The sequence below is a fragment of the Atractosteus spatula genome, chromosome 14 (genome assembly GCF_055471065.1).
Source record: "Atractosteus spatula isolate fAtrSpa1 chromosome 14, fAtrSpa1.hap1, whole genome shotgun sequence".
Lineage (NCBI taxonomy): Eukaryota > Metazoa > Chordata > Actinopteri > Semionotiformes > Lepisosteidae > Atractosteus > Atractosteus spatula.
In genome coordinates, this window is record NC_142719.1 from 17,482,619 (window position 1) to 17,536,681 (window position 54,063).

General features: G+C 46.7%; 4 protein-coding genes across 5 annotated transcripts; 2 read left to right on the forward strand and 2 right to left on the reverse strand.

Annotated features, from left to right (window-relative positions):
• The first annotated feature begins 8,748 nt into the window (after window positions 1-8,748).
• Window positions 8,749-18,655, forward strand: rtbdn (retbindin). The gene is made up of 6 exons (XM_088931779.1): window positions 8,749-8,912; window positions 10,547-10,724; window positions 11,383-11,482; window positions 13,426-13,554; window positions 14,572-14,680; window positions 17,168-18,655. The coding sequence occupies exons 2-6, from the start codon at window positions 10,565-10,567 to the stop codon at window positions 17,486-17,488; spliced, it is 819 nt and encodes a 272-aa protein (XP_088787905.1). The 5' UTR covers window positions 8,749-8,912; window positions 10,547-10,564; the 3' UTR covers window positions 17,489-18,655.
• On the reverse strand, window positions 18,648-28,354 carry rnaseh2a (ribonuclease H2, subunit A). The gene is made up of 9 exons (XM_088931778.1): window positions 28,291-28,354; window positions 27,413-27,607; window positions 26,471-26,542; window positions 26,261-26,387; window positions 25,761-25,848; window positions 25,456-25,593; window positions 24,736-24,823; window positions 22,843-22,966; window positions 18,648-20,563 (listed from the first exon to the last, which is right to left on the reverse strand). The coding sequence occupies exons 2-9, from the start codon at window positions 27,537-27,539 to the stop codon at window positions 20,410-20,412; spliced, it is 918 nt and encodes a 305-aa protein (XP_088787904.1). The 5' UTR covers window positions 27,540-27,607; window positions 28,291-28,354; the 3' UTR covers window positions 18,648-20,409.
• A 1,243-nt stretch (window positions 28,355-29,597) lies between these two features.
• prdx2 (peroxiredoxin 2) lies at window positions 29,598-37,801 on the forward strand. The gene is made up of 6 exons (XM_088932068.1): window positions 29,598-29,652; window positions 31,927-32,042; window positions 32,807-32,960; window positions 35,690-35,812; window positions 37,122-37,252; window positions 37,396-37,801. Exons 2-6 carry the CDS (start codon window positions 31,940-31,942, stop codon window positions 37,479-37,481), a joined length of 597 nt encoding a protein of 198 aa, XP_088788194.1. The 5' UTR covers window positions 29,598-29,652; window positions 31,927-31,939; the 3' UTR covers window positions 37,482-37,801.
• A 12,626-nt stretch (window positions 37,802-50,427) lies between these two features.
• junba (JunB proto-oncogene, AP-1 transcription factor subunit a) lies at window positions 50,428-52,623 on the reverse strand. Of its 2 annotated transcripts, none has more exons than XM_088932576.1 (2): window positions 52,089-52,623; window positions 50,428-51,958 (listed from the first exon to the last, which is right to left on the reverse strand). In XM_088932576.1, exon 2 carries the CDS (start codon window positions 51,918-51,920, stop codon window positions 51,042-51,044), a length of 879 nt encoding a protein of 292 aa, XP_088788702.1. In that variant the 5' UTR covers window positions 51,921-51,958; window positions 52,089-52,623; the 3' UTR covers window positions 50,428-51,041. The 2 variants fall into 2 exon arrangements, with proteins under 2 accessions (XP_088788702.1, XP_088788703.1); XM_088932577.1 differs by having other exon boundaries at window positions 52,464-52,614.
• Window positions 52,624-54,063: the final 1,440 nt, after the last annotated feature.

Genomic DNA, 54,063 nt, shown 5'->3' on the forward strand with positions numbered 1-54,063 from the left:
AAGCAAAGAGCTCAAGGCGAGACACACCCAGTAGGGGACGCCAATCAATCGCAGGGCAGACACACACATACTCACACCAGGGGCAATTTGCCCAGATGCTAACTAACCTACTTAACCTACTGTGGGAGGAAACCCACACAAACAAGAAACAAGCATACAAACTCCATGAAGACTACTCCCCGGCTCCGGATTTGAACCCAGGGCCGTCCTAATTCATTCAAGAAATTTGGTGCGTCTCGTTAATCTCTAACGGAGGAACGGGAAATTTAGAGGGCATCTAACCACCCACCAAAGTATTTCGGAGGCTGGAAATAACCCAAAATAAAATTCTTAATTCTTTAATGTCACACATTCACGGATGTCTTTTGACACAATGTCACCGCGAGAAAGTAAGTCCGTCAGGTAAACTAACATGAATATGTAATATTTTTGTAACAACGGCGCGTCTAGTTTCTCACTTGTCGCTTTTCATAAAGGCGCTGCCCTGACTCGCAGCCACACTGTCTCGAGGAGGGCGGGTATCCGTGAAGAGTGGTTGCTTTGGCAAAAAAAAAAAGAAAGTGGGAAAAAAGCGTCTTACAACTCATCTCAAATTATCGTCTTATACATGTAGTTTTTGACCCTGCTTTTTTTGTTCTTTTTTAGCGCAGCGCAGACTTTGTTTTTTGCCTCAGATTTTGCTGTCAGCTAGTCCAGCCCTACTTAACTCGATTTGGTGTCTTCGCTCCCTTCAACTCCACACAGACGGGGGTGGAATACAGAACTGCTGGATTCAGCGAATTTCGTTTGCAGCGGGTTAATGGACAGTTTGTGTCAAACGGAGATCACGGGGGGCGAAGTTATTAATGTTTACAACTGTCTTGTAAACAGTTGTCTGAGAAAGTAAAGGCGCTGTTGTGCCTTCTTTGTAGCTCCAGTTACATGCTGGGACCACATTAAATCATAAGCTTATTAAACTTATTAATGTTTACCATCCAAGTCGCCTGCTTAGATCACAGAATGCAGGTCTTCTTCATATTCCACGAATTCATAAAATAACAGTTGGCCATAAAGCCTACTTTACAGGGCCCCCAGCTTATGGAACAGTCTCCCACCTTATATTCGGGATGCCAAGTCAATCTCAGTATTCAAATCCAGACTGAAGACCTATTACTTCAGCCTAGCCTACTCACACCTTACATCATAGCCTGCTGCTACCAGGGCTGCTGGTGCTGCTGTACACACATTCCATTGTGTGTCTCTGTGTTGGCCCACCAGGTAGGTCCACCTCTTGGTCCACCTCCAAGAGGCCCACCTCTTGGATCCATCACTGCCATGGATCCAAGAGGGACATTGTGGATATATCTATCATTTAGGAGGAATTTACTGGTCTACAGCGATCTGCACACAGAAGACATGATGGCTGGATGGATAAATTCCCTCATCGTTTCCTTTCTTAAATTATATAATGTTAGCATGCCCAAAGGGGTTGGGCAACCAGTTAACCTTTATCCCTAGAGGTTTTTTCTCTCCTTACTAAGCAGTTTTTGGTTCCTCTCTTCCGTTGTCTTCTGGTCTTCTGTTCTGTATTGACAAAATGGGTCGTCAATTGAATTGTTAAGCGCCTTGGGACAACCTTGTTGTGAAAGGTGCTATATAAAAATAAATTGAATTGAATTTAATTGAATTGAAGTTCACCGTCGAAACGGGCTCAGGTTGTGAGCTGTACAAGGTCACGTATCCCGGTACAATTCTTAGTAGGCCTGTCTGGATTAATGCCGGAAAGCAATTAAGTGCATTCGGGCCTGTCACCAACAGCAGCAGGTTTGCCTCAATGTTACTAATGCGACCTGAGCGCTATGGCGGAGATTAGCGATTAATTTACCGGAGTCTGGATGTCTGCAGTCTGCCAATTCACGCCTCAGTGCGACTCCCACGCCTAAGACGAAAAAGAAATCACCGATATTTGTTACTGTAACTTATCTTTCCTTTTCGTATTAATTGCCAATTTACAGCTAAATTGGGTCAATTTTTCGCTGATTAATTACAAGTGTTGGATTTATGGCTCACGTGTCTATCCCGTCTGGTGTACTGGACGATAGCGGATTGTGAAACGAAACACGGACGGAAACAAGGGAGCGTTTAAACGTTTTACACCAAAATGCGTTCGTAGTTTTATTTTGGTATATGATAAGATTATATTATAATTCAGTTCTGAAACATTAAAGTGCAGGATCTTTGTACAGGCAACGTTAGAATAGATATAGCGCCACTTGGGGCTGTCTTGGCTACCAAAACGGAAAATGGCAGAGCTCTGGCAGCTACTCTAATTGAAGACGATGAGCACCTTATTTACGGTGAGCGGCGATGGCGGGAGTCGCTGTCAGGAAGCCGAGAGCGGCTTTTGTCTGTTTCTACAGAACCCACAGCAGCTTGTGACCAAAGGCGGAACGTCCTGTTCTTCGTATCTATTAATAAATGAACAGCCAGCCGTCGAGTTTGCACGACCAAGACAATTAAATTCTCCAGCCACCTGTAACAGCCCGGATGGGTGTGCGCATTAGCTCAGATCGGTAATATATATACAGTGGTGTGAAAAAGTGTTTGCCCCCTTCCTGATTTCTTATTCTTTTGCATGTTTGTCACACTGAAATGTTTCAGATCATCAAACAAATTGAAATATTAGACAAAGATAACACAAGTAAACACAAAATGCAGTTTTTAAATGAAGGTTTTTATTATTAAGGGAAAAAAAAATCCAAACCTACATGGCCCTGTCTGAAAAAGTGATTGCCCCCCCTGTTACAATATAAATCAACTGTGGTTTATCACATCTTTGGAAAGCTGAGTTCAATTTCTCTAGCCACACCCAGGCCTGATTACTGCCACACCTGTTCTCAATCAAGAAATCACTTAAATAGGACCTGCCTGACAAAGTGAAGTAGACCAAAAGATCTTCAAAAGGTAGACATCATGCTGTGATCCAAAGAAATTCAGGAACAAATGAGAAACAGTAATTGAGATTTATCAGTCTGGAAAAGGTTATAAAGCCATTTCTAAAGCTTTGGGACTCCAGCGAACCACAGTGAGAGCCATTATCCACAAATGGCGAAAACATGGAACAGTGGTGAACCTTCCCAGGAGTGGCCGGCCGACCAAAATTACCCCAAGAGCGCAGCGACGACTCATCCAAGAGGTCACAAAAAACCCCACAACAACATCCAAAGAACTGCAGGCTTCACTTGCCTCAGTTAAGGTCAGTGTTCATGACTCCACCATAAGAAAGAGACTGGGCAAAAATGGCCTGCATGGCAGAGTTCCAAGATGAAAACCACTGCTGAGCAAAAAGAACATAAAGGCTCATCTCAGTTTTGCCAGAAAACATCTTGATGATCCCCAAGACTTTTGGGAAAATACTCTGTGGACTGATGAGACAAAAGTTGAACTTTTTGGAAGGCGTGTGTCCCATTACATCTGGCGTAAAAGTAACACAGCATTTCAGAAAAGGAACATCATACCAACAGTAAAATATGGTGGTGGTAGTGTGATGGTCTGGGGCTGTTTTGCTGCTTCAGGACCTGGAAGACTTGCTGTTGTAAATGGAACCATGAATTCTGCTGTCTACCAAAAAATCCTGAAGGAGAATGTCCGGCCATCTGTACGTGACCTCAAGCTGAAGCACACTTGGGTTCTGCAGCAGGACAATGATCCAAAACACACCAGCAAGTCCACCTCTGAATGGCTTAAGAAAAACAAAATGAAGACTTTGGAGTGGCCTAGTCAAAGTCCTGACCTGAATCCGATTTGAGATGTTGTGGCATGACCTTAAAAAAACGGTTAAGGCTTGAAAACCCTCCAATGTGGCTGAATTACAACAATTCTGCAAAGATGAGTGGGCCAAAATCCCTCCACTGCGCTGTAAAAGACACATTGCCAGTTATCGCAAACGCTTGATTGCAGTTTTTGCTGCTAAGGGTGGCCCAACCAGTTATTAGGTTTAGGGGGCAATCACTTTTTCACACAGGGCCATGTAGGTTTGGATTTTTTTTTTTCCCTTACTAATAAAAACCTTCATTTAAAAACTGCATTTTGTGTTTACTTGTGTTATCTTTGTCTAATATTTCAATTTGTTTGATGATCTGAAATCAGGAAGGGGGCAAACACTTTTTCACACCACTGTATATATGGTCCGGTATCTCCGTATTCTCAGAACTTTCATTGATGTAGCACATTACTCCCATACTCGGTAAACTTTTGCACTGGCTGCAAAAGTTTATTAACTCTACATCTGGGTGTTCTCCCTCCTCCAGAAAGGAGAATGGGGAGGTTTTCTGTGGGCAGTGAGATGAGACTGTGGGTCGAGATGGACACTGGGCAGACCAAAGGGCCATGATGTGACCAGTGAGCTGTAATACATGAACTTTTTTCATACAAAAATAACACTTCAGGCCAGGATAACGTGTAGTCCTAGTCTAAGTTTTACTAATTCTGTTATTACGGTTCTTCTTGTTATTTGTTAGCCACGGCTGACAGAATCACTAACCTACCAATTAACACGCTGAAAATGTCTACGCTAAGTCTTTCGTGCTGATTGTATGGATAGCTTTTGAAAACGGGACCAAGTCTGTGTTCTTATCTAAGTTAGAGTGAAGAACTACACAGTGACATAAATCAATAAATTATATGAAGGGCAGAAGATTTCAGTCCTGTGTTTTGTTTGTCCTATAAACAGGACCTATTAAGACAAGATCACTTCATCAGCCATATATAATTTCTTGCATTAGGAATTTGTCTTTTCACATATGCCAGTTTACTCTCCATTAGAGACAGACACACACACAGGGAGAGAAGCTTGGGGTCAGAGTGCAGGGTCAGCTATTTATACAGCGCCCCTGGAGCAGCTGGGGTTAAGGGCCTTGCTCAGGAGCCTAATGGAATAGGATTCCTCTGTCGGCTGCGGGATACAAACCGGCAACCTCCCAGCCACATGTGCAGATCATTAGCCACAGAGCCACCACACTGTATGTCCTGTAAATGTTCCGGGATGGTCGTCCCTTTGTGGAAATGTCGATAATATATTTTACATCTGCAGACACCATCAATCGAGGCGCAGGTCGGCCCCTTTAAAATACAGCTGCTCGCGCAAACATCAGGTGACCTCTACAAGCGCGAGCCCTCAGGGGGGCACGCGTTTGCCCCGCGGGGCGGAAGACAAGGCCTGTATTAAACAGAATGAGATCGAGAGAGGTCGGATTACAGAAGTGACTCGCGCGAAATGTATCGCATAATGGAAAAACACAGTTATTGATCTCGTTAACAAGGAGCAGGGCCCGAAACCGGAACCTGCTCGTGACTTGCCTGCAGACTCACTGCGCGAGCTGATTTTGAAGGAGATGGGAAGGTGATGCGGCGATTTGAACATTTTAGCCACTTTCTTGATGGATAACCCGGTTGCCTTTTTTTTCCCTCGTCGAAAGAGCCACTCGGTCAAAACGCTCTGCGCTTTAAAGCTGATGAAATAGTAATTACTTAGGATAATAATAAAGAGAAACAAGGTGACCTCAATACACTAAAACAGAAGTTTAACTCTGAAAGAGCTTCACATTCCAGGTGAGACAGACGTTAGCCTTCAGACTGCTCTATAAACGGGCACTCCCGCGTTGTAAATGCAAATACATGTACATAAGACACGTCATTTTTTTTAGTTATAGTAGTTCAGGCGGGTAGCTGCGTCAGCATGCGTAGGCTGCAAAGGAACAAGTAGTCTTCCACGAAGAAGGCTCCATGGCCGAAACGTTTATTTTTTTCAGCATGGAATAAACCTATTGTATTTTTGAGTTATGACTATTTGGCTGGCCCATACGCGGGTAAATCACTCAGTACAGGCAAAACTGCATTATATAGTGAAAGTGAAGTATGGACTTCGAAATATTTATCTGAAATATGAGGTCTGGTCAAGTTCCCCTTGAACAACACCTCTGTCGAGCGCGCAGTACGGAGTCTGATGAAGTTTCTGTTGTGTGTGCCCCCTCTCTCTCTCTCTCTCCAAGCCCCTAAATCCACGCGCAGCGTAGTTTTGTTTGCCCGGATACCTCGTGCTCATGAGAAATCCCGAAATCCGAGATACTTTGTACGTTTAATTGACTTATTCCATTGTACCTTTCCTCCCTCTCACTCTAAAATAAGAAAGGAGTTCAATCCTGTGTCTGATTTTTCTACCCTGAATCTGAAATAATGGTCCGCGTACACTTCAGTGTTGTCATTGGATGGGTACTTCCGTGTCAACGAATTAACAGCAGTGCTGGAGGGGGGGGGGGGGCGCGGCGGTTCCTCGGTTTCTACCTGTGACCCCGGCCAGGGCCGTGTGCTGTACACCCCCATCTGCCACACGGAGCGCTAATACCCGCCCTGCCGGGATTAGCGCGGAGGCGGCTGGTTTGGGATTACCGTTCAACTACTTTTTAGGACCATTTCCGTGTGTGCTGATCCCGGGACTTAACTCCGTAAAGTGTTACAGCCGTGTCAGAGCAACGAGGCACACCAGGGACAGGCTGCGTCTCCAGAATTAAAATAATAAATCCCACTCTTTCCCATTTTTGTGAAAATGCAGTTCAATAGAAAGAGCAGGGAAACCAGCTTCTCGCTGTTGTATCACCCTGTCTGCAGCAGAGGTATAGTCGCGGAGGTGTTTTACAGTATCTTATAGAACACGTCTACACCCTGAGACATTCACGAAAGCTCTTCGGAGAGGGCCGGTTAGGCCTATGGGCTTGTCAATCAATGTCTGTGGGTTCAAATCGCGCTTGGGACACTGCTGTTACACTTCGCACTTCCCGGGTCGTCACTAGTTCGGTATCCCCAAAGAAATGCCCCACCTGCTCCACAAAACGTCCCACGATGCTTACTATCATACTGTGCCTTCTGCTAATTGCGATCTGGGTGAAAAGGAGCCTGTTGACTGTGTGCGTTTATATCGGTTTCATGGTGTATTTAAAGCGTTTGCTAGGGATTAGAGTAAAGTACAAAAATCCGCCAAGAAAGCTGAAAATGTATTTGTACAAGACAGGGAAGCCCGAAATAAAGCAAGCAAAGGCTCCGTGTATCCTTTGACCTTGTGCGTTACATATCAAGTGTTTTTACATGTGCAGGATGAGAAAAATCAGCCGTCTCATTTCGGGAGGGGGACAGATTTCCAGGGGATATCGTAGTGGATACGACACCGGTACATAAACAGAGCTCGGTTATGATAAAAAAAGAGGCAATTTTTGCCTTCTGTTTGCTGAAGTAAAAATAAGACGTTCTTCCAGAACTAAAAGAAACATTGAACACGCGGCAGCACGTTTGACAACACGTTCTGGGTCCAGACCGAGGGGATGGGATATTCTGTGTCTGTCCCTGTTTGTGTTCCTGAAGGGTTACACTGAATGTAACCTGAGGAGGAAGGGGCTCGGATTCAGTATTCTCAGCAAGGGCGCGGAGAGCAGCCGCAGACGGTGGCTGCTGGGATGTCATTAATACTGCCGCTCATCCCCTCGCCCTGAACCGTCCTGACCCCCCGGGTCTCAATGACGCGGGAGGCGCGAGACTGCGCCCCTGCCGGAGCGAGCCGTGACTCAGCGCCCAGACAAGCTTGTTGTTTTCCTCGGCTCGAGCGGGTAACGCCGCGGGGGCGGGGGGCGACGTCTCTGCCCTAATTTTCCATCGATTATAAAAAAAACCGCAACCAAACCGCCCCCCACAAAGTAAATTGAATGCGTAAGGTGTTTACTTGTAGTGAAAAATAGAAAACCATTGATTTATACGGAGTAGCACATAATCTTGCCTCGGTTTGCAGTGTGTAACAGAAATCTCCTCTTAGATATTATTTTCTCATCGGGCAAAGCCTGACATCCTTCAGACACGACTTAACCAGCGCAAGTGGCAGTTGTAACGCGGATATGTTCTTCTAAACAAAAGAACTGGCTTCTTCCCCTCGTCACGAACTGGTCACCACGATGGCGTCCACTACCGTTAGGAAAGCATACCGTACCTGCCTTTAACAGTGCTGTCAGACGCGTGTGTAATAATAATAATAATAATAATAATAATAATAATAATAATAATAATAATAACTTTATTTTATATAAAGCCTTTAAAGGTGGCTTCTCAAAGCGCTTTACAGAACGATAACTACATTTAAAATGCAAATGAAAATAAATACACAAAATATGCACGATGAGAATATACCATGAGAGGAGACAGTAGATGGGGGTACTGAGTGCAGTAGGAGCAGAGGGGTAAAGAACAGAACCAATTAAGTAACGGCTCGCCTTCAGTTACACGACATGTTACTCTCTAGGAGTAGTCACCGTACTGACTGGGGACTGAACGACTTTGGCGGAATAAGGTATGTTACTGTAACCCGACTGACGATTGACTCAAGTATCGAGTTGAGCCACGACAGGGAAATAACTGCGCGGTTTCAGGACGGTCTCGCTTCGAGTTCGGATGGTATTAAATGCAGGAAAACAAAGGCGGTCAGAGCCCCCAGTGCACGCTCTCTCCGGCTCTGGCCGATGTGGTTCATCATTACATGTGCGTTAGCTGCGAGCCAATCGTTTAAATGATCCATCTGGAGAAGAGAACAAACAACAGAGGAGGAGGTGAGAGTTTGTGTTGATCAGTACAGCGTGTACAGCCAATGTGTGCCGTGAGAGAGACGGAGATGGTGGTGATTGGGGGAGGTTGCTGAGGAGCGGGGGGGGAGGTCGAGACGCCCTTCCGTAAATCAGACATAAATGAACAACCCGCCTCAGGGGAGGAGAGATCATCCTGCAGAGCTGGAGCGCGGAGAAGAGCTGGAAACTCAGACAGACCCATCAGTTAGCCCTGCTCCTCGCTCACCAACGCCACAGCGCAGGAAAGGAAGCAGTTCCGCGCCTGTCTCGCACCAGGTAAGACAGAGGGGGCGGGGTAGCCCGGTTGACCTAGGACACATTCCGCCTGCGTCGCGGGGCTCTCCTTGTCAACCCTGGGCTGAGATGGCTCTTTTATTTTCGCACTGTACAGCACAGTTTGACCGCTCAGGAAACAGCTTCTGTTCTGTTCTGTTCTTGTGAAACTGCTTCTATTGTAAACACCATTCACCCTCCTCCCGGAACTGGTGGAAGTGATAGCAAAGGCGAGATAATTGCCTCTTCGCTGTGGCTTATTATGCTGGTAAACATATTGAATGAACAAAGGATGGGTATTTTATCTATTCACTTGATAAGCAGGAGCTCATTTCCTGTTTCGTGGATTTTTAAGAAACCACCGGATGGTGCGTCTTAAGCTAATCGAGTAATATTGTTGGGTACGAATGTATTTAAAATGCCAGGGCAAGAGAAACGGTGATTAACCTGCTTCTGCTGGTCTCAAGAGCAGATGAGATGATGTTTTAGAGGGAAATACGCGACGTGTATTCAACTCCTTCTTAAGGTGAGCCAGCGGTTATTTGTCGAATGGTTAGGATATCCGATCCAATATTCAAGCACTGACTGTGAATTGTAAGGACAGGAGGTCACTTAGTATTATTTTAAAGCGCCTATCGGTTGAACAGTTCACTGCATTACGAGACCATTACTTCTCCAGGAGTAAATGTAATTTCTAGGGAAGACCGGAAAAAAAGATTTTCCTGTTTGGTTTTCGAAGGACTGGAATCGTTTTTCTCTGCCCACGTCCCATACAGTGCAGTCAAGTTGATAAGTATTTTTAAGGTCGTCGCTGACCGCTTTTCTGTAATGCGCACTTACACACAATCGCTTAATCGCTGCCTGAATATTTGTAATCCCCTTTCTCAATACATCTCCATCACACGACAGTCATTATGCATTCTTATATGTTCAGCACACGGCGCATATCAAGTCCACTGAAGATTTGAGGCTCCGATACTTCACTGTAAACGCGAAACGATAATGAACCTGGGACTCGGTCTTGTACTTTCCTAGGGTAGTACAGGGTATTGCGGAGGAGAGTAGCGCTGGAGAACTCACCTGTATGTTTTACTATATGAAGCTCAGCGGCTACGAAACACGTCGAACAGAATGTCACGAAACTACACATGTGCAATTGACAACAAATAAAAAATAAATGTCGTGCGAACGCACGTGGTATGACTAAAATGTTCTCTCGACTGACCTGTCCAATCGCAAATTCATCTTTCTAGTCAGAGGGGCAGGTTTACATCAAGCTAGGGCGATCAGTTGGTTACCAAACTGGATTTTAAACAGTAAAGCAATATGTTATTTGCAAATGTACCTTCACTGCTAACTTCGTCGTTCGTCGACTGACATGTTAAACACCGAGAACAACGACAAATTCTAGATTCAGTCCTCTTCAAGAAACTGTATAGGGGGTTAGAATGTGTGCAAACTGCGAAATAAGAACTTTGAAATCAAGGGTGTGTACGAACGCAAGTTTGCGAAACCCTTTGGTAGCGTGAGACTGCGATTTGAAGCAGTAAGTAAAGGGGACGGAAGAGAGAGAGCCGGGAGTCGGTCGTTTCGAGTGTAACCCGGTCGCTGTCCAAGGTACTCTTTCTGTCTCGCAGGTTGACGCACACTGAAAGATGCGTGCCAACGCGTGGCAGCCATTGGTCGCTGCGTGGCTGTCGGCGGGGCTGATTGGCTGGGCGTGGTGCCACGACGGGGCGTGTCTCCAAGGAGGGAAACACAGAGCCGAGCCGAGCCCAGAGCCGTTTCTCCGAGAGTGCACCCTCTACTCAGACAGTGAGTTGACTACCGCTGTCCTAAAAGAGTGTCCAGCACACTGATTCACTCCAGTTAAGACCACAGTCCCCAGTGCTCTGATAATCTCACTCCCATACTGTTAAAATCCTCCAGTCTTGACATTCACAACTTAAAATACATCCTAAAGGCACTGACACTCCCTGACCACTCCAAACCCAATACTGTATCTCTCCACAGTTCCTCTCTTACACCATCTCCCTAAATCCCTATACCTCATACCCAAGCCTGTCTATAAGGGGTTCTCGCCGCTGTATCTCCTGTATCTCAAGTCCACTCCACTGCAGGGCTTTGATGCAGCCTGTTCCTTAATTGCTATATTGATCCTGCAAATTCCTGTCTGAATCATTAAAGGTTCAGTTGCAAAAGTCTGTAATGGAGCAGACCGGGAGGGCCACAGCTTGAGTAACCCTGCCCTGCAACCAGATCATCTAGCCCCTGTCCAGCGACTTTCTCCCTGCGTGCTGCATTGCTCTTCACTTTCCTCATCAGCCAGAGGAGGAGCCCTCTTGGCCTGTGGTGACACCATCCATCTCAGCAGAACGCCTGGAGAGGGCTGCATCTCGTGGCTGGAGGCCAGACTGTGCGTGTTTTCTTCACTGCTCCTGTCTCTCTCTCTCTCTCTCTGTCTTCTCGCCAGATGCCTGCTGCTTAGAGCAGGACACCCAGGAGCTGGCTGGCTCGCCCATCTCCCAGGTGGACGGCGTGTCCTGGGATAGGTGTGGAGCCCTCAGCCCCGTGTAAGCACAGCCTTCTGTCTGCAGTCCGCACAGCATGCCAGTGCCTGAGCCAGTTTCCCTTATGACACTCATCTGCGTTGACTGGCACACAGTGCACGAGAACTACTCCTAGTTAGGAGTGTGTAGGCAGCTTCTAAGATTTGTCCTTTTTTGTTTCACTCCTAGGTATAAAAAGAAGTGATGACTGAGGATTACTTATTGGATCAGGCTACTGGAATGAAAAATATTCACATTGTAGCCCAGTCATTGTGTCCCAGGGTCAAAACAGATTGTTAGGAGTACACAGACAGCATCCCTGGTCCTGGAGAGCCACAGTCCAGCACTTTATACAAGTCGCCCTAAAAAAAATCAACCTCTTAACCTTGAAACCAAATTCAGCTTCACCACCTCAGCGGGTCATGAATTAGCTTAGACTTCCAGACCACCAGGTAATGAAATGGCTTAGAGGTTGTCTGAAATGAGAGTACTAACTCCCAGTATCTGGCAAAGACCACAGCTGGCCATTTCTGATTGAATTGAACCTAGAATTTGCTACACTGATCAAAACCCATGTGCTCCAAGACTTTGCAAACTGATGACTAAAGGGCATATCAATATATATGATATGATATATAGATTGTGGCTCTAGACTGAGGACCAGGACTGCTGTATAATTCTCCACCCCCCCTCCACCCTTGCAGAGCTCTCTTCTTCTCCGTTGCATGAATTAGTTGTCTATGACTGCTGCAGGTTTCATTATTCCTGCTTCACTCAGTACCGTTCCGCTTGCCCCTTGTGAAAGAGCTTGAATATTTTGTTTCCCTTTGGCATCCCCCGGAGAGCTGGCAAACAGTCTCCGAGCAACATTCCATGATGTCCTTGATGCACGCCAGACACATCCATAATTAAGGAAGCATGCTGTTTCAACAGCCGGGCTGTTGGACACTGTGCACGCCAACATCACAACCACTGATTAACTGGTTGTGTTTCTTTTCTTAAGCTTCGCTGCAGTTAAGCAGGACTTGGAGAACAATTTGCTCTGTGTTACAAAAAAACCCACATGCACAGGGTGCATGATGGGATACAGAGGACGGCACTACATTTCCAATTTCCAATTAGTAAGAAGCATTTTGCTTCCCACTGCACAGAAATGGGAGCCAAGAGCCTTTGTTAACAGCCTTTAGATTGCCAGGATTTTACCATGACGTAAATATGCCTTACAACACTTTTTTTTCCAACCATTACAGACATCAGGCATCACAGCATGCATTTGCAAGTAGCTTCAGATTACCTACAATGCAGAAACACCACCATTTCCTGGTATTTCCACACCAGACAGATCCCAGTTCAGTTTTTGAGTCTACAGATGTTTCCACAGTATCTCTGGCTCAATGGGATGTATGTGTGGGCGCGTACCTTTTCCAGTTGTCTGATTTTCTATTCCCAGTTTTCTCATTTTTAATTCTCACTGTATTTTACATGAAAGAACGGCGCCTCTCACCTCAGACTCCGAAAAAGTCTGGTCTTATCAAGATCAATGTTTTTGGAGCCCATGATCCTTGTGGTTTTAAGAGCTCCTTTACCACTCCTGCGTTTGTCCACTATGAGTTTAATGTTCCCCATGATTCAGATTAAACAAAGTGTCGTGCACTGCTTGTCACAGCCTCTGGGAAAATCACTGTATTGTCCAAGACTCAGGTCTTCTTCCCTACACTTACTCTGTTTTTAAAGTCCAGGGATTTTATTAGGCCAGGGTAAGGCAATGCAAGCCCTTCCAATCCATATCAAAGCAGGACAGGGATCCAGCTGGGACTTCAATTGCTTAATTGATTCCTTAATTACTTAATTGACACTACTTTGGAAGATTGCATAACTTGCTGCAGACCAGTGGGAATGAAGACTTGCGATGGAAACATTTTGATGACATACCCCAGATTCAGCCTGCTGTCCCTCTCTTCCCCCAGGTGCGAGGGCTTTCTGAAGCGCCTGGCCTGTTTTTACCGCTGCTCTCCGGATGCGGCCCGCTGGGCTCACCCACACCGGCCCTCTGCGATCCAGGGGGTACCCCTGTGCCTCAGCTTCTGCCAGGACTGGTGAGGCGATGACCACCCCTGTCACCACAGTCAGTGCAGTTCTGTCATGGGTAAAGGCTGGCTGTGCAAAGCCCCTTGATTAGTAAATGCCTTTCTTGAACTAGGAGACTCAATTTCTTTTATACCACAAAACCCTTTAACTGAGATGCTCCATGCAATTGGCCACAATTTAACTTCAATGCTGGCATTGCAGGAAAATCCACCAACAATTACTAGAATGTTCAGCAGGTGTTTTTTTGGTTCTTAACTCCACAATTCACATTCTGAACCTGCCAATCCCAGTCATTAATGCCAATGTAGACGCAGCGCCAGTTTGTGGATTGATGGGTTAAGCAATTTAGTTCCATCACAACTGGCTGTTCTAAAGCCATCTGTGGAAATGTCAAGAATTTACAATGGGGGAACCTTTCCTGCTCCTGGGGTGCTGGCGTGTCTGCAGGTTTTTGAGGTGTTAATGTGAACCCATTTAAGCCCCAACAATGGGCTGAGCAGGTAGGAAAACCTGGAGACGAACCTCACCTCTTTATGACCTGGACTGGATCCCCCAGTGCTGTGAAAACTGTATGGAGATCATGCCACGTCCTAGATGATGACTGTTCTTAGAAGGGAGGGAGGGTCGGTAACATGTTTATATGTTCTCCAGAATACAGAGGGTTAAAAGACCACTGTTTAAATGACAGGGAAAAAGCTCCCGGACTGGGGACTGCTGTGAGGCCTATAGACGCTGAGCTGTCAGAACGTGTTGGATCAGTTTCTGCTGCTGTGTCCTCAGAGCTTTACTTCTGGAGCTGAAGCACTCCTAAGGCATCATGCTTAATAAAATCCATGTACTTCACTTATTATTGGCACAGAACTTAATATTAGGAAATCAAGCCTGAATGCAGTCATAGTTATGACATGTTATATAACACAAGTATACTATTTTTAAGCAGCTGCAACTTACTTTTGCCTTCCACACTATTTGCCAGGCTTCCTAGACAATTAAGTGATCAGATTGGCCTGTTTCCTCTGTGGCAGGTTTGAAGCTTGTAAAGAGGACCTGATCTGCGCGCACAACTGGGTGAGCGACTGGGAATGGGGACCCCAGGGAAACAACTGCACTAGAAACTGCATTCCCTTCCAGCAGGTAACATGCCCTCTTCTTGTCAGTACCATTCCACAGACAGTATGACAATCTGACAGCTCTTTCAATTGCGTCTTAAATTCCGTCATTGGTAAACTGTCAGCTGTGGAGGAAACACATTAGATGAGCTGGTGGTCTGTAATGGAAAATGCAGAACCAGGCCCTGCAGCACTGAAGTCCAGAGAAGGACTTCTTTAAGCAGGTTATTCTTTTGAAGTTGGGAAATGAATAGAGCAGTTGGGCTGGGCATGATCTTCCAAACCTCTGCTTTCCAAACTCCATCCCGTCAGAGGGCTGAAGAAGCAGGAGGAGGAACATACAGTATGCAGAAGGACCACAAAAGCAGTGATCAGGAAACCTGCTGGCACTGTGTTATCTGGGAGTGGTGGCACCGCCAGCAGTCAGTCAGAGGGCACAGTACAGCCGAGAGCAGCGATCACACTCAAACTCACACTCTCAGCCACTGTCGACTCACATCACTGTCCTACAGAGTGCAGGTACGTGTGTGCGGGCGGAAAGGCTCAGTCTCACACACAAACTGTTCCGCACCACTGACCAGAGAGCACAGAGAGAGGGAACCCATCCATCCGTTGTCTAATCTGCTTATCCAGAGGAGTCATGGAGGGAGCCCACGCAGGCACCAGGCGCCGTACTCCCTGGATGGTTCAGTCTATCAGAGGGCACTTATTGACACAGACACACACTCACACCAGGGCCAATTCTCCCAGAAGCCAACTAACCAATTAATCGTCCTCCTGGTCACATGTGATACATGGATTCACATATAACATATACACAAAGATCCACATTAAGATACTGGGTCACTGATATAATAGCTAGTCAACCACAAGAATAATTGTGTGCACTAATTACCCTGATACACCCAAGTGGTATGTAAGTAGAGGTACAGCAGTGTGGAGCAAATATTAGGGATAATTATCCATTGTCAGAGTCACAAGCTCAGTTCCCCAATGAGGTTGCCTCCTTGACCAAGGATCCGTCACACCAGCTGTGTTGTAGGATGGAGGTGGGGATAACCTGTTTGAACTTTGCAGAGGAAAACCAAGGGCCAAAGAGTTCCTCTGCAAAACAACAGCCTTGCGCCCCCTCTCAGAGGGGATAGACTGTCTGAGGAGCGAGTGCCTGTCAGCCGTGAAGCGCAAAGCCCTTCTCAGCTCATCAGGAGCCGGCGCTGTAATCGCACAGACACTTGCCTAGAGACTGGGCCCAGCGCCCCAGACACAGATCACTCCCCGGTCCTGCGCGTGGCCTGCCTGCCCCCGGGTTCTCCAGATCAGCGCTGCTAGAGAGGGGAGCCGCGCACACTCCGAAACACACCAACTGGCCTGACTTTGGCCGTGTATGTCTTTGTCACTGTTATATTAATGAATTCAGGCTTCATGACGGTGGAATTCGTCTGCAGCTGACGAGTCATCCTCAGCGCTGCCTCTTATACGCTCCGCCTGTCACGCCACCTGTTTGCGAGAGGCAATTATCCAGCCTCTTGCCATCGTTCTCTCGTTAAAGCAGCATGATTAAGTCGACCTTCCAGATGATTAACTCCCCTGGCTGAGTGACGGCGTCTTCCTGATTATCGCGTCAGCCAGGTGCCCCCTGTGTCTGGGCCGAGCGTCTCCGGCGACTCATCCTCTCCTCTCCTTTGAGCTCCTCTCGGGGATAAAGAGAAGATTATGGCGGAGTGGCGCAGTGCCGCTGCGCGTTAATGACTCATGATCGCTCGCAGAAAACAGCAGCTCCCAATCTGGCAGTGCCATCTGGGTTGGGCTCCCCAAGAAAGCTCCAACAAAAGAGGGGCAACGTTTTAATGTGACAAAAGGGCCCTCTTTAACTGCTGATGAGCAGGATCAATATAACCATTAAGGGCTAGCTGCAGTGCAGTAATGCAATGAAGTAGCTCTGGTATAGAAATGGGAAGCTCCCATTGACTAGAAAAGGGGCATCCACCCCTGATCCTGATATGCCAGATTCTTTTCGTTTTGGTTCCAGCTGAGCTTCGCAATTGGATCAATTAGTCGCTTCATTAGTAAAAGCGAACATGCTTACCGGACGTCTGCTTTTTGACTGAGGCTGCCTGTAAAAACTGCAGGACTACTGATAACGACTGTTGGTACATTCTTGGGCACAGAGGAATGTCCCGTTCAAACAGTTGAACGATTCAGAGACAGAGAGGTTTAGCTTTTAGCCTATGAGGGGACCTGTTCACCTGTGGCTCCCGTCGCATCATCCAGGTGGGGCTGCACATTGGCGGTAATGGAGGGGAGTCCCCATTACCTGTAAAGCGCCTTGAGTGGGGTGTCCAGAAAAGCGCTATGTAAGCATAAGGATTAGTTTATTAATGAGTGAGGTTTATTGGGGTAGATGGGGTGTATGGCCTCCTCTCGTTTGCCAACTCTACTACGTTCTTGGCTCTCCAGGACCAGAGCTGGATGAGCTTGCTCACGCCCTGTGGCTCTGATCTGTCTCTCCCAGATGTACACGGACAGCAAGGACCTCTGTGACAGCCTGTGGGGGGACTCCTTTGTCGCGGTGGACGATGCTGGGCAGGGGGACCAGAGTTCCTGTGGCTGCCTGACTCTTGGCCCCTCCGACCGCTGGGTGATGGAGGCTCTCCGCGCCCAGGAGGGGAACCCCGACGAGCTGGACACCACCAAGACAGGCCTGCCCCCTGCCCCCTGCCCCCGCCTCCCCACACTGCCCCCGCAGGCCCGGAAGAGCAACAACCACCGCAACGCCCTGCGCAAGAGGTCTCTCTTTGTGGAGGACGTGGAGGGTAGTGGCAGTGGCTTCTAGGGTGTCTCCTTCCGGGGAGGGAGGCACCCACAGATACAGGTCTTCTGCCTCCCCATCACATCCCTTGGCTTCAGAAGAAATACGACGAGACTAGTTTTGGGGCCCCTAATTCATCCAGTGTGGAGCTACTCCGCCCCCACGTGGCTTGTCCAACCCACGCCTTTGACTGTTGCTGATCCTGCAATCAATCCAGGAAATAGATCAGGTGTTTACAGCCAAACTGTGCAGCACAATGGAAAGGAGCCACAGGCTGGACTAGTCCAGCCCCAGAGCTCTTTGCAAACTTATTTGTTTGATCTGTATTACCGCAGTTAAACGAAGCTGGGAAAACCCAGAAAATGTATTTTTTCATAGGAAATAGTGTACCCCAAGTCCAAAGGTTCCTAGTTGGATCTTGCAGGATAGGTTTCAAATATTTACACTCCAGGGGCATCGATCATACATTGTAGAGATGGCATTGCCAGTGCTAACTCCAAGAAAAAAAAACTGCTTTTGGCCTGATCTGTTCTTTCCTGTTAAATAACATATCCCTTTACCTTTAAGGAAAAACAGAGATCAGAAATGATTCCTGCAATATGGCACAAAATACACACTTTGATGCAAAGTCTTTAATAAAACTGCATCTCTTATCATAGTAGTTGACAAAAAATGTACATAATGATTTTTTGTGTGTTTATCCTGCCACTGTCTGTGGACAGCTGCTGAGTATTGGTATTTTCTGCAGGAGGTTATTTAAGTATTACAGTGGACATAACTGAATTCTGTTAAATAAGCTAACTTTGACTTTCTAGTCTGTTTAGTCCATAAACCTAACTTACCCTGAAAAGCACACGTATCGCTGTTTTTCTTTAAGACTACACAAAAAAAATATTCAGACCTCTGCATTAAAAAAAAAATTATACTTTTGTTGCAGACTTTGCGAAACAAACCTCAGTTCAGATGAGGATCTGCAGGTGAGAAGCAGAAGCTTTACAGCAAAAACCCTCTAATTAATGAGGAACTTGCAGGACACAGGGTTTTATAAAATTATGGAAGAGCACGGACAGGTGTGTAAGATCCGAATGTGTTGACTGCGATGTGAATGCACACTCCACCTTCACTTCAAAGTGTACTAGTGCTGTTTCTCTTCTCTCCCAAATGCTGAATAAAGGTTGGATTTTAATCGTTTCTTTTAATCTTCTTTTCCTCACTGTGTCTGACCCATTTTATTATAACATCCTTCTTCAGGAGGATGTGCTACATCTTGGATCAGGCATATCCTTGGGATTTGTGACTTGGGTGCCACACTTTTGAAAAACATTCCATAATAATCCACTGGAATTTTAATAAAAATATTTATATCAACAAGGTTGTTTTTTACCCTTTTAACGATCAAAATTGTCCCAATGAACTCAGCAGATTGGGCTTTCTTTCCTGATCTTAATCAAGGCTGACTGATGCCTTTAACTGATCTGCTTGCTTGTTTAGACTTTTACCCCTTTTTACACTTTCCCAAGTTTCCAAAGTTCCCAGCTTTGCAACGTCAGTATCCTCCTCCCGAAGAGCGCTTACTAACCGCTCACTGCATGCTGCAGACCCAGGTTGGAGTGGCGACTAATAAACACTCCCATGCTGGGCAGAGGTCCGATTACACTTCCAGCTTCAGGCAACAATCCCAGAGACATTGGCACATGGTTACAAATCCTTTGCAAAATTTTAAAACTGGAAAGAAAGTTTAAAAATTGAAATTGAGTAACCTGCGCAAAGTGACCGAGAGCCGTCAAAGAAACACGGTGAAGCCAGCCTCCTCCCTCGTGAACACAACTTCACAGACAAAGCAAACATTGTTTTTTTTTTAAAGTGTAACAAAAAGATGCACTTTATTACCCAAGGCATTTTCCTAAAAGAACAACACATGACACACAGTTACAAACAGCGCTCCAGAAAGCACATAACAGAACAAACACGCAGCCTTGAGTAGGGCTGGAAGGTTTAATTTGAAAGAGATTAATAAAGACACCCATGGATGCTACAGATACTGCTTTACACAAAGAGTTGTGGGAGTGTGGAACAAGTTACCCAGCCATGTTCTTTCCAGAAACAGCATGTTTTGTCCTCGCATTTACAACCTTTCTCAAGCGCCTCTCTTGCTGTCTATGTGCTGCTGCTCCTGCAGTCCTTTCAGATTTCAGGACTGGTAACGTAACCTGGAGTTCTTCATAAGGAAACATTACTATGTTGCCATGGCAGCGTAACTAATGTAGCTACTGCAGCACAAGGTTACCAGGGTAACGGAATTCCATCAACAAGTTCCAAGTCTGCATCCCGCCACAAAGCTACCGCCGTTGAATTTAACCTGGAAATTGAACAGATTTTATTTGAGGGCGGATGGACAACTGGCCTCTCTCCATCACAAGCAGCCATGTTTGTTGCAGATGTGCCCTTCTTCCATAATGAGAAACAGTCACAAGACAACATCTCGTCACACGGGTGTTGATTGCTAGTCCAGGCACTGGCACAGCGGAAAAACTAACTGAAACAAAATACACGCTTTTGCGAAAGCTTGATTTCCTCTGCGCACAGCTAGGAGGTTGAGGGTTCTGCCGTCCCCCAGATGAGTACGCGCTCTCCTCCTTCTCTCTTGGTGCTCCAGCGGCAACATGGTCTCAGAAACTCTCCCCTCTGGCTCAAACGAAATCATCCCCGAGCGCCACCAGCCCCAGCTCAACAGCTCTGTGGAGAGAAGGCTTCAGGTTTCCATCACACCTTCTGGAAACGGAAGCCCGAGGTTGTTGTTCCGGTAGCGATGCAGATCGTTACTGCAGTTAGCACCGGGGGTCCGGCTGTGCCCTGCACCCCCAGTGCAAGCTGACGCCCCCTCCTGACCTGCTTGCCTGCGGGGTCGTCGTGGAAGGGGGGGGAGGGGGGGGGGGGGGGGGCGCTCACAGGTTCTCCACCGTCTCCAGTCTCCGCTCGGCGAAGTAGCGGTGCGGCTCTCTCCCGGCGCTCTCCGGCTTCTTGCGGCTGAAGTAGGACAGCATGGAGGCGCAGTTCTGCTTGGCCGCCGCCTTCTCCCCGTCCTGCTCATCGTCGTCCCTGCTCGGAGGAGACGGCGATGAGAGCGGGCGGGTGGGGAAAGTAGCGCATTCTCCATCTCGCCCGCCAGCGCCAGGACTTACCCGCTGGCGACTTTCCAGCCCCTCTTCTTTTGGCAACCCTGCCCCCCCGCCCGCTCTCAGGCTGCCCTCATTCCCAGCAGCCTCAGAGCTCCAGGAGAACCCCAGACCTCCGAGATTTATTTCTCACGATCATCGAGCTCGGGGGGGAAAGACACTGGGAGATCAATCTGGGCTAATAAAGTAAAGCCAGTTTATTGGGAGCTCAGCTGGAAGGGTAACTACAGGACCCTAGGGCTGGAGGCGCCTCCTTTATCTGTGGGCAAGTACCAGGGGCAACATGGCCCATTTTGCCCCCGTTCTTTTCTGCTTGTTGCCCATGCTCTGTCCGCAATCACCGACCTTCTGTGGGAACTGAAGAGGGCCGCTGTCTCCCTGCAGCGGCTCCCTCACTGCCAAGCGCACACACACGCCTTGGGCTGAGGCTGCACAGCGGATGTGCTCTTGAGGACCTGCTGTCTCTACTCGTCTGCGTTCCAACCAGGCACTCAATCACGGGCACTAATTGGCCAGCTGCTGACTTTTTTTCTGCACTTAGCCCTCATTTCCAGCAACTTCAGCACACAGAACGTTATGCAGTCTTTGCTCCACTTACTAATTAAGAACGTGCTTCCACATTTCTGACTAAACGGCTCTGATTAATAGGAGATGAATTGATGAACAGACCACAGGAGGGAAAGACCCTGTATCAGACACTCCCACAGTGAGGCAGTGTTTGTCATTTACCTTGAATCCCTCCATTTATTTTCAAACCACTTTATCCAGTGCAGGGTGGTGGAATCCCAGCAAGCAATAGGCATAAGGCAAAAAGAGTCCAGTTGGTCATATTTTAAATAGCAGGCTTGACTGAGGGCAATTGTAACACTCTCTCATTAGCATAGGATTTATACCAATTACAAATCTCATTCGGCTTTTTAAGAGCTGAAAGAGCATTTTAAAAACGCATCTGAAAAAACAAACTGAAATCAGTCAGCCTCTAAGGACCTGGCTGGATCAGAGACCCGATGAGACCAGGTGAAGTGATCCCCCAGAACTGGGCTTCAGAACCACTGCTGTATAGCGATGGCAGACAGCTCTCATCCTGGAGAGCCGGGATCCAACACGCTTAACGGGTGGCCTTAAATCAATTTGCAATGTTTGGGAACACTTGCGTTATTAACTGGTCTGGTCAAGCCAGGAATGGGCAACTGTGGTCCTAAAATGTTTTAGTCATTTAATTTTAAATGATTTATGAACCACATCAGTGCACGGAGAAACAGATTTGCATAAAACCTGCTGATCTCGTCTTCCCTTCCCTTGTGGAGTAAGAAGGAGGCATCCAGCTGTATCTAAACCGTTCGGAAATTTAGGCAAGCGCTGGGCGAGAAAGACCGTTTTCCTTCCTCTCCAATACGGACACAAAAAGCCAACCCGAGACCAGTCTTTAGTTTTACCTCCTCCAGTACGGTTCAAGGTCAACCACGAATTGTGCTCAATGGCCCATTCGGCTCTCAGGAGAGAGACTGCTTTAGAAAAACAGACACAATAGACAAGCACAAGCCAGACTGAGGTGGACTGTAGCAAACGGACAATGGTCAGAAACAGATGGCACGTAAAAGAGATGAAACATCTTCCACCCCTTAAAGGCTTTCGACTGCATATTCCTCTCAATGCTCTGCTTGTGACCCTGCTTTGTCTAATTCACAGAGCATGTTGTCCTTCCGTGTCATATGTGAAGACCATCCTCAGTCCAGCAGGTGGTTATGGGTCGCCCCTAAAATGGTCCATTCCCAGCACTTAGAACCATTTCATCTGGCCCGCTGAAGCAGCTGGTCTGAGCAGCTGAGTAACGTACGAGATCATTTCAAAAGGAATTCTCAAACCCTTGGATTTCACAAGGACAACAGACGCTCAGTCCCGACTTAACTGAACCACTGAACTTTCTAAATTGACTGTCACACGCGCCCCTCGTACTTTGCAGAGTGACGATTTAAGGGCGACACATAAGTCCCTTAACCGGGACAGAGGGGATTGGCCATTCCCAACTTTAGGAATAACTGAGGGACAGCTGCTCACTTCTCAACACTCCGGAATCTCTGGAGATTCCAGCAAAACCCCTTCTTGCGTGAACGGCCTCCTCTCCCTTGTCACTGACACTCTAATGGACGTGCTGGGGAGAAGCTGAGCCAGCTGGCCCTCTGCACAAGCAGGCCCACTTACCAGTGCACAGGCACAGCCTTGCTCTCCATGATGGTCTGCGCAGTGCTCCAGCTGAAACGCACAAACTGGGGGTACCCAAACACAGGGTCCAGGTACTTGGCCAGCCAGGCTTTAGTCTTGGGGTCTGTGTACAAAGAGAGACATTAGTCGCCGAGGTGACCAGAGACTGTAGTGAGGCTACGTGCTGCGTTTGCCATGCAAAGCAGAGAGCTTGAGCAGCTCACCAGTCATCCTCAGGCGGTCTGAGGCTCAACGATGAATGTTAATTAGGGTCTGTCAGAAGAAGGAGACTCAAAGTGTTTCTCAGATCACAGCTTGTTAATTTTTAAAGGGGAACTGCCGTCCCATTTCTTCCGACTGGGTTTTAAATCTCGGTAACAAAATAAATTGACTGTATCGCAAAACTTGACCGATTCCAGATTAAACACAAAGGCATGAACTTTGTCAAAGCACTGCAGGGTAGCACTGAGGGAATCCAAAGGGTTAAGAATTGTGTGCTCTGAGAAAGGGCTCTGTTCTCATAACTGTCCTTAGCCTTGGAGAGGAGTTGGCTGACAGCGGCAATCGCTCAGTATTCTTATCTGGTAACAGACCAGATAATAGGTAATAAACATTCTGTTGTGAATCTAAATATTCTCTTGGTACGCAAACAACTAAAACTGCCTAAGAAAATATCTTGTAGATGTTTTCCTGCTGGAATGTCTGTTATTGTTTTGGCTTCCTCTTGTATGACTGAATTAGTGTTACTCTCACTGTGCAAAAAGGGAAACTGATGTATTCAGTGTGAGCTACATTCAGAACTGTATTCTGTACTGTGCTCCCGTTTGCATACAATAAAGATCTGCCTTCCTGCTCACCTCAAGAGCCTGATCAATGCGCAGTTTCTACGGCATGTTGTCGAGAGTCTGCGAGAATGAAAGACAAGCGACCCTCCCTGCTTTGGAGTAAGGGCTGAGTGACTCACTAGTCACTGTAATCACTAATGTAATGCGATATACAAGAGAATAAGTACAGGTTGTGCAGCAGACATTTCACTGCCGAAATGTTATGACGTGATCTGCATGCCGAGTTAACGAGTAGTATGAGTAGTATGTCAGCAGAACCATCTTGAAGGCAAGAGCAATATTTCTATTAGACTAAAAAAGATGGATTCACAAGCCTGCTTGTTTACAGTGTAATAGAGCCACTTCATATCACCAAAAGTTTTGTTGCCTGGTTCTGAATTGCAGACAGCGACGGCAATATGTCACTGCTCATACCTGGAAACGATCCATTTTGTGATGTATACAGTAAAGTGTAGGTTTTACACGTTACTGTATACATTTTATTTTCATTGCGGTCTGAAATGCACTTGGCAATTTTGATTCTATCTAACCCCGAAATACAAAAAGCGTTGCAGTTCCCCTTTAACGGAGGAGAAACCAGAAAGGACTTTTGCCTACAGCACAGAGAATAGGCACCATGTAGCTGACCATCAGAGGCAGAGCTGCTACAGTTGCCTCACACCAGTGGAAAAAAAAAAAAGCCATCAAGACTAACACAAAGGCAAGCAACTTGTGGCTCTTGAAAGCATATATTGCCATGCCCAAAATACTGGCAAAATAAAATAAATCGTGCATATTACTCATGCAGGACATTTTCAAACTTCATGAAAAAAAACTTGAATACATGAACGCAGTGTGAGGTGGTGCAGTTAAAGGCTGCCCTCCATTACATGGAAATATGATCCTGCAGTATTGTAGTTGGATACATTCCATAATTTATGAACAGCGTACTCAATATCACAACATTAAAAATTCACATGTGCATGAAAATCACGTATAGCTCCAGGTTCTGTATTTGGATTACACAGTGCAGGCTCTACAGGTGAGATCACAGTCCCTGCAGACTCACCGTTGGGGTACCCCGACCCGTAGTCTGTGTCTACTTCTCCAAGATCTTCCACAAACTTCCAGGACTTCACCACACGGTCCCTGGAAACCTGTGTGACAACAAGACATCGACAGCATTTATAGAAACACTGGAAGGGAGACCAGCATGTAAACAAAAGAGCTGCAGCAGCATAAGACAGCAGTTCGGATATGAGCTAAGTGATTATAAAGACAACGGTTCTCAAACTATGGCCCAACATGTCACTCATCTAATACAGTGATCCTCCTAACCAAAGTGCACTGAGGTCACACTCATCTCTAGGAGAAAGAAACTCAGCTCTGGATATATTTCTCTCACTGCCTTGTTAAAAAAAGAACCACACTGCTACCTGCAGGTCACACTTGAGAATTGCAAGCACTGTCCCTTAGTTATACTTTTGCAATGTAAAATTAACTGTGAGACTATGAATACTGCATCTATACAGCTGTGTACGCTTTTCACAGAGATTTAAAAAAATGAGACGAGAGCAGGATACTGTATACTAGAGCTAGACTTCAGCAGTCGGTCACATAGGTTAAAGACCAGGGTTTAGTTATGGAATGCAGGGAAGGTACCAGACATATCCACCTAAGTGCTGGCTGAAATTAAAGAGTCCGAGACAGTGTAAGGGCAGCCTTGAAGTTATTTCTCCCCCCAGGGCAGTGCCCAGTGCCAAGGCCGATGTGTAGGAAACAGGCTCACCTTGGCACAGATACTGGCGGCGCTGACGATGGGGAAGAGGGAATCAGCTTTGGGCCGGACCGTGACCACTATGCCTGGGAAGCGCTGGGACAGCTTCTCCTGATACTTCTCAGCTGGGCCCACTGTGTCAACAAACAGCTGCACACAGTCGGGTGGAGAGAGAGAGAGAGGCAGGAGCAGAGGAGGAAAGAGGGCAATGGGGGGAAAAAAAAGATCTTTTGTTTAATTTTTGAAAACTTGGGCTAGGAAGCAAAGCTCAGACTCAGTTTTTGAACTGCACAGAAAATACAGAAGATGCACCATACCTCTTTGACCTGCACGCCACAGTCCAGCGCATACTGCACCAGCCCTATCGCTGCGTCGTGGGAAAGGGCATTCAGATTGTATTTCGCCCTGTAGGAGAGCAGACAGTAAATCCATCACCTGCTTCAGCATCCAATTCACACTGTGAGCTACAGCACGCTACGGTGCGCGAATTGATCGGTGCAATTTAACAAACAATGAGGTAAACAGGGTAGACACTAGACTCTCCATGCGTGTACACTAATATTCTTTTGGTGCCCGTCCGTGTCCGCAGTTCATTGCCCGGACACAATTAAAACAAAAAACACCTCCGAACTCGCTGGCCTCAGCTTTCCCACAATCCTGCCTCCCGCGGACTCAACGTCTGCCCCCCCCTGCAGCGTCTGCATCAGGCCATGCACAACGCCAGCCCTGGCCCAAACCAGGGTCCTGGCACGCGCTCGCGCCCTCGCCCAGCCTGCGCAGAGCGGTGGCCGGCAGGGGGTGCAGGGAGGCGTCGTACCTCTGCAGCATGCCCGTGGAGATGGTGTTGGGGGAGAGGATGTGCAGGGCCCAGCCCACGTAGCCGTTGGCCTCCTCCAGCTGGCCGAACAGATTCTCCCGCTCCGCCTCCGACAGGGTCTTGGAATCTGAAAATGAAGCGGGGGAGGAGTCACGGGGACGGACAAGCAAAAACAGGCCTGAAGGAAACGCAGTCCGGCCCGACCATTACCTGCAACTTTCAAATCCTGAAGGTCGGTTTTCTTTGAGATGGGGCAATAGCAGATTCCATAAACCATAGGGCCTAGGAGGAGTATATATAAAAAAGACTCTTTAGTAGACAGAACAGAGCTGTGTTTTTAAAACACAGACAGCCGCCCTCACAGCACAAAGTAAATTCAACTGGAATTGAAGTAAAACAACGACAGCCCACTCGCGTGGGCAGTCCACCTCACCATCTTCAACGGCTAAGCAAGGATCAAAGCCTTCTGGGAGTTGGAAACCTAACCGAGCCAAACTCTTCAATGGGACCCACCAGAAGACAAGCCTCAGGAAACCCCTCTGTCCTTGAACAGGAACAAGAGCCCACACGCCACAGGCCATCATGGGACACATTCCCACAGAGAGGCATTATACACCACTCAGCAGGAAAAGAGTCAGAGTCAAAGCAAAGCGACAGGTCTGCTCTGTCCTGCAGACAGGAGGGGAGAATGCCAACACAGAACGTGCTGTATCTGTGCGGTGACGTTCTGAATCGGCACCATGCGTGAAGTTGCCTTACTAGAATCTGCAGCCCAGGACCTGCTACGTGACAGTCCTGCAGGTTTCAATGTCAGAGTTTCAGACTCTCTTTCTTCTGGGCGGCCATGCTTTCTGGTTTCCATTTCAACTTCATCTTAGGCACGTTTATTTCTTTGTATTCTCTGGTTTTCTATTCTCACCACACTGGTGGTGGTGGAGGGGAGTCCCCTTTACCTGTAAAGCCCTTTGAGTGGAGGGTCCAGCAAGGAGCTATCTAAGCTTAAGCTCAATAGCTATAAAAATATTATTATTAGAAGTCACTGTGGCTCCTCATCCAAAGTCAGAGGATCAATAAAATTATCCAGAGCTCAGCGACAGCAAAGACAGACCCTGCGAGTTTTCCAAGGGGGGTGGCAGGTTTGTGATTTCTCACCGAGCACGGGGCCCCGCCCGGCCTCGTCGATCCCCAGACAGCAGTCCTGGGTCTTGCACACCTCTGGAACAGCCGACGACAGCCGGCAGCTTTGGGAGTTATCTTCCTCGAATTTGCCGAGGTCCATCTTCTTCAACTGCGGGCTCAGGATTAAGAGTCGTCACAAGCATCCACACTCGGCAAGACTGTAAAATGCTGAAAAATAAAGCAAACTGACAGTTGAAAATATTGCACGCCCGCTCATATTCCAAAACTGATCGTGTTTCGAACAAGCTATTCGTGAAGCGGTGTCAGCCGGAAGCTGCTGCAGTTTGTGTTAAAGCAGACTGCGTTTTTAAAGGGACTGGCTTCTCCTAGACACGGTTTTAAACCTTATGCTGCACAAAAAAAAACCCTAACTCATCTTTTAGGGTAATCTTTTCTTCTCGGGAAGTCTGCTTTAAAATGGCAGTCGCGAACGGAGAGAAAGCTTTTTTTTCCTTTTTCGACTATAAGATCGCGACCACTAAAAAGTATCAATTTTACTATGGGTAAGCCTTAATACGGTTGAAACATACGCTCGTTTATTTGTTCGGGCACGGAAAGTAAATGAATAATTCCCCCACGATGGTTTATCAAAATCCGTTTTACCAATTATAAAGCAAAAGTGTTTTAGGTATTTATCGTACTTCACAGTTGATCACATTTTTACAATGCATGTTCAAAAGATGGGAGTTTTCAATGTATCACAACAGGGGAATTTTAAGTTTCTTTAAAATGTCTCAAATGGTTTTACAGAAACTACTTCTCGTAAACAAGTGAGTATTAAAACTCTTTTCATCTCTCTTTTAGGAATACATAAATGATTACAAGTATACAGCGAAACTAGTGCTACTTACAGATTTTTAACCTACAACTCCTGCAGTTCTGCAGCTTTGCTTAGCGCGCGTGAAACTAACGTTCGACCTTTCACCTTTTGAACTCCTGACGCTGTAGTAAATAAAAATAAACAATTTTTTTTAATGTGAAACGTAAAAAGAACTACTCAGACTAATGTTATTGTTCTTAAGAGATTAGATTATTCCTCATAAAAGTATAAAATGTTAATAAGTGTTATCGTATTTATGTGGTGCGTCATGGGATTTGTAGTTCTTTGTGGTCTAGCGTACGAGAAAACTACATGAACTGTTCTTTAAAAATATGTAAATATTGGATTCAGTAAAATTACATTCAAAGTAATGTGAATATTATTATGTGGAAGTTAGTAATTTGTTCTATACACATTTTTAGGCAAGTAACAGTCTGAAACCAAAATACAATAAAAACAAACTTTTCAAACAAACATCATCTTTTCTTGAAACAATATCCTTACACTTATAAAGCACTTAACAGGTAACCACCAACACCCACCAGTACACTCTCCACCCATCAGTTATCAGTGGGGAGGAACAATGAAGCCAGTTCAGAGACCGGCAATGATGAGTAAAGGCCAGAGGGAAATTTGGCCAGGACGCAGGGGTTATACCCCTACTCTTTTCAAAACAGACCCTGGAATTTTTTTTGACCACAGAATCAGAACCTCAGTTTTACATTTCATCCAAAGGACAGTGCCTTTTTTGCTGCCTATGGCCAGCAGCCATATCACTCTGTAACTCATAACTGGCAGCCCACTGAAACTCAGCATGTGTGAGCCCGGTCAGTACACAGACTGCAGGGTGAGCACTCCCTACTGGTCCCACTAACACCTCTTCCAGCAGCAACCTTAGCTTTCCCAGGAGGTCTCCCATCCAGGTACTGGCCAGGTACCTGCTGAGCTCCAATGGGCTGCCAGCTGTGAGTTGATATAGCAATAACATGGTTCTTTCATGTGTGTATCGATCTTTCTATATCCCTCTATATATCTGTTTGTTTTCCAAATGTGTTTCTGTATATTAATCGGTACATTAATAATGCATTTAGTAACGTACTTCGTAATTTTACATGTTTACAATTTTTCCCATATCAATGTTCTCTCGCTTTTCTGTAGGTGAAATTACCAGGCCTAATTTCAGAACATTATTATTATTATTATATTATTATAATTCTAGATTCGTCTTGAAATGCGACCCGGCGGCACTCTCGCGAGAAGTGGAGTCGGCGGGTTTATCGTGAGGTCACCGGTCACAAGCTCCTCCTCCTGCTGCGGAGTCAAGTGCGAGACCAGAGTGCTGTCTTGTGGACGCGAGAGCGCACAGCTGTTCGAGACCTCAGAATAACAACTCGTGAGTGTCCATTGCAGAATGACATGAGATAACACTTTGCATGCCCGGTTAAATTAAGCGATTGCAATTTTGCGTTTTATGCAACTAGCTGTGTGTGTGTGGGGAACGAATGCATAGTAAGACTTGATTGTGTCGGGTGGCTTGAGCTCAAGAAATGAATGGAGGCGGGCTCTGTCTCCCGCTGTGCTTCATTTTATTCCTTTGTAGAGTGGAGTATTATTGAATATGTCGTTTCTATCTTTATACGTTCCATAGAGTCGAATGCCGTAGTTTAGTCACGACACTTGCTGTGCTGTCTCTTGCATTTGCCATTTATTTGAGAGTAGAGGCTTATTTTCCTTTAGTGCATACTGCGAGCGGAATATGTAGCACAAATTCCGAAGCGGATTTATTAGGCGAAAATGCGAAACGAGGACAATGAGCTCTTTTGATGCGTTTTGCTGTGTCAGAAGTGAATTGTCTAACTTATCTTGCAGTGACCGAGCCACAGCTCACTGTGATGATAAGTCTTCCTTGATATCCGATATATTTCGCCCTGCCTTGAAGTCTCTCTATACACTTATTTTCTAATCTTCGTGAAGAGCGCCTTTTGTACTCTGGACACAATTGTCTAGACTTTTGTTCTAACCGGTGAATGGGACGCAGTAATTTAATGAGAGAGGCGCATTAAGTTTCTCAATTTCTCAAAATCATCTGAAAGATAATCGTAGTTTTTCATTACCTGATTAAAAAAGTTTCGGTTCATGCGCTTTGTTTGTCTCTTTCATCGGAAAAAAACCGACTAATCTGGGGGCTCCCCACTCTGTTGTTGGGGATCCTTTCTTATGCTGGTTTACACCCCAGCAGCGCTGTAAATCACCAGCGCTGATTGATGCCTCTTAGTTGACCAACTATCTAAACACGCGAGCGGACAACTTGTTTCTGCGCTCAATACGCGTTTCAGAAATTCCCTGTTCAATCCCCGTACTTCGAAGGCCGTTCGCGTTCACAACTTCAAACTGTTTCTCCTCAAATGTAGGGGCCGTTTGTGCGTGACCAGCTGCTAATAGGTGATTGATTAAAAGTTGATTTTTGACAAGCGCTCGCAGCATGTCACGTGTCAAACGTCCACACTGGGCGTGTTTTTCCCCCGTATCGTCTTAATCAGGTAATAGCTGAATGTGGGGGAGTCTGAACTTCAGGGACTGGGACAGGGTGGAAGTCTGTTATCACCCCCCGGGATTATTTAAACGTGCCTTGAATAAAAAAATAGAAATCAATTAACCACTCATCAGGAGCCCTGCTGGAATGAAATCCAGAGAGCACATGGGTGCCCCCAAGGACTTGCTCCTCTTTATATCCGGCTGTTTCCAAAGCCGGAGGCCCAGGGGAGCTGTAGGATTAGTGACTTGCATGTGACTATGGATTTCTGCGCAGCTCTGTTGTTTTAAATGGGGTGCGGGGGTGACGGGTGTTCATCGCCCCCCTGAAGGCTACGAGGGGCGTGTGCGAGCGTGTGGCGGGACGGAGACGTCTCGGGGGGCCCTCGTGTGCACCCGCGCCCCACCTCCCCCTCCTGTGTGCTCTGTTAGGCTCGAGGTGCTCTTGCCCCCCCACTTGATAGAGCCAGTGCTGGGAAGGGGCAGATCTGAGCGTGGGGAATTCTTGAGAAGAACAAGAGGGAACCCCCCCCTCTGAATTACCCCAGCCAGTTCCTCTTGCTCGAGCGAGGAAGAGGAACGCGTACAGCTGCACGGCACTCTTCCAGGAAACTGCCACGGGTCTTTTCTTACGTCAGCAGTCGAGACTGGTTTCTCTGGGCCAGTGTCCCAACCAAATTTCCCCCTGGCCTTTACCGATCATGGCCTCCTAATAATCCCCATGTCTGAACTGGCTTCATCACTCTGTTCTCCTCCCCACTGAGAGCTGGTGTGTGGTGAGCGTACTGGCGCACTATGGCTGCTGTTGCATCATCCAGGTGGGGCTGCACACTGGTGGTGGTGGAGGGGATCCCCATTACCTGTAAAGCCCTTTGAGTGGAGCATCCAGAAACGTGTTCAAATGATGAAACTGTGGTATAAAAGGAATCCGGCTGGTCAGCCCTTGTCGAACGGGTGCAGAAGCTGTGTCCCCCATCTCTCCCAAGACCTGTCCTAGCTGAGCTCTCGCATGCTGGCTGATCCTCCTCAGAGGAGACTTGCCTTGCGCTGTCTCGGTATTCCCGGTAAAGGCCAGCATTCCAGCGCTGGATTGACACCACCACCACCCTGCGTCTTTTTTTTTTCCTCCTTGCAGCTTGCCAGCTGGAATGTCTTCTGGGAACGCCAAGATCGGGAAGCCCGCCCCCCACTTCCAGGCCACGGCGGTGGTGGACGGCCAGTTCAAAGAGATCAAGCTGTCGGACTACAGAGGTAACGCGGCGGCGGCGCCGTCTCTGCGCCGGTCCCCCAGGGGCGCAGTCGCCGACAAGCACAGCCGCGTCTCTCTCACGGCGTCTTGGGCTTTTGAGTTTCAGAGCCTTTTTTTTTTTTGCCCTGCGTTTAACTGTCATGTTTCACCACAGGTGGAAGTGAAACCAGCCGAAAATACTTAACCACCAAGCTACTGTTCTGTGAGGCCCGAGAGAGGTGGTCTTTATCAAATGAGCAGCCTCTCTGTCCAGGAAAGAGCTTATGTTTTTGTTCGTGATGGGGAAAACGCGTCCCTCCGCCCGGAGTAGATCTCGTTGCGGCATTGGGAACCGTCAGGAAAAAGCCAGATAGGATTCTGGGATTAATTACCTCATTAATTGCCTAAAAATGCAAGGCAGTCCACCTACAAACCCACATGAGTTCTGTCAGCTTTCAAAGCGTCTGGTGCAGAATCGTCCTACTGTGGGATTTCCCCCTAAAGGAGTTTTTTTCCCTCTTTTCTCACCGCTCGACTGTCATGTGACGTCCCGTCAAGAATCGGTCTTGCTTCACGGTTTAATGTTTTTGTCCCCTCTTTCGCTCTCTCTCTCTCTCTTCCAGTATGCAGCAGGGATGTGTTTATCTTCAAGCTGTGTAGGGTTTTTTCAGTGAGGTTTTCCCTGTTCCAATGCCTGTATAATGGTGTTAGAGCAGTGGGTCCCACTCTGACACTCACTCTCTCTCTCTCTCTCTCTCCCCCTCCTCTAACGGCTCGCGCGCACCAGGGAAGTACGTGGTCTTTTTCTTCTACCCCCTGGACTTCACCTTTGTCTGCCCCACGGAGATCGTGGCCTTCAGCGACCGCGCCGAGGAATTCCGCAAGATCAACTGCGAGGTGATCGCTGCCTCCACAGACTCGCAGTTCTCTCACCTGGCCTGGTGAGTGGGGGTCCTGGGGGGGGGTGTCGGAGCTCTGCTCGTTCCCTAACCCCCTTCCTTGCTCTGCAGCACAGATATCGGCAAGGCAGCCGGTCATAGCCCTGCTTCAGTACAGCTGGGCTCAGAGCTGAGGTGTGTTGTAAAAGGCATCAGCCAAGACAAAGAAATGAGTAGAAAAAACAGGACTTTATTTTTGACATTTTTCTGCTGGAGACACCAAGCAATTTGGCTCTTTCCCCGAATCCCCTCTGTCAACTCACTGACCCCCAGTCTTATCTCGTGTGACGCATACCGTACAGTATTTCACCTAATTTTGTTTGTTTCTTCTTTAAAAGGTCTTATTTGTGTATCACTCAAAGAGTGATTTATTTCGTTACTCAAAAATGCTTAAGAAAATCACTCGTGCGCGCGTGTGTGTATATTAGTGTGTGTGTGGGAGTCGCATTCTCTTTTGTGCACAGCAGTAAACCACCCTCTGACTGGGGGTCTGATCTGTTTTCTAGGTGCTACAGTACATCTCTCAGCTGCAATCTCTTGTCTAAAGTGCTCTTTTGCTTTTCGTCGGTGCAGGTGAAAAAGAGCTCCCGAGTATGAAATGCTGTACCTGACGTAAAATGCGTTGTGTGCTGTGCACACTGTTGGGATCAGTATAGACTGATGTGGACGCTGTGTGATCCACTACATGCAGCACAATAACTGTGGAGAGATGGGTGGGGTGGGTGTCGAAACCTCCCAGGCCTCGGCTGTGCCCGGTGCCTTATCCTGGCGCTGGATGGCTGTAGATAGTGCAGCTTTAAGGTGGAACTCGTTATGACAGCCGCGTCCCCTTTTCTAAAAGGCTCGGCGCTCCGTGGTGTGTCTCTCCCAGCCCTGGGCCTTATCAGCCGCAGACAGGAGAGCCTGGTGGCGAGCCCGTCACTGATAGGTCCCCTGGGTGTGCTGCCCCACCGTTAGAGCCGTTAACAAGTTAAGGGCATCTCCTTGCTGTATCCGTCAGCAAGGTACTGTAATGTATCCTCCTTGTCCTGCCCAGCTGAATGAGAGTGTCAGCATTCAAGGGAGACTGAACAGATGACGCACCCTACTGAGCAGGGTGATTTCCCCTGATTGCTCAGTAGAGTGGTAACTACATGTCTTAACTGTCCACACGCGTCCAACACTGCTTTCCTTTTGCTCACTTTGCACTTTTAATTTATTTAATGGCTTCCATTTCTTTAACTAGTGAATGTCCTTGTTATACCTGTGAAACATCAGGGTTAGGGACCAAGAAGTTGCAAATATAGCAACACAACGTGCGTAGAGTTACTTTCCCCATAAGAACAATGTCAACATTAAGGCTCTGGGACTGTAAGAATGTTAACTTTACCCATACAACTTAATGCTAGATGTTTTTTCCATAGGAATTAATGGAATAAAGATGGATTAGGGACCAGAGGTTACTGTTTCACTTGTAGCTGCCCCCAAAAAGTCCAGGTTATATATACTCTAGATTTATATAGAGAAATTAATATTCATAAGGAACAATACAATTTGCTTGAGATACGTTCCCAACATACAATTCAGACAAGGGTATATACATTTAATGTACAGTAGCTGTAAAAAAAACAAATCAAAATAGCGTCACCAGCTCCTTTCAAATTGTGGTCTCGTCAAACCCCCCCCCACACGCTGTTCACACATTTATACTTCGTGACCACTGGTTGGATCAGTGACGTACTGCGTGGAGGTAAGAACGCAACGTTGATGTTGCAGCTCAGAGATTCATAATCTACGCCATGAGCAACAGCAATGTGTATGAGAGGAATTTTTCATGTTAGATTTTACTCTGCACAATTCTTCATTTCTGGAACAAAATAATCCATGAGCCGCTGATGTTGTTGGCTTTTGGTGCTCTGAAAATTGATGGAAGTCCTGGAAATTTTTAGGTCCAGTTACGGGAATCGTGATCATTATAAGTGTGCAAGGATGAGTAGAGGAGAGACGTATAACAGGGACTGCCTATGTTACCACACGTTCTACATCTCAAATTGAAAGTCTCAAATTCATTCTTGGGCGACACAAGGACCAGTGAGATCGGACATCCCCCCATGACTGTACACATTACGATACAGAGCAAACGCTTCACTGAAAGTATGAAGGCTTGACTGTTTTTGTAAATTGTTATTTAATGCTTTTGCATTCTTAGCGCTGCACAGTGAACCCTCTGTTTGAAATGTATCCAGGGGAGATAAATGAAGTGGATTGTATTGACTGCAGGCTTGAGACTGTTAGATAAGGCACAGAATAGGCACAAACTACCCCTCTCGCCACACTCTGGCAGCCCAGAAACCCTCTTGTCTGAGAAGGTTTCTCAGTGCAGGTCTGTGCTTCTGCTAGGAGTGGGCCATACAGACAAGCCAGGTGGCATGTGAAATTGCTAGGTCTCGGCTTGCCCACAAGCCCTGAACTGCCCTTTCTGATGTGCCAGAGCTGGGAGCTCATAAATTTCGGCTGTCGGGGCGACTGAGTCGAATGAGGGCGAGTTTAAACTCTACAGAACCGCGGGACCCATCTGCCACTGAAGTGCTTCAATCAGGCCACTCAAGTCGGGATGAGGTGAAAGAACACTCAGCCCAAGTGTTAACCTTCGGGATCCTGGATACAATAAAGCCCCTCCAGTACTTTAATGCAGGTGTGTTTACAGGTGTGTCAGGATGTTGTTGACTCCCCCCATCCTTGTTTCCTCCCAGGACCAACACCCCCCGGAAGGTAGGGGGTCTGGGAGCCATGAAGATCCCCCTGGTGGCCGACCTGACCCAGTCCATCTCCCAGGACTACGGCGTGCTGAAGGAGGACGAGGGGATCGCTTACAGGTCGGTCCGTCTCCCCGCTGGCATCGGACCTCAGTACGAGGGTTCGAATGACCCTGCCTGGAGGGCTTGATGCCTAACCTGTCTTAACCCTGAATTTAGTTGCACATCAGAGATCTTACATTGCATCATTTACTTGTATTCTCAAGCACTCAAGAAATGAAATTCTCCCTGTTAGTTTGTCATTTGTTTTGCTCGTATTGGGTGGTAGGTTTAGACAGGACGCAGAGAAACGCAGGTCAGGATGTGCTCCACTGCACATGGTAACGTGGCTCCACTGTGGAGCACAACTGGCCCAAATGGGTCTCTTTTTAAAAGCTGCTGAAACACTGGATAACTAGGACTGAAGCAAGCAAAGATGCCTTCTCTTACAGATGAAAGGGGCGAGGAATCTGCTGGGCCTTATCTTCAGATTTATAATTCAAGACGGCATTTTAGCTGGCTTGCATGATTGCAGTATCTTGACCGAGAATACGCAGACTCTGCCCTCGGCATGCAGAAAACCCAGTGGTTCACCTGCTGGCCTCTGCACATATGGGGAGTGTGCGTTTGTAGGTGTCTGTACAGGTTTTGCGTCCTGAGTGCACTCTGCCTGTGGCATTGTCGTGCATCATCACCGATTCACTCCTGGTCCTGGAGTGCCTCAGTTCATACAGTAGGTAGTTTTGTAGGTGACCTATAATCCTCAGTGACTAAAGACCTGGAAACAGTGGGAGTAAAGATCTAAATGATCATCCATCTGTTTTGTAAACACGATGCAATTCAGAGTCGTGGAGGAGCTGGGACCTATTCCAACAAGAATTAAGCGCAAGGCAGGATGCAGTGGGGATGGGAAGGGACGCTGGTCCATTGCAGGGCACACAAATGCCACACGCACTCACAGCAGGGCCACTTTTCCCGGGAGTCAATTAATCTTCCAATAAGACTTTGGACTGTGGGAGGCAACCGGAGCACCTGGAGGAAACCCATGTAAACACGGGGAGAACATACAAACTCCACACAGACAGCCCCAGGAATCGAACCCAGGGCTCCAGCACTGTAAGGCAGCTGTGCTACATGAACACTTGATTCTAATAGCCCTTGCGAGCCCAGGTTGGAATGAAATCCTGATGCTGCTCCGAGCCTCTGGCACCAGGCGTGAATATCAGGGATTGAGTTCCCTTTTCCTGAAGCCCGTGTCCCCTTTCACTTTTCCGGTGCCTGTTGTCTGGTTACAAATTCCTGGCTTGAATTTTCCGAGACTCCTCTTCAGTCTCTGTGCTCTCTCTCTCTCTCTCTCTCTCTCTCTCTCTCTCTCTCTCTCTCATCACAGGGGGCTGTTCGTGATCGATGACAAGGGCATCCTCCGCCAGATCACCATCAATGACCTGCCGGTGGGGCGCTCGGTGGACGAGACCCTGCGCCTGGTGCAGGCCTTCCAGTTCACCGACAAGCACGGGGAAGGTGAGGACGAGGGGGGGGGGGGTTGGTTCCACACGAGCTCTCCGATCTTGTCCGATCATGACACGCATACCACGGCCCCTGCAAGCCAGCGCAGTCCCACATGCCCCAGCCTGAGTTAATGCTCGTTTTCCCTCGTGTTGCAGTGTGCCCTGCAGGCTGGAAACCGGGCAGCGACACCATCGTCCCGGACGTTCAGAAGAGTAAGGAGTACTTCGCCAAAAAGGAATGAAAGGGTCTCATCTGTGCCGTCCTGCGCCCTTCTTAGGTTAGGATCCCAAGCACTGATGTTTTTTTTATTATTGTTCTACATCACCCCCTCGCCCTTTGAAGCACTAATGCTATCTCCCAGGGCCAGCCACAGCAAGCGTCTCGTTTTGTACCAGTTCTAATAAGCTAAGCGGGGCTTTGCACAAAAGCTCTGACTCGAACCATGTTTTGCGTTTTTGAAGAGTTTCTTAAGAATGGGAGAAGTTCCTGTTTCCTGTGTTACCCCCCCCCCAAAAAAAAAGTTTGCTGTAGTTTGTGCCCAAGTAAAAACAATTCAATCCGCATGTTTTCTGTGTTTTTCTTCTGGGATAGAGGTTTAGAGGTTAAAGCCAATCCAACGGGTCGAAGGGAGATTCTGTGACCACTAGGGGGAGCCATGAAAGCACCAATTCCTCTGCACACCGTGCCTCATTCTGCATGGTCAAGGGCTGTCCAATTTTAGTTGGAACTACAGGGCTGGTGTATCTGAAGATTTTGTTGTTGCAGTTCAGCTCATTAACTAATTACTGGCCTGTTAAGACCCATTTAGCTCCTTCAGGTAATACTGCTTTTAAAAAGCTAGAAAACCAGGACACCCCAGGACTGGACAGGTCATCTGTATGTCAGTGTCCCCCCACCCTTGTGCCTCCTGCATTTTGTCGCAGCTGAGGTCTTGATTCATTTAACACTTAAATGACAAGATTGTTAACCAGTTTTCTGCACTTGGGTCTCCCGTTTCAGAAATCGCTTAATGCATTGTATTGTTGACAAGAAGCATAACAAACCGATTTCTTCCTGCTGATGTATTTACAGAACTGGGCCCAATGATGTTAACCTGACAACAATAGGCCTTCGTAGTGCTGCAAGGGGCCCTGTTTCCTAGCACTGCATTCGTGATGATCTCTAGCCCTAATGTTCAACATCTGGAGCTCAATTTCAAAAGCAAATAGTAATATTAATCATACTAGTAAGTAAAACAGGAGGCACAGGGATATTCCAGGTACAAGATTGGGAAAAGATCAGAAATGCATGGATGTGTATGCATCCCATCCTATTAAAATATGTGCCACTGTTCTAGATATGTGAAATATCTCTATCTGCTGTTACTGGTGTGATCTGTGTCCTGGTTCCCAAGGCCTGTTTGGAATATGATGCTAACTGGAGTTCACTGCTATTTTGTCAGGGGGAGCCAGAGCGTTGTAGGTTTTATAGCCTATAATAAGGAACCCCAGCTTCTCGATGGCTTCCCAAACAGTGGTGATTAAGGCCAGTCAGGTCCCTAATTGATTCAATTAAGTAATTAGCAGCTCAAGTGGGAATGACATGATCCTCTCCAGGTTGCAAAGTAAGGATTGTGGTCTGGAATGACTTGAGTCAGTTATCATCCCCTTTCTCCCACTAGGGGGCACCAAATGCTAAAGTAAAGCTCTGCAGAGGTTTGTTTCTGGGACAACTTGATATGTTTCAGGAAGTTTTGTTCAGCGTCCCAGAGCTTTAGCGTCCTCTATTTTCTGTCCACATCTTCCAGTTCAGGGTCACGGGGAAGCTGGAGCCTAAAGTAGCAAGCTACACGCTCAAGGCAGGGTACCCTGGATGGGATGCCAGTCCATTGCAGGACAGACACGCACCCACACTCACAACAGGGCCAGTTTTCCCAGAATGTCTTTGGACTGTGGGAGGAAACCAACATGAACATGCAAGCTCCACACAGACAGCACCTCAGAGACTGAAAACGGGGCCCTAGTACTGTGAGACAGCAATGCTAACCACTGCACCACTGTGCTGCCCTCTTTAGCTTCAGTTCATCATAGAAACAGTTTTAAACAAGGGAAGGCTGTTTGGCCCATCTAGTCTGGGGGGTAGTGTGTGGCTGAGCACCTCAATACCAGCTGTTCCCATTGTTTTTACTTAGCATTGTAGCCAAGCTCTTCACTGAACCCCCCACTGATCCAGCAGAACCTCTGCAGCTTTGTTTCTGTTCCAAGGCTGGAGATTCTAAGACAAACACAATAGTCAAAAGGCAACTTCCTACAACTGAAGAACGTTCAAATTAAACCTATTATTGGGTCTGATTATTTGATTGAGTCCTCGGGTAGAACAAAAACTGGCAATGGGATGGGGGTCCCCAGGACCAGGATTGGGGACGCCTAGTTTGAAATTTGAAGTGAGAATACCAGCAGGCCGTAGCTCACAGCAACCACAGGAAATCATTTTTCTAGTCTGGACAAACGGATGCTTTCAGGTTTTCCTGTGAGACAGGATGGATTGGGGCTCTCCTGATCCAGATCTGGCCACTGCTGGGACAGGCTCCACTCACAGTGTATCTCATGATGCTGGAAGACGGGGGAGAGGTAGCCGATCGCGCCTTTTCCTCAGTGTTGTGTTATCAGGAAAAATGGCCAAAGTTGAGTGACTTCAAATGAAGCATGCTTATCAATTCAAATGCCTATGGTGCCTTGCTGAAGGCAACACCAGACCTGGCTAATGTATCACTTAAGATGGTCTCGAGCATTTGCAGGCAGTGGCTGGTAGATAAAAAAAAACAAGAGGAAGCACAATTCTGACCACAGGAATCGACTGGAGCAAAAGTGACAGAAGGCAGATTTCACATCATGTGAGAAGCCCACTGATTTGATCCTGTGCCACATTACAACTGTAATTATCTCTGGAGATGGACTGACCCACGTTCTCTCATTTATTGTTAGAGTAGTATTTAAAGCTCTGTGTTTAAACTTCCTGGAATGCTTACAAAGCAAAACACAAACGTCTCGGAACATATCAGTACAAACAAGAAGCTGCCTCTTTGTTGCAGATGTGGCAAAAGCAAAATTAGAATTACAGCACTGACTCTGGTGGCTGTGTACTATGAAAGCTTGTGAGGATCCACAGCCAACAACAATAATAATAATAATTGCTTACACTTATATAGCGCTTTTCTGGACACTGCCCTCCAAGCACTTTATAGTTCATGGGGACTCCCCTCCACCACCACCAATGTGCAGCCCCACCTGGATGATGCGACGGCAGCCATAGTGCGCCAGCACGCTCAACACACACCAGCTATCAGTGGGGAGGAGAACAGAGTGATGAAGCCAATTCATAGATGGGGATTATTAGGAGGCCATGATTGGTACAGGCCAGGGGAAATTTGGCCAGGACGCCAGGGTAACATCCCTACTCTTTTCGAGAAACACCCTGGGATTTTTAATGACCACAGTGAGTCAGGACCTCAGTTTTACGTCTCATCCAAAGGACGGCGCCATTTTACAGTATAGTGTCCCTGTCACTATACTGGGGCATTGTACTGCGCATGTCCAGACAGACTGCAGGGTGAGCGCCCCCCTACTGGCCCCCCAATACCTCTTCCAGCAGCAACCTTAGCTTTTCCCAGGAGGTAAAATCTTCCTAATAAAATTTAAAGCGCTGCATCAATGGCTTAAGAACAGCTTCTACCCCAAGGCAGTGAGCATCCTTAAAAGCTAACTGTGCAGTGCCCCAGGATCCAACACACCTCTGCACTCTGCACTTTTGACCTGGCTACCACATATTTATTGCTCTGTTTGTTTATTGTCTGTACATACTGTCACTATTTGTAATTTACTGTACTTACTGACCCTGCCCAGCCCATTCTGCTGGAAGAGGGTGTGGAGGCTCCTTCAGATTAGCTGGAGTCTTGAGCAGAGAACGGGAGTCACGCAAGCCTGGCTGGAGCAGGTGTAGCTGCAGGAGATCAGGGAGGTCCAGTGGGTTTTAAAACAGGGATGGGCAGTCCTGTTTCTGGAAGGCTGGTGTGTCTGCAGACTTTCATTCCAGCTCAGCTCTTAACGAGCTCAGTCAGCTCATTAGTGGCTTAATGGGGACCCCATTGCTCCCAGCTCTTCAGATGCTGCTGCTAGAGCACCTGCAGACACACTGACCGCCCCTCCGGGACCAGGACTGCCCACACCTGTTTGATAGGCAACTATGAAATCACCACTTAAGCAGCTGGTGTGTTAAAATGACAAAATGAGTGTTAGATATCATTTAAGAGGAAAGGTCTGAAAGCCCTTCAGCTCTCACCACTTCAAATTCACATTACTTGGTTAATTAATCAAACTTTTACAAGCGTTGTCAGTGCCTCAGAACCTGTAAGGCTCAGAGAGTTGGGTTTAGCCAGGACCAGAGGTGGTGAGTCCTGCTGTATTTGACGTTAGTGTTATAGTCTGTTCAATGTGGATAAACACCCAGAGGGAGGTGTGGGGTTCGGGAGTTTTTGCGATTCTCCTCTCGCCTTGGGACAATAACATCATCTTTTTTTTTTTACCCGTAACCTTAATAAGGTATCATATTGGGGCACGTTATTGTAATTCAGCAGATTCACTATGAGCGAGCATTTTCCAAGTGCCGAGGTGGCTCAGACAAGGTTTTGAGAGTTGGCCAGTCAACTCGCAGTGTTATTGGGTTTAGAAATCCACTGGATTGCGTCTGCGGGCTAACAACTGTTTTCACGGGATTACAGGACGATCTGTTCGCCAGCTTCTCTTGAGCCTGTAATGAGTCCCTAGGGAGACCGAAGAATACCACCCCCACAGGGTGAGTGCATTTAATTACAGACACTACGGGCTGCGGCTGAGTCGCCTCCGCCTTCCTGCCGCAGGTGAGCGGCAAACAATCCCATCATGCATTGGGTGCCATAGTGGGGAAAGTGAGGGCTACTTGAAACTATGGCCGCTCTACAACAAGATCTGGCTGTTGCTGATATAAGGAATTATCCCAAAGCTTTTTAAAACTGGAGAGCAGTGGTGCCTCAGAAAATCCTCTTCTTGACAGGCGGGCAAATCAAACGGGTCTTAGTTACACTTTCTTAGACGCGTGACCAGCGCCTTCGCAGGGGCTGTATAACGGTGCGAAATCGGTTTTTAAGGTTTGAGTAGTTTTTATCGATATGCAATTGTCACGCCTGCACTTGCAAGCTGGGGGAAGAGGGTCAATGTATGAAATTGTGGTGATGAGAGGGTGGTCTTGGAAAAGGGGTGCCAAACAGAGGAAAACCGCCAGTGTTTTAAAAACGTGGAGAAAGTGGCGAGGCGAAGAATTCGTGCTTGTCTGAGGAATCCTTGGTCACATCTATACGAAAAAAAGAGAAGCGGTGACTAACGGTTTTGATTTGTGTTCAAACACATACCGAGCCTCTTACTAAGCCGAATGAGGTTGATATATAACATGCCCCTGTGTTTTCCTTACTCGTCTTCAGGACAAGCGGAGCCAGTCATAACGCCGGGTGAGGGGTGTGTTTTGTGTTAGTGACCAGGTGGGCCGTAATGCGGCATATTCCTCTGACATAAGAGAGCTGTCTTGTAACCCACGTTAGTGCGGAGGGAAAGAGGGTAGCACGACATCGTAAAGGAAACGAATCTCAGGCGGAGATAACAGCCCACAGCCCACATCCCCCCCTGTGCGCGTCACAGACGCTGCCAGCGGGCTCCCGCCTGCAACGTGCAGGAGAGAGACGGGCTCTTCACGTCAGGGTGGGCTTCTAGATGCTGCAATTCCTCCCATCAACCCTGTTCGAGACCTAGCAGGCATCCTGTCCCCCGGTACTTATCACATATGTTAGACCAACAAGGCGCGAATAGAGGGCGTTAGAAACATTAGGAAAGTGTCTCTTGGAGCAGTGTCATGCATTTTAGCCATTGCAACAAACGGAACGTTTATTGGGAAAGGGCACCAAGTCCTCATTACCCGCGATATTACCCTTCTCCACACCTTTTTTAAATCTCCGTCTTTAAAACACAGCAGCCTCGCTCAGTGGTAACCTGCGGAACGACAGGTCTAGTGCCTTTCCCGAGCTAGTCATATTGTTCCATTCCACTGTCGCACACGGAGGCACTTTTAAAAACCCCTTTTTTACATTTCTGCTGACATCCATATTAGTCACACGCCAGCAGTGAAGTCGACGGGGCCTCGTGTTGTTCCTCTGTTTCGCTAGTCACACTGAGTTACCTCGTCTGGGCTCAGGCTCGTTACCTGCAGCGGTGTCTTCTTCATGCGCTTGAGTGTGTATCTCTCGCTGGAATGGACTTCAAACGGCCAATTTGACATTTGGGGAGAAAATAAAATATGTCACAGCTGCTCGGAAAATGCTTGGATGCTTTTCTTGGCTATCAACTTTCTTTGTTCTATAGTCTGTACGTATAAACGTTTTGTGTAAGGTGGTGATTGCCAAATCCCCTTTTATAGATCATCATGAGTGAATTTTTGAAGACACAATTCAAACCATTTCTTATCCATCAGTTATAAGCAGGCGATTGCTTACATCCAGTGACTTAGATCTGCTGGATTAAAAGGTTTCATAAATCAGCCTGGAGTTTTATAACGGTTTAAGAAACAGTTATGACGTGACGTGCTTCTAAATATCCCTCTGTCGCTTGGTCATGCCGTTAAGTAGGGTATGTTAATCACTGCTAAATGTGCGGTTTTCAACATTTTTCATGAGTAGTTTGAAGTTGAGGGACCCACGTGCGAAATCAAGACTGAAGTCGTGCATGTGTTGCGTATATTCGCGTCGCACTTTTCCAAATTATTTTGGGTTGACGTTGTTAATTTCATGCGTACAATGCACGAGCAGAATGTTTTATTTGCTGTGAACAGTTGTGCACGTGTTTGGTTTTGGTTTTGGATCTTTGTGGCCTACTTCCACGTTAGGAAATGTAGATTCCCCCCTGCCCATCTGCGACGACTAACTCCCGAGTGCAAGACCCGTTTCTTACTCCGAGCGGCTGCGTGCTTGTTTTCTTTCCGGACTTCCTTGAACGATTAGAGGCGTCAAAGACGCCTGCTGGACTGTGGATCTCACCGGCCTTCGTTCCTACACACATTCGCTTAGAGAATACATTTCCTACAAGTGATCTAAATGGGCTAACCACTGGCGTTGTCTTTTATTGTTTGTTTCAGTAACCAAGAGAAACAATGTCTTCTTTTTCTTACAGTAGTATCGTTTCCATTTTAGTAACTCCCTGGACAAAAGCTACGTGAATCCTATGCACCAATGCCAAGCTCTTGGGTTCAGAGTTTAAGTCTGACCTAGGGCTCCATTGGTGTGGAGCTTACATGTTCTTTGGTGTTTTCTGTGTACACTGGTTTCTTCTCTCACACCAAAGAGGTGATGTCCGGATTAATTGGAGTCTTAATTGCCCCGCACGTGTGTGCGTTCCGGTCCAGTCCAGTCCTGCTTGTTGGGCTTTTGCTCATCAGGACCCTTTAAGGTTAAGGGTTAAAGATTAAGGTTTAAGGTAAACCGATGAATATTTTCGCCATTGTACATTATCTGCTATAAGAAAATGTTAACATTTGTAAAGGCCAAGTAAAAGTTCAACTTATGACTTTGCAGTACATTTACAATGCCATAACCTACTTTAAAGGGTGGGTTGACCCATATCAGAGATTTTTATTTTGGCACCCGGGGGTTTGAGAAACGAGTACATTCTACACAATACAGCGTTCTTAAACCCCCGTATCTCTCTGACCTTAATAACGATTTCACTCAGAAGAAACGTGATTCATGTACTTTCGAAAGAAAAGTGCTGATTGGAGTTCGGTAATATCTTTCTTTAAATGTCAATTCATCTGCGTTGGAGAGCTGCCTCGATGCTTCTGTCGCACTAAAAGTACGTTTTTTCTCCTTTTTTTTCTAGCTCACGTTTCTTTAATCACGTTGAAGTGCAAGAGCTGTATCGCCTCACCGGTGTCTCGTTCACCGGAATTAGTTATTTGGTCTTGTGCTGGACAGGAGCAGGCTCTCCAGAACAAACAGCAAATCGCTTTTGAACGAACATAAATGCTGGAGTGTGTTAGGAACCGCTTCCTGGCTTCCTGTCCTCTGCAGTCTGAGCATTCTTCCAGGGCGACGCATTTCCACCTGCACTCTCCCCCCGTTCCTCCCCTCTCAGATGCCAGTACTGCTGCCCCTGTCCCCCTCCATCCCAGCCGCCCACACCTCCGGCTCTTCGGCCAGCGCCGTGCCAGGGCGGAAAATCCCGGCATTCCTCAGCGCGCTCTCACTTCCCTCGCGCCAGTGCTTATAAATACCCCTTCTTGTCCAGCCGGGACTCAAATTCAGTTTATCTATCCTGCTGCCCCCGCTGCACCACGAAACAACGCCTCTCTGTGCGTGTGGGCGGTTATTTAGCATGGAAGAGATGGATAACTGTGCTTTTAAAATAACCTTAATTATTCCGTTATGCAGAACACTCACTTCATTCATTGATGGAGATTGAAAAGAGTATAAACTTTACACAAATTTAAAGCACTTCATAAATGCTATTCAACATATACATCCATCGCATCCATAAAATAAAACCCTACAAACATAAGCATGAAAGCCTTTCATGTCCAGATTTTATGGATCAATAGATGTCACAAGAAATACACACAAATGAATAGATTACAGGCATTCTTCTTAAGCTTTTTACACATAAACGGTATATCTAATCTGCCAGATTAGGGTTTTGGACCAAAACGCCCTGAAACAAAGAATTAAGAAAAAAAATTAAAGACCTGTGCACATCTTAAAAGCCTCTTTCAATTTGTTGGTGCGCACCTCAGTCCAGCCTCCTGTACTGGATAGACAATGTTTTCAAAACATTTCTAAATCATGTGAAATTGACTCATCCTGTACTACAACATCCTGCACACTCATGAGCAGCAGAACTGTAGATTACAGTACTGTATTTCCGCATACCTGGCGTACAGATGCTTATTGGCAAACCTTGCCACTGAATCATATGAAGCTGTTTGTCCTGCACAGTTATCTCCAGGCACCTACAACTCTTTGTGTAAATTAACACGCAAGCCATCGGAAATGAAGCTACAGTGCCTCTTGTCTGCTGCTTGCCCTCAGTCTCATGGGTGCCGGGGGGGAAGAGTAGACAACACTCCATTTTTATTTTGTTGAGGGGGGGAGGGTGGTGAATGTTGATTTGATTTGGTCTGGCAGTAGGACTGCTTGCTGTCTCAATGCAATGAATACCTGCAACCCCTGAGTTCAGGAGCTACCTAGTCCCTTAGTTTTCAATCTACATCTCATTAATTAATTGGACAAATTATTCCCCCCTCCCCGTTTATGGCTGTCAAACAGATCATAACTACATAACACCTGTAAAATATACCAGAATCCAGGCCTTCAGCACTAGAGTTGATATTAACAAAAAAGTTAAATGTAAAAGCTCTGAGACTACAGCAGCAAATGACAAACCCATTAAAGTTAATGATTTCCTCTAAGTTTAGCTTGAAACCTGTTAGTGGTTCTCCTTGGGAAGACTGAGCACATTTTTGTATATTAAATGGTTTACTGATATAGTTGTATACAAATTGTAATGCAAAAAGGAGAAGATTATTAAACCTAACACAAATCAGCTGTGAACACTCAAGTGGAAGGAACATGGAAGTACAAGTAAAACCGAAAACAGGAGGCATGTCTTTGCACAAAGGGTTGTGGGAGTGTGGAACACCTAAGCTGCTGCATTGTTAAAACTGATACCTTGGCTTGTTTCAAGAAACAGTTGGATGAGATCAATGGATCAATTAGGTATTTCAAACGAGCTAGACAGGAAGAATCACTTCTCTTCCTTTCTGAATGTTTCTTGAAATGTACCTAATCTTCTGAGCAGGATGGTCTATATGCTGCTTTTACATTGACATGTTCCTCTACCCATTCTGAATGTGCTGTTTGCTTTTTAAGGTGGCGTGGGAATAAACATGCATTGCTACATTTTCTGGCATGCCAGAGAGGTGAAATACCAAAGTTTTTTTTTAAAAAAAGTAATTGTCACGTTTCTGAAATATAAAACCACAGAAGGGGTCAAAACCTGTGTATAACCAGCTCGGCAGCCTCTTCTTTAAACCTGCTGGTTACATCACAGCCCTGCTGGGTGTGGTTTGCAGACACTGCCCTGTTTAATAGCATTGTGTGTGTGAGAGAGAAGAATGTGTGTGAAGAATAATGCTTAGCCAGCAGCCTCCCCAGCCAGTGCCCAGCTATTATTGAAGGCACAGAGCCCTGAGCTCAGCATTCTGTACCTTTGTGGGGGGACAAAAAAACTGCCAGATTCTTGACAGCACCACTGAAATGCCTCCCCCACTCCAGCTCCTCTGCAGAAGTAAAAACAGCGGCTTATACAGTATCTTGGCCTAGGATGTCACACACAGCAGTGTTTTTTTTTTATTTGAAGGAAATGTCTGATTTAAACAGTGGTTTTAACTAATGCGAATTTATCTCGAACTGTCAACGCCCCAGAATATAGCTCTGTGGGATGCTTGGTGGTTAGCTCTACTTGTCTTTCAGCTCCTGGACTCAGTTCCAAATTGAGGCATCCTTCTGTGTGGAGTTTGCACGTTCTCCTTATGTTCGGAGCAGTTTGAGTTGCTCTTTGCAGGGGGGACTTTATGCTTTATGCTTGTGTCCCCAATACAACGGAACTATAGAGAAAACCAAGTGAAACTGATGGTTAAATAGGTTCTTCCCATTTGTGCACTTTCGGATGTCACGTTTCATCTTTCCAAGAATTAAAGGAGACTCATATGCAGTTATGTCGTTATAATGTGTTTGCACAAAATAGGGAATTATTACAAGCATTAAAGAGTGACAAAATACTTTACTATCTCTTCCATCTGTCCTTTTTGCCCACCGACTTTCCAGCCATCCATTTTTGAACTGCTTTGCCCAAGCCCATCCTGGCAAGCAATGGGCACAAGGCAGCAGATACATACTTTGGGTGGGACACCAGTCCACCGCAGGGCACATACTGATGCTAACACAGACACGTACACGCTCACACCAGGGCCAGTTTTTCCAGAAGCCAATTACACTGCACAATGAACTTGGAATTAAACTTCAAGCACATTGGTGAGATCGGGAGTAACAGCAGCAGTAATGCCAACAGAAAGAGCAGCAGCGAATATTACAGTAGCAGCAGAACTATAGCAACCGTTGGCAGGAGTGGAAACCACTTCTATACTGTTACAGAAGTGGATATGGTTCTGCCTATTAATTCTGATTTTTTGGGGGGTTTGTTTTGGAGAGAGAATGATCATTTTCTTATCTCCGGACTGGCGTGCCACTTAATGGTGCGGTAATGCAGTTTTGGAAACATTACAGGCTTGGGTGCATTAAAAAAAGCAATGAAAATGTCAGTGCTGATCTCCTTCAACTGTCCACTTACTTGAACCAGTGTCGAGGGTGGAACAGGCCAAGGGGTACTCCTGCTGTCCACGATCTGTGAGACTGTGTGTTTCTTTCCAATCCTGAAGAGACTGGCTCAGATGAACACTGGCTGCAGTCATGTTGGAGGCTAAGGGGAGTCCTATACCCTATTGAAGCTACAGATTCCACACATTTCCATGCAGAGTTACAGACAGTGCTTTCATGTGCATCCTGTAATTTAATCCTGTAAAACATCACAATCTACTGTACTATATTTTTCTGGTGTTGTATATAAATGTCAGAAATGGCATTTAGTCAGATCAGCCAAACTGAGTATACACACATCGTCCGTCACTACAGTCAAAACAGTAGAACTGTATTTCGCCTGTTCCTGCTGCTGTATCTGTAACGATAGTCCAGCACGTCCAGGTGAAATTACAGACTATGAACTATGGCTCTGTGTATGGTCTGTTCCTACTATCGCTGATAGTACGGACACAGCTACAGCCATGAATATCCCGTTACTGCAATCAAAAAACGAAACTTCTAAAACTATGCTGTCAAGGTAAAAAAGTTAAGTTACAGCTGACAGATGCCCCTGTGATTTTCCAATGACATGTTTGGTCTAGTTTCTGAGACAATGCTCCTCTGATATTGATTTTTATTTTTTTTCGGGTAGTTTTAGTCACCTGTGTCTTCATTCTAAAAGCCATTCGAATTAGAAGTTAATCGTCTGACACCACACGCTCAGATACAGGTCTCTAGTTTTATCTGTGTCTCTGGAGGATTTGTGTTCCACGTTTGTCAGCTATGTGCCTCTCGCTGATACAAGACACTGTGTCAGTCCAGATTCGTGGACTCTCCCGTGTCTCGACCGTTATTCGTTGTTTTCGACGCGTCGATAAAATCTTGTTTTCACTTCAGAACCCGTTGAAAAAAGTAACAGTTTGAAATGGAATTTTTTTTTAACTTTATGCGTGCACCGTGACAAAGGCCCCGTAGATTTATGCAGAGTCGCCGGAAACTTTGCACGGTTGTATTTTTATCTCCGGTTTTATAACAATATTTTGAAGACCGGACAGCAGTGCTCCAGTGTCTGGGAAACTCCCCCGTTGCTATTTCTTTCTCTCTTTGTGCCATTGGCTCTAATATTACTGACAAGAAAAAAAAACACCCCTCCTAACTGGCAACGTGGGCGGGAGTTCCCGGAAAGCTTCCCTCGCAGTGACGTCACCAGCAAGAAAATGACCATATATAGACATACTCCTGTGCGTCAGTAGGAAAAGACCCCAACGCGCTCACGTCACCGACGTCAGGGCCGCCTCTGCGTGTGTACATGTTCACCTTTCTACAACTTTCTGCGTTTGGTTGTGCTGACCAGCACCCCGTAAAGATAGAGGAGTTTTGGAAAAACTCTTTCCAGGGGGGTGACAGGTACAGTGACGCAAGCTACCGCGGCAAAAACAACTTTGGGGAAACGTGTTTTTCCCCCAATACAAGAAACGTATTGCCTTTAAAAATGACAGTTCAGAAGTTTGAGTTCACGGGTCTATATCCTTCCTGAAGGCTGTCGTAAATAAGGACGATTAAGCGTGTCAGTACATAAAAGAGTGATCACATCAACTACAATAATTCTGACCAAGCATTATGAATGATATCTTGCTACGATACATACCCGTGTAAACCTCACCTGTTAAATTAAACTTTATGCACTAATTGAGCGCGTCGACAATAAAACACACACCCGGTATTTCATTTTAAAAGACTTTACTTAAATAGTCCTTGTACAAAAAAAAACGTAAACACGTGACAGATTCTGCGGGGTCAACCCGACAAATAATTTAAACCATAGTCTTTCTCGGAATGCAGCATCAAAACAACGTAAAAAACATAATATAAGAGACAAAACATTACCCCGCCCTCCCAAACTATAATTATTGAAATAGGTCGGATATCGGCATCACGATACTCCGAGTGTTTCTAAACCGTCTTTGGTGTTACACAGACATAAGTGCATCACACAGGATGATAAATTGATCCCTTTAAGCAGTACAGGCGATACCGGAAGTACCATTCAAACGAATCCATAGAAATATGGAACCATTTTTTAAAAAACAGACTTAAAAATATTACCATCATTCGGCTACAAACAAAACGCAACAACTTGCTCATTTTCGAAAATGAAAAGAAATACAAAATGGCTCAATATTCATATTGACAATACAATAGGATATTCCAGTGCTGTAATCGTTCGTCATTTCGTCTTGTTTTACAAAATAAAACATGAGATTGAAGCAGTCTTATCATCCAGTGTTTCTGTGATCTCCTAGTGTCTCTTGGCTCTTCTTCGCCACCTCTCTCTCTTTAAAACGACTCCATCTTGGTCGTTAGCATGAGCTGACAGCCGCTGCTAACGTGGGTCATAACTTTCTGCTTGAGCTGCGCCACCTGCTCCCGCAGCAAAGACGCCGTGTTGGACAGGCCGGCATTGTCCGATTTGAGGATTTTGACCTTCTCCTCCAGGCGGGCGATGCGCTCCAGCTTCCGCCGGCGGCATTTCGTGGCCGCCAGCCGGTTCCTCAGCCTCTTCCGCTCGGCCTTGATCCTCTCCTGGTTCTCCATGTCGATGGGGGACATCGGAGGGGAGCCGTCGCTGCTCTGGAGGTCCGGCACGATCTGGGGCTCTTCCTTGAGCGCCACGACTCGCTGCGGGTGCAGGGCACTGGCGGAGAGCGCGTGCGGGAAGGAGTGCGCTGCGTGCGCAGCCGCTTGTGGTTGGTGAGGGTGATGATGCGGCAAATAGCTGATAGTGGCGGTGGGGAAGTTGGGAGCCGACGTGAGGTTAGTGTTGGGAGAGTAAGTGTTCAGCGTGGTGTACACGGGCGGCTCCGGCTGCAAGGAGGAGCCGTAGATGCTGGGTGCCGCCGTGCACGTCGTAACCCCGCCGGCTCCAATGGACACGTTGGGCGGGGGCATTTGGTTCATTTTGTGGAGCTCGTCCAGGGCTTTCACAAAACCATCCGCGAACCCTTCCTGCTCCTCTGTGATGCCCCTGCTGTAAAAATACTGCCCCGGGGTGGGTGTAGTGGTGATGACCCCGTTGCTGTTCTGGATAATGAGTCTCTCCAGCTCGGGGGAGGCGAGTTTGAGCGAGCTGACGTCGGCGCCCGCCTGGTAGAAGTCGTTCTCGGCTCGCAGCTGGGACTTGAGGTTCCGGTAGGGCTCGCTTAGGTTCAAGTTCATAGTCTGCTTCAGCAGTTTGTAGTCTTGGAGCGCAGCGTCTGGGTGGCCATAAGCAGAAAGAAACGAGTCGTCATGATAAAATGGTTGTTCCATTTTTGTAGACATATGATTAGGAGCACAAATAATAGCAGCTGCTGTTGTAGCCGTCAAAAAAAAAATGCTACTTACTACCAGGAGGCAGTGGAGTCTTTTTTGCCTCTGTGAAAGTAGCCCACTTAATTGACGTGGAGAAAAAAAAATACAAGCGGCGAAGTGCCCAGTATTGGCACTGGACAAACTGGGTAGTAACGCACTTATGCTATACAGTAATGCTTTCTTTTAACCTGCCGGGAAGCTGCACAAGGAAAGTCCTGCAGCGAACAGCATGCAAAAGTCCAGTTATCGGCGCCTGTTTTGTTAAGACGCCTGTTTGCCGAGTAAAAGGACCAGCCTTCTTTATGCTCTTTCAGCACTGAGTCCCGAAACTGCAAATATAAGTATTCACCCCAGCTCAGCACAATAGTTATCAAAGCAGTCCCTAAGTATAGTTGAACACTACTGTACCAATTGAACGAAAACAGCTTCTTGACAGCCCAGGAAAAGTGATGAATCCGATGATGAATTCTCGTTTCGATCTTCTTTTTCCTTGTACTTCGGCGCTGGTGCGTATTTGTGTTATTTTGCCTGATGCACGATATGTACTTCCCAAACTTTTCCGAAGCGCATGTTCTCTGCTTGAAAGCCAAACATGCCTTTTTATATATACACACAGGCACGCTCACATGCTGCCTGGAAGTCCAGAGGCAGCCTCTGATTGGCCAGGGCTCCGTGTGATGACGTAAGCCACGCCCCAGCCTCTACCCGAAACGTCAGAAGGCGATGACGCTCTTTGCCGGGAATCGCTGGGTTTGTAAACAAGCCTTCGGGCAAAAAGCAGTGCTGCATAGCAGTAGTCTTTTCTATGTGGGATTCTAAACCATGGATCTGCTTTCATCCACAGCACCGTAACATTCACACTGCGTTCGGCTGCCAAAACTCCTGCATTTAATTAGAATATGTTTTGCTTGTGTAATGGTTTGTCGTGCGCGTCTGCTTTCCTTTTTTAAAACGCGTTGCTTGAAAACGTCGCTGCTCATTTTGCCTGCTCCTCCGTTCGGTTCAGCCTACGCAGACAACGCGAATGTTATCCGTATGTAATAGAAATTCTTAACAGAATAAACGGGCAGGAGAACGGCTTAACTGCTAGCTGTATTCTCGAAAAATGTTACATTTAATAAAAAAAAATAAGGTCATTTGTCTCCAAACACGTGCCGGACGCGGTTTTTTTTTGTTGGGTTGGTTGTTTATGATCTCTTACCGTCTTTAAAGGGAAATGGTTTGTGGTGAATGGGTCAATAAGGTTGTAAAGACGTAGCTTTAGCACGTCATAGGAACGCTATACGTTTGCATTTACACTTTACAGAAAGGGACATATCACAGTTACCATATATAAGAATATATATATAATAACTGTACAGAAGCTTCCCGTGTTGTTCAATAGAAATTAGGATTATTGGTTCCACTGGCGCGTAGATAGTGATGATAATTTTAAAAGTTGCAATAGGTATGGGGTCTGGCGTTTTAAACAATATGAGGAATTGTATGCGTATAGCATAATGTTGTAATTTGTATTATGTACTAATACATTTTTAGTCATTTGAGCGTTATGGCATGAATATACGCTAAACGCTGCCAGTCTCGTTTCCTTTAAGAGCGGGGCAGTATCGTAGGATAGCTCCGTCCTCCTTCTAAGAAATCTCAGTCTTCTTTTACTGAAGATCATTGCCCCTCTATACTTTCCTCTCGGGTCCCCGCAGCCGATATAGGGAACAGGGACGGAACCGGGGTCTGTGCGGGGGCCCATGCCCCCCCCCTGCAGACCACTTCCGTTGCCGATATCTGTCTCGTGCGGTGCTGTTTTCGCTCAGAAGGAAACGACCACATCCAGGCACACCCGCAGGACGCGTCGACAGGCGTTTTCAAATTTTGAACTCAACGGTGATAGCGCTTCAACCTCGTTATTTACTGAGCCAACACGCCAAATTCCAAATCGTGCCACTTTTCCTGCTGCGAGGGCGGTAGAAGTGCCCTGTTGCAGACAGCTCTGGCCCCGGTGCGTTTCTTT

What these genes read in the sequence shown, in the direction of transcription:
- rtbdn (XM_088931779.1), top strand. Translation starts at nt 10,565, where the DNA reads ATGCGTGCCAACGCGTGGCAGCCATTGGTCGCTGCGTGGCTGTCGGCG. An exon ending in GTGCACCCTCTACTCAGACA is followed by an intron (nt 10,725 to 11,382) that starts GTGAGTTGACTA and finishes TCTTCTCGCCAG; the next exon opens with ATGCCTGCTGCTTAGAGCAG. An exon ending in CTCAGCTTCTGCCAGGACTG is followed by an intron (nt 13,555 to 14,571) that starts GTGAGGCGATGA and finishes CCTCTGTGGCAG; the next exon opens with GTTTGAAGCTTGTAAAGAGG.
- rnaseh2a (XM_088931778.1), bottom strand. Translation starts at nt 27,539, where the DNA reads ATGGACCTCGGCAAATTCGAGGAAGATAACTCCCAAAGCTGCCGGCTG. An exon ending in CGGGCGGGGCCCCGTGCTCG is followed by an intron (nt 26,543 to 27,412) that starts GTGAGAAATCAC and finishes TACTCCTCCTAG; the next exon opens with GCCCTATGGTTTATGGAATC. An exon ending in TCCACGGGCATGCTGCAGAG is followed by an intron (nt 25,849 to 26,260) that starts GTACGACGCCTC and finishes GCTCTCCTACAG; the next exon opens with GGCGAAATACAATCTGAATG.
- junba (XM_088932576.1), bottom strand. Translation starts at nt 51,920, where the DNA reads ATGAACTTGAACCTAAGCGAGCCCTACCGGAACCTCAAGTCCCAGCTG.
- prdx2 (XM_088932068.1), top strand. Translation starts at nt 31,940, where the DNA reads ATGTCTTCTGGGAACGCCAAGATCGGGAAGCCCGCCCCCCACTTCCAG. An exon ending in GACGAGGGGATCGCTTACAG is followed by an intron (nt 35,813 to 37,121) that starts GTCGGTCCGTCT and finishes CTCTCATCACAG; the next exon opens with GGGGCTGTTCGTGATCGATG. An exon ending in CACCGACAAGCACGGGGAAG is followed by an intron (nt 37,253 to 37,395) that starts GTGAGGACGAGG and finishes CTCGTGTTGCAG; the next exon opens with TGTGCCCTGCAGGCTGGAAA.